Below are 72,089 nucleotides of genomic sequence, written 5' to 3' on the forward strand. Positions count from 1 at the left end.
ACTTTTTCAAAATAAACATCTTCGAAACTTATACAAAGTTACATTCTTCTAATATTTGCATATACACGAACCAATTTATCATTTGTGTCATTAAAATAAGCATCTTGAATTCGTCTGCAAAGATCTGCTGCGTCTACAGGAGACGTATTATAAACAGAAATAAAAGTCAACAGGAATCAAGACATGTGGTATAGGAGGAAATTCTCAGTCTCCGCATCCAACCATCATCTTACAGTTGACGTATCATAAAAAAGAGCATGTATTTACTATTACATCTAAGAAATATTGTCAAAGGCCAAAGAGCTCAAACATAATGACTTCAAAACTAACTGAATATATCGGTCACCATTCAGCATATTGTTGCACAAAATAGGTCCAATCAAAGAGTTTCTAAAATTGCCATATGATCCATTTGTAGAAAGCAATTATTAATGTCGAGCCTTTTGCAAGCAGAATGGATTATTTCATTTGAAAAGTGATGCTTCCATCTCAATTAAAGCAACGTCCGTCTGTACAAATTACATTTCTGAAGAAAAAAAGATTTGAATCCATCTTTAGTGGGATCCACTTGTAAAATTTTAAACGATGACCATGATCTGATTGTAGCTGTTCATGCGGTTCACGGATCTATATGGGTACCAGTAATTACGTTAAAGTATTCTCTGTAAAATCGCTTTTAAAATCAAGAGTTCTCAACTAAATGTGCCGCACTGACTTGAAAAATAAATGAACGAAAATGTCAATTTCTGAATCACTTATATAAAGTCTCGTTCTCCCACAGGAAGTGAGAATCTTAAAACATACAATCTCTAAATCGTTCTGTAAATACCTTTTCTAGAAGGATGCTGGAAACTCAAAAAAAGACGTTAGTATTCTTCTGAAATTAATTTAGCATTACCATTATATACAATATAAATCATCAACATTTCAAAAATGTGTCTCGTTACTAAAATATGTAATTCTATTGAAAAGTTTAATAGCATGCACAAAATCGCAAGCAAAAAATGTTCTTCTCTTTTTCAGTGTTCCACTACACCATTGAGGTATCTTAAATGTACGATTTCTCAAATTCTGAATAAGGAATATTTATATCGAAATTTGTATGTAATAAATGCTTCCATCTAAATTTGCGATAACACCCTCTAAATTCTAAAATAAGCATATAGAAGCAAATTTTGTAGATAGAAACGTAACACGTAGCGTATGCACAGATGAATATAAGAGAAACATTTTACTAATTGACAATACACTATGGTGGTTATATAGAAATTCACTTTTTTCAACATTTTAATTTCAACCTACACAGAAGCCAAAGTGATTTCATACAATTACCTTATTTACATAATGAAACTTATTCTTAACTGCATTGCTTTCCTTATATAACGTAATCGAAGTATATCGCTAGGTGAAATATTCAGGAAAATAAACCCTTGTTCCACTTTTTTGAGACAGCTTGTATATTTCTATTTCATTTCTCTCTAAAGTAAGATGTTAAGAATAATTATAGAAATTAAACACTTTAAAACTGTTTCACTTACTTTTAATATTTTTTGTCCAAGGACTGTGTTAGAAACTTTAATCAATGATATATCCATTTTTAGCCATGCTTATCAAGGATGAAGTATTAAACCCTTTCCCCACAGAATAAAGTACCAAAATAAAGATCTATCTTGGTTACTAAAACATATCTGACAGATTAGAAGTATATTTAAAACCATTGAGTAATTTGAATATTACTTTTTTAATCAATCAACTAGTAATTATGAAATTTGGCATAACAAATTATGTCATATAAATCCTTTCATGCTTAAAATGGAAGAATATATTGATATTGGTGATACAAATAATTCTAAATGTGAAATCTGTGGTATAAATAAAATAACCAGAAAAACTAATTCTAATGTTGACGTTAGTCTAAATTCAAAAAATTTGAGCTAATTCATGCTAATGTGTGTGGTCCTATATTCAACCTGATTCATTCGGAAGTGCCAAAATAGTTTGTGGTAATGGTGAATGATTTTTCTGGCATGTATTTTACTTATTTCTTTAAAAATAAAAGTGATATATTTTATATATCTTCTCAGTTTGAAGTTAAATATGAAAATCTAACTGATAAACAGAATTTAAAAGCTAAGAACTGATAATGGCTGACAATTTGTAAATTGCTAATCCAAGTATATTTCATGAGCGAAAGAAAACCGACAAAACACCACATAAAGAGAAAAAAAAAATCCCCTTTGAAATTTGGACAGGTAAAAAACCGAAATTAGATTATCTTTAAAAAATTTGGCTGTGTGGTTTATTTTCATGTTTCAAAAATAATGAGAAATAAATTTGAAGTTCCAAGAAGATGTGGTATAATGTTAAAATACGCTAGACAAGGAGGAGTTGCCGAATTTATATTAAAAACCTAAAAATAATTGAGAAAAAAATCAGTTGAATTCAATGAATCTTTAGAAGATAGTAAATATTTAGAAGAAATGCAAGTGGACACTTAGGATATTGGTTCATTACTAGCAACGTCTTCAGAAAGAAGCGAGATCAATAAAAAAAATTAAGTATCTCACTTGGAAATTCTTCACGAGCTTGCAGCGAATAAAAGTAATATCTCAATTTCATACAGACCCATCAGCCAAAAAACTTACTGCCCATCAGCCAAAAAACGGTATGGGGGATAAAAACCAAATCCCACTTGGGCGTTCGGCAAAGCTCAAATCTAAACAAATGTTAGCTAATATAACACGTAACCTTCTGAATACTAATACAGAAACATTAGTGGTCAATGGAAGAAGTCGGAAATGGCGATGAAAAATGAAATGGATACCCAAGTGTGCACGAAGTTTGGAAAATAATAGACAAGCCTGCAAAAACAAAATAAAAAGCAAATAAGTATATTCTTTAAAGCAAGATAACTTCGGTGAACCAAAATATAAAGCGAGGCTTGTTGCAGATGGTTTTAACCAGACAAAATATAAGGATAATACAATCATTCTTCTGTCGTAAATATAGAATCTTTCCGATTGTTAATTGCATTTGCTTCAAAATTAAATTTGTTAAGTTCTTCTATGTAAAAACTGCATATATTTACAGAAACAAAGTTTAAACAATGAAATTGTTTATATGTTACCTTCACCTGGCTATGAAAAATGAACTGGAGAGGAAAAGGTTTGTAAATTGAAAAAGAGTATTTATGTCTTTCTACAATCAGGTATAAATTGGTATATGACAATAAGAGATGAATTAGAAAAGTGTGGATTGGTGCAACTGGCTTCTGACAAATGTGTTTTCATTAAGAATGATGGCAAAAATTATTTTATGTATGCAGATGATTTAACTATTTTTCTGTAATAATGATGAAATATGTCAGAATTTTAACCGATTAAAAATGTATCTGAAATTTATGCGAATAAAACTGGTAAGTTTTTAGGTATGAAAATTGTAAAACATTATTAGTTTGTTGCAATTTGAATATACCGATATATAATTGGTTAAAATAACCCAGAAAAATTTAAGTGTCAAAATTCTTATTGCAAGAAAGGGTAAGTTTTTCTTCTACAGATGAACACATTGATATTACTATGTATCGTGAATTAATTGGTAAATCTTATATTTAAAAAATAGAAAGTGCCCTGATGCATCATTTGTAACAACTTGTTTAGTTTAACCATAAATCAGAAAACACGCATTATAATTTAACTAAAAGAGTATTAAAATATTGTTGGGTACAAAAGATAATTAGTAACAAATTTGGTTTTCTGAATGCTAGTTTGGGAAATGCGGAAAATGGGATTGGCAATTTATTAATTTCCTGGAAATGTCGTAAACGGCGTCATCTGACAAAATGTGAAGCACTTATAGACTATCTCCGAAATTCATAAATACGTTTGGATTGTAAAATTATTGTTCGAGCTGAAATGTAAACAATATATAAATGATGCTTTAAAGTTTAAATTTAAATATTCAAGCAGCAATTCAGTAGATTAAAATCCCTACGTCTTCGAATAAATCAAACCATATGAAATTATGATTTCATTTTGTGAAAATTTTGTAGGAAGACAATGTAATTTAATTATAACGTTCAAACTGAAATATTAATTGTAGATTTTCTTACAAATGCTATTAACAATTAAAAGTTAAAATATTTCACCAATTTCATAATTTGTGAATATTTAAGTGCGTTTACGTTTTGCGAGTTAAATAATAGAATTCTTTGAAAAATCATTCTTTTCGCAGGTGAATGTGTTGGCATAAAGGGTTTTTTTTTTTTTTTTTTTTTTTTTTTTTTACATTTTTGTGTGGATGAATGTCCGATTATGTTTCTCTCTTCCTCCATTTCAACTATTCGCACTCTTTCTCGTTACGAGCCCTTGAAGATGTAGATGTATGCTTATTATGACTGAAAATGATGCAAGATCTTTGATTCGTCTTTCATACTAAGTATATGTGCGTTTGTGCATGTGTAATAAATGAGCCATTTAAAAGAACCATGGTTAAGACCTTAATGAAATATCACTATCCAAAATTAGAAGATGCCAAAATATTAAAGATCAGACAAAAGCTTGACACATTTCAAAAAATATTATATACAAAAAGCATTTAAGATACGTTATGAAAATAAACTTTTAAGTAATGAAAATGCATAAAAAGAGCGCCAATATTTCTCAATCGATAGAAAAGCGATTACATTTCTCTATATCATGTAATCAAACTGAACTTGATTGGATTTTTTTCTTTTTGCAAAACCAGTACCTTTATCAAAACGACATTCAATTCACATGCAGTTGAATTTTATATTCGCAGTCAAATATTTCAATACTATTCTTTATTATTATTTTTTTAAATGGGCTTTACAAATAACTCAAGATTCCTAATAAATTTCAGTCAATTAAATTAAAATATACTTAAAATCAAAATTAGAAATTTTAAAATGCAATTGCTCAGAACAGCAACTGCAAAATAACATTGTAATTTGAGTTTTATAGATCTTATAAATTACTCCTCTCTAAATTAAAATAAGCCTAATAATCTGAAAATTGCACCGATTTAATTTGTATTCACAGAAATGTTTTCATTTCATGCCCTTGCAACTGCCTAAAAAGTTATAATGGGGCATTTGAATAATACGAAAGGCTTTCTTCATTATAAAATTAAAATTCATCTAAGACGTATATTATACGTAATTTTTAGAATATTACTCAAACAGAACATATTCACTATAGAGAACAGTGATATCTGTGATTAAATTATAAACTAACATTTTAACTAATACTTTCAAATTAATGTTTACACAATGAAGAGAATCACTGAATGTCAATGTTGTCGTCATGATAACTTCCTGGATTTCCCTCTATCGAGGAGGGGGTTGGAAGGAATTTCAAAATATCTCATGAAATTTAATAGATTAAAGAACTACAAAAACAAGTTATCAATGCTTGATATTTTTTATTCTACATATAATCATAGATTTCAACACACTGGATCAAAGTTGTAAAAATTAACATGAAATTGCACAATTATGACAAAAGAATAATTCAAGTATTTAAACCTAACAATTTGCTATATAGAAACAATCAGAAAATTAATTTTAATTACAAATATAAGTGCGGATTCCATAGCATAACATTTTTTTTTACAAGAACAGTGGCAAAATATACTCTCATTATTTACTTGCACAAAGCAATGCTTGATTCCAAATGTTTCAACAAATGCCGAGCGAGAGTTTCAATATAGGTTCAAAAAACAAAACGGATACAGCAGATATTTGACATTCTGACAAAGATTAAGCTTCATATACATCATAAAGATACAAATATACCGATAACAAGAACAAAACTACCAATAAAATTTTATTTACATACAGGCACATATGCTGACGAATTCTGCTAAAACAGTTATCATTCAATTCGTATCAAACGTATTTAAAAACTTACATGCTCCATAGAAAAATCAAAGCACACAGATAAAAACAAAAAGGCAGAAAGTTAAGGGGTAGCATACCTTAAAAAATATTGTACAAAACCCAATTCTAAAAAGATGAATGTAAAAACTAGAAACGTGTCATGGAATTACCTTAAAATAATTTCACATAGCTGCCTCTACACTCCTGCACAAGTTCCAGAACATTTATTATAAACAATGCATAACAGTATATTCACAGTGTCATGGGAAGATAACCACTGTAATAAATCAAATAAACCCTAATTATACGATTGTATAAACTTTAGAACTCTTTAATTTTTAAAAAACTCTTGTGAATCTTTCTTTACATAAACATCACTTTTTCATAGAGCAAAATTCGTTAATAGATCCCACATTTAAGTTCACAGCAGCATAATGGAAGAAGTAAGGCTGAAGTGACTTCAGTTCCTCAATTATGAACAACCTACCAAGTCTACAGCATCTTAAGAGCACATATGTTGTAAACGTGATGCAGGCAATTCAAAATGAAATAACAGTCACATCCAGCACCAAGCCAAAATGTAAATAATTGTTGGCAGTTACAAGTAATACCTGAAAAAAAATTATCAGTAAATATATATATCATTAGTATTTAAAAAGACATTTTTATAGGAAAAGAACTTTAAAATTAAGTGTTAAAAATGACAAAAATTAAACTTAATGAAACTAAAATAAGACCAAGTAAATTTTAATAACAAAATGAAATGATTATGTAAAGAACCTTTTCTTGAAAAACATTTTATACAAACTATGACAAAACAAAAATTAAACATTAAATTACAAGCATTTTATCAAGCTTCAAAAAGGACAAAAATGAATGCAACTTGTCTGCATACATTTACAAAATTTCGCTAACAGAATGGTGAATAAATATTTTTATGTATCCTCTCAATTTTGTAAATTGTATAATAAAATGTTTTCATTAGTATCTTTGGGTTGCAACATCAAGAACGTCCATCAGATAACTGGATAAAGCCATATAAAAACTAGTGACTGCTCAAAACAATTTTCTACATAATGAAATTTAGTATGAATATGCCATCTTTACAGAATGCAAACAGTTGTGACATTTAAAGCTGGCTTCCAATCTATTTATATTTTCGACCATAACAATACCACCCGATTCCTAAGCTTAGCATTAGATTCGTAGATTAACTTATTTTAAAGTCTTACAATGGTTATTTTACAAGATTTCATATAACACATATCACATAACAAAGAAACTTGAGCCAACATCCTGCTTGCAGAACTCCTATGCCATATCAACAAAATGCTACTGCCCAATGATACATAGTAAGTGGCAGGATCATTTACAGGGTTGCCACTAAAATCTGGAAAAACATTCCCCATTTACTCTGTATGTATATTCAAGTTACAAGGAATTGCGCGGATAGCATTCATTTGCTAGTTATAATGCAATATGGTTTTAAGGAGTAGAAAAGGCAAGGAAAGGAAGCAACAATATAACATTATTCGAAATAGCATAGTAAAAAGGTTTATATTTACATACAAAAAAATTCTCTATTATCTAAAATTTAGCTAGACAAAATTTATAAATTGGAGGGGGTTGGTGGGTATATTGCCTCTCATACCCTTTAACAATGTTGCACAAAATTAAGAGCTTGGGTGAAATAAAACCAAACATTTTTGTTATCATGGCATAAATCATTTAATAATTACCTAACCAAAAACATTACAAGGCAAGATTTTATTTTTATTTATTCATTTTTGTTAATTCAAGTATTTGCGCATCATATTTTTCAGCCCTCAGTTCCATGGAGCTAACGAACCGAATCTCTAACAAGTAAAGTACAGCATTTCTGTATGGCCTAACGTACATTTTTTAGCTATTTCACTTTCAATGAACATATGTGGAAATATTTTTGACATATCATTGAATGAATTAAAGAACGAATGTGACGCAACATGCTTCGATGTCTATAAAAATTCAGCTTTAAATTATTGCTCTTGAACTAAAAAGTTCGAAATCGGTTATTTTCGGATATTAAATCTGACGTTTTGGGATTTACTATTCTTTTGAACTGGCACACTTACTTAGGCCTTATCTTTACTTAGGCTTATTACCTTCTTACAAAGCGAGCAGTACGCAATAAACGGATTTTGTAGAACTTCTCGAACTCATTAAGCAAAATCAGAAATGATCTTTTCATTCGTCCAATTTATGTTAAATACGGATTTTGAGCAGCTCATTGTTTTAAAAAAATTCTCTAATCTACATTTAATAAACTCAGAGTATACCAAATAACAAATCATTCAATACATTCAAATATGGCTATGAATGACTACTTACACATCTTGATAACAAATCTTGCATTATGATGCTACTTTTTCCTTATCTTCCTTTTCTTTCTTGTGCTTCTTTTTCTTTAAAAATGACGGTGTACGAAGACCCTTCTTTTTCTTCTTGTCCTTTTTAGGAGACTCGTCCCCAACTTCTTTTACTGGAGAACTCTAAGATTAAAATGTACTATTAATACATAAAACATTTAAAGTATAAAATTAGAATTTCATTTTTTAAATAAAAAATCCTGATTGAATAAAAACTCAAAACCAAATTCGTATTCTATTTGCCACAATAAAATTCATCAAAAATCCATATCAAATCTGTTATTCAATAATTCTTTGAAATTCACATAGAAGCAAGTATTAAATTACTTTATGAAATATTTACGTTATCGTTACGTTATAGTTACGTTACGTTAAGACAAAAAAAAAAGCAATTAGCTTATGTCTTTGTTACCGCAAAAACTAATTTGTTTTACTCCATCAACTATGCAAAACAGCTTGGCAATATGACAAATCGCTATTCCAACAAAATAATGATATAGACTGAGAAAAAGGTTTTAAACGTCCAAGGATAAAAATACAGCTCAAACAGCTGATCTTTCTCACCTCCAACAAAAAATATCAATCACATAAGTCATGAACAAAATTAAAACAAAACTAGTTAACTTCAATACAACACAGAAGAATATGTAATAATTTAATCAACATAACATACCTCTTTGCTGCTTCGAGAAGCTGCAGACACCTCGCCACTTTCAGCAGATCTTAATTTTTCTTCACCATTAAGAGTAACATCAGCAGCTAAAGAAATAATGTCATTAGTTCATTTTACCTTTATCATTAAAACTTTTCTATCACAGATATAGAATTGCCGCTTTTAGGCAAATGATCATATTAATTACCAAAGCTTCAATTCAAAAATAACGAAAAGGTATCTTTGAGGAGGAAAAGCAAATGAATTTTAAAAAAGAGAGTTCAGTAGTAAGGAAATAGCAAAGCCATGAAATGTTAGAAATTGAAAGTTACACTTAAAGATTTAGTTAGCAATAGTAAGAAGCAACTTTGCTTTTGTGACTTAATGAAGAGAGATAAGTATCACCACAGAATTTATAGTTCAAAAGTAAATTTCACTTTTTCTTATCAGAGCCACATTTAACGATAAGCCTGCACACCATACTTGTAAATCGCCTTAAATTACAGTAAATTTTCCTAAAACTTCGCCACATTAATATGTATGTGAAATGACTTCAAAAAATGGTATTTTACATGGATGACATTTTCAATAGCTCTGCCTACATATTAAAATATTTCACAAATATCAAACAAAATAGAAAGTTCAGTACCAATAAAAACGGTTAACATTGCCTCAACAATTTTCGAAAGTTACAAATGTCCCTCACAGTTTCACTTAAAAATTATCTTAATACAGATGAGACATGATTAAAACAGGGAATCGTTTTGATCATCTCAAAGCATTTTTACATTTTTTTTAACAGAACAAGAAGCAACAAACGCACCTCAACTTGCTCCATATGCGAAAGTAAAAAATTGGTTGTTAAAAAAATTTTTCAAACAAAAAAACAGCTTGGCTAATAATAATATTTGGACATTGTAATTAACTTCTAACAAGATAACCATGCATTGAAACTGGATGTATTGGAACTATATATTGAAACTAGATGCATTGAAAGTAACCATTTTCATAAAATACTACAGAAGAAAAAATGAATTTTGTATTGCTCTGAAATTAATTATTGCATCATAAGTACTCTGCTAAGCAGTCAGTACATAGTGAATATTCATATAGTTGCATAGTGCCCTCTTGGAAACAATTTCATAAAGTAAATCATAAATCCACAAAACAATTAGTAGATGCTATCTAATTATATAGCTGCAGCCAGCTGTAATGTTTAAAAAGGTCTAGTTTCAAATGCTGACAGGCAACAATTTTCCCTCAATTCCTTTTATCCATTATTTCATATTTATTTGAAATGTCTTCAGAAATTGTAGCAAAATACAAAAATGTTTCTTTCATACTCTTATACATAGGCACCTGTATAACAGGGTAAAAGCAAACAGATAAATAATTTAAAGAAATTATGCATGTATTCATTAGAATATGTCCCATTGTGTTAACTTTGATAATTATCAACACTCCAAATAAATATATTCGTAATGTCAAGATATATACACTGGGCAACAAAATTTTTAAAGCAATTTTTCATCTAATTTACATACTTTTAAGCAGGCACTCGAAAATTTGAAAGTGTATACATACAAACATAAGTCAAGCATAAATTATCTGATATAAAAGCAACAATTTTTTAACTTAAAATTCGCATAATACAGATGCATTAGCTAAACATAGTTAATACAAAAAGCAAGAAAAATATTGCATAATAAAGGTGTATTAAAGCTCTCACAAACAGGCATCATTTGACATTGCATTATGTACAAAACAATTACATTTACTAAGGATGCACTTAATCCTAAACTTACTGATCTTAGATTTGGGTTTTCGTTCAGATAATGTACGCCGTTGGAAACTCTTTTCACGTATATCTTCAGCAGCTACAATACCATGCAAATACATGCATCAAATATAAACATGCAAAATAAAACAAGCATAGAAAGCAGAAAAATAAGAGCAAAAAAAAGATATCTACATGCATTTCATGCATTACAAGCAATACCGATTCACACAGTGAACAAGCATTACTCATACAATTTTCAGGCTAATAGCTATTTTATTTGAGTCAGCCACTTAAATAACTTGTAGTACATGAAATTGTGCATTAATTCATGTAGTAATATATATATATATATATATATATATATATATATATATATATATATATATATATATATATATGTATGTATATCCTACATAATTTAGAACATTGTGAAATGTTTCTTTAAAAAAAAAGGGGGGGGGTATTTTAATTGAAGAATACATCACATTTTACAACTTGTTTTAAATAATTGAAAAGATTTTTGATTTAAATAACGATATTTCTCGAAAATTATAATAAAACCGATCAAAATAAACTATAGATGTAACTTAGCAACAGCACAAATTATAAAATAAAAATTAACATAGGTAAAATTCACTCCATGCCATTTTTTTTAAATCTTTATCCTAAAGTTGATTTGAAGATGAAGTATAAAAATCAACAAAAGTAGTTAATTATATCTCAATACATTTTTAAGTTAATTTTTTTATAACAGCTTTTTTCCTCCAAAGATTTATGACTATAAAAACAAGTACAAAAGATTCATTTTGTCTCTTTAATTTTAAACAGCAAGATTTTTCAATTTGGGAGAAAGGAATAATGGGCTGTGTTAATCCTTTTTAATAAATTTTATTTACTTTAATGAAATTTCTTAACACACAGATTGTCAAACCTCTTTAGAAGAAATCTAATGAAGTGATTACAAAAATGGCAGTCAATGTGTTAAGTGCTGCTCCAGTTTCAAAATATTATATTCTCACGACTTTTAATGAATGTCACAGCAGAAGTGAAACAAAAAATGAGAAATATGAAAACTTAACCTTACAAATAAAAATTAAATTTTGATACCGAATTACAATTAATGCTCATTTTAAAGACATCTTACGACTTTGCATTCCATCATATGAATACATTTTCAAAACTTCGATGATTATGAAACATCCGTTCAATTTAAGTTTTAAAACATCAATTATTTATTAAGAATGGTAGCCATTTGTTGAAAAATAATGGGGGGGGACGTAAATATAAGAGGGAAGGGAATAATTTCCCTTAACTAAATATCTTTCGAATGTTTTAAATTTTAAAAACATTAAATTACATTTTCGCATTCATATTTCAAAGCTTCCTTTAATTTTCCAACAGGACTGATTGAGGTTGATAGTTCTATTTTAGTTTTTAAACAAAAATAGTTTACTTCACAAGAAATATTGTACAAATGAAAGAGTCTGAAAACTTGTATTGCATGCATACCTTCTACGCTGAGCCTGGCTGACATGGATCTTTGAACAGAGCCACCCGACTTGCTGACTAAATATAAATAAGGGGAAAACATGCAATAAACAATAAGCATGCAATAAAAACACATGCAGTAAAAAGTATTTTTACTGTCTCTACAAAAAACTTGCAAATAATTTATTAAGTTAAGCTGAACATACCTTCTTCATCAGAACATGGAGAAACGGGAGACTGGGGTGGAGTATTTAACTCTTGGACAGAGCTAACTGGTTGACCATCAGCTACTAATACAGGTTCCAATAGTAAAGGTTTTATATGCTCGGGAATATCATCTTCAACTAGAAAATATTAAGTTTATAGAAATATAAAATTTATTAACTAAAAATTCAAAATCACATCCCCATATGAACGTCAGTCGCAATTCAAAAAATGCATTTTATAAATTCAAAAATTCTGGAACAATAAATATTAATATAAAGAACGGCACTAGCACTAAGGCAGTCGGTAATACATAAATATTTATGGTATTGTTAACTTAAATAGACAGCATTTTAGACGTACAATAGGTTTCTAACCAATTTTCCTCCCGCCACTGAGATGCAAGTGTTCGTTCAGAGGTGCAATACACTTTTTCCTCTTAATATACATATAAATATTACACACGCACACATTAAAATATCATATTATATAACTCTTAATTTAAACCAAATTAATTTCCAAAGCTTTATTTTAATTTAGACCATAGTAATTTCATTCTCTTATTTCCTGATCCAATTCCACTTTTTGTTTAATTAATTCAACTGAAGCTTTGTAAAAATGATGCGCCATCAGTTCCACGTGACTAGTAAAAATGATCCCTCGCCCTTCTCAAAGGTCAACACGTGTATTTAATCGACACGAGGCGGAAATCTCATGTTACGGAGGACCAGGTATAAAATGTTCAGCTGTCCTTCATTCTCTCTTTTCTCTCTGTGTTGTGTATGTGTTCTTCGCTCCTGCTTGTAAATAATGCATGTTTCTTCTGGATAAAATAAAAGGATGTCAAAAAATCAATCTCTTCAATGTCTTCGAACCTGCCTTCTGCTTTAAGAATTATATGCTTACATATATATATGAACGTTATCTGAGACATGCATCTTGCAATTACTTCCAAAATTTGATACTTAACAATAAATTATTCCCCGTAATACACATTAAGTGCTGGGGGGGGGGATAATCTCAAAATGAACACTTAAGCCCATTCTGGGTGTTGCTGTACATTTTATCATTGAACTTTTTACCCAAAACGCTAATTTTGGCCAGAAACGTGCTTATAAATTACATACATAATTATTATTCCAAATTATTATTACTATTATGAATATCATGAATGCTATGTTGTGCTAATCAATTTTAAGCAAGAAACAAACCAGATGGTCCTTCACAGCACTCTAGTAAAAAATAATGGTTATAAGAAAAACTGGCATATTTCAAAATATGGGGGATAGCTATTAAAAATTACCATTTTTCTTATCTTATTTTAAATCTATTTGCATCATTAATGGAATCAATATTCAGGTATTTAAGACAATTCTTCAAATTGCAAATAGTAAACAAGTGCAGCAAATACTAAATCAAAATTAATCTTTGTTACAATTAAATTATGCTTAAATTAGGGGGCCGGCATTTCAAAATGCCTACCATCAAAATTCAGCATTTCATGAATAATGATATATATTGGCTGGTTTGAATTAAAAGTAACAAAATTTAAGACAATTAAGCATAACTAGTTTTCGCAGAACAAAGGAATGAACCAAAAGTGCACACATGCTGCATTTCATACAAAGAAGGAAAAGATAAAGAGAATTTTAAAAAAAATTTCATCAATAATAGATATAGTTATTAAAATATTAGAAGGTTAAAAAATGTGAGGGACATATCAAAAAATGTCATAACACTGGAAAAGTTAATTCGGTATTTTAATGAATTTCTTAAAAATGAAATACAAATGTTAAAATTTAGTTAAAGACTGATGATACGAGACTTTCTCCTATGGAAATGATACAATATAAAATTTCTATTCTAGTAAGTCTTTTGGTATATTCATCCAATATATTATTAAACAGAAAAAATATTGCTAATTAGCCAAGAAGATGAAATAAAACATCTAATATATGTATTCACAGTTTTACTACTCTCATTGTATCATTCTATTTAATTTTCAAAGAATAAGCATCACAAGCATTTTGTTTTAAAAGTAAAACTACTTTAATCAATATAATTCATGCTTTATCTTTCTAACATATTATTTTTATTCTAATATATTATTTTCTTGGAAAACAGATTGAGAATACAAGATAAACTTCCATATTTAATAAATAAAATGTTTTTACTATCAATTATATCTTAAATCTTAATATGCTCTTATCAATATTTTTAAAATATAAATTAGCACAATTTACCTGGCTCTCCACGCTGTTTTTTCTCCACTATTTTCCTATACTCCTCTAAGTCTTGATCTGATATGTTATCAAATGGATTCTTTGCATAAGCAGTTTTATAAACCATCGCATTGTGCTGAAATTCCCGTTGGATAATACCTTTTGATGCAGCACCAACTAATACTACTTGATCACCAGATGCATTTTGTGCATCCTAAATAAAGAAATGCAGCTATAAGCATACAAATTTAATATTTAAAATTCTGCATTTGTTGATACAAGAAATTGCATAACTTTGATTTTACCTGCATCTTTTTAATTTCTTCCCAAGTTACTCCTTCCAAAATCGAAGACTGTGGTCCAGCAGTAATTTTGGAATGCATTCGGTTTTGTTTCATCTAAAATACATTAATTCATTCAAAGATATTGATCAGTAACCAAAATAAATTTTTAAAATCAAAATATAGAAGTATTCAACAGAACTAAAGCTATGACCATGATATATCATAATCATAGCTTTATTTGTCTGTTTTTTAGATTTTTCAAAACTTTTCTGGTTGATCTATACCTAAAGTTTATGCCATAAGTAAAAATGGCAATAATTCATACGAAATATTATTTGAAAGAAATTAAAAATGTTACCTCTTTTTGTTTCTTTTTGAATTCATTTGGATCCCCACTTTTGGGAATAAATTGATGTGGACTCTCAATTTTCACTAAAGTACTATGAGAAGGAGAGCCTTCTTGAACCCACTGGAAAGTAGAAATATATATAATGAAAAAACAAAATTAATCTTCAAAATGTGACATGCGGTTAGTAGTCTGAAGCAACACCCACAGCACCATCCCTATTAGAGATAAGCAAAGCGTAAGGGCATGCAAATTGTTAGAATAGTAGCTGTTAAGTAACAAAATTTGCAAATGCCGACTCCTTATCAATACTCATCTATTATTTATTCCAGATAAAACTATGAAAAATGTTATCAAAACTTAATACAAAGCAAAAACAGCAATTAATTCTCACAGAAAACAACGAATAACTCACCAAAAAAATTTGTGTAGCATTATAAGATTGGAAAGCACATTTATATGCAAAATATTAGATTCGGATGTCAAATAAAAATCTGAAATAATTCAAGGTCGCAATGTATCCAACATCACAAAATTACTATAACCAAAACATATCGCAAAACATTCCACATCTAAAAAAAAAGGGTCCAAGAACTATTCAATAAATTTTTAATAAGCATTTAACTTTTTGAGTAAAAAACTTTTCAACCTTTGATGAATATCAAAATTAAGTTAATGTGTTAAGGACATAAAAAAGCAATCATGAAATTGTCCTTCAGTTATATTTATGAAGCAGATTGCAAAAGTATCTTACGAGCAACCATACTGCAAAATTACTTTGATAGGCAGGCATTACATTCATCTCTTTACATATTAAAAATATGCTACTATAATATTTTAAGTAGTTTACACAATATTTTTAAAATTTAATTTCTATATAGCTGCATGCCATGTATGTAGAAAGATTTTAAAAAACAAAGCCCCGCTCCATTTAATCAATTTCTTTCAAATTATAAGAATTAGTAAAACATTCAAAGCAGCAATGTGAATTGCACAGCAGCACTTTGTTATGGTTGATTGGATAAAAATCTTACAGAATCATTCTCGCCGCTATCTGGTTTTTCGACCCACTGTAGAGAAAGAATAATATTTTAGAAACCCAAAAATAAACTAAATAATATATAAGAACAAGCACACAACTATTGAGATTTTAACACAAATTTTCTATATATAGATTCTATATATACAACACAATTCTTTATTTTTAAAGTCCCTCGAAATAAATTAACATCTATAAATAGATTAACTATCCCCACACATAATTACTAACATTAAGTAGATCTTTGTCAACTCGCAACAGAACCGAACATCTTTACACATCATCCTGGAGCTCACAAAAACGTTTTCCTTTTAGATATTTTTGAAAATAATTTTGAAAATTTTCAAATTTTAAATCAGAGTTCAATTATAAATTTTAATGAAGCATTGCTTTGTTATGAATCTCATCCAAAAAAAAAAAAAAAAATAGAGTGACTACTATTTAAAATGAATAAAAAATTTAAACCAATAACTTATATTCTACTGTTATTTGGAGTTTTTTAATATTATAAATTCGTTTTTGTAAAAAAATAAATAAGATTTGAGTTATTAAGAGAAAAAATGAATAACTCAAAAAGTTTAAATACTGAAGATTTTAATGAATCATAACCATTAGCTAGACTTCTCGTTAACAAGATATTATTATTTCATAATCAACGAAATTTTTTCAAAATAACCGCCACAGGCTGCTTACATACAACAATTAAAGTCTACCTATATGCTTTTACACATTACTTGCCGTTAATCACACATCACCCAAGCAGAATTGCTACACTAAAATAACCAATGCATAATAATTATTTCTTATGCTGCCATAAAGGCCGAACTTCGGAAGAGACCATTTTAAAAATTAATATTAATCAAAACGTTTTCCAAAAATCTAAAGATATATTCTGTACATAAGTTTGTTATAAGAAAAATATATTTGGGTGAAAAAGCAACAACTGTCATTATAAAAACTATTTTCATCAAGGATCAATGTATACACAAAATGTCTTGATATAGAATGGTAAGTTACATTTAACTAATAGAGAAAAAGCATATATATGAAATAAATGGCTGTATAGTAATATATTTAAAGATACACAATCGAGTCAAAGCAGGCATACCTTCGTAATCTTTTTTGGATCACTTGTACCAGTTTCCAGGACTTCCACTTTTTGATACACATTAGGTGAATTGACCCATCGCAATTTATCTTGAGATTTCTTTCCATCCATAAGCTTTTTGAGAGGTCTATTGAAAAAATAAATTAACTAGTCTCGATATTTTAAAATTCAGAAATATATGAATCACTATAAATTAAATAATATACTTAAATAAGTAATTTTTATCAAGAGCGTTTCATTATAATAAAATTATACGATTTTACAATTTACTTTCATAATGAAAATAATTAATATTAAAAACAGTGTGGGTACTTATAAAATTACCAGACTTAAAAAAGAATTCACATAATCTCATCTAAAAATAATGAATTTAACGTATTTATTCCCAACAACTGTTCAATGAAATTCTAGCTATAAATGTGTGTGCATGCATAAAAAAACAAATTAAAAGGATATCATTATAATGCATATATTTGGAATACCTCAGCCATTTGTCCTCTTCCAAATATTGAGCGAAGGATGTAGCAGCTGGTGGAACCTCAACATCATTCTTTTGCCGTGGTGTTTCAACTCTTATTAATGGATATCTGTACAAGTAACCAGTACGAAATCCCTAGAAATGAATGCATTAGTTTAAATTCAAATTTAGCATAAAAGGGGGAATGTAACATCACATTCATCTGAAATAAAGAATTTTAAATAAGATACACAGATATCTAGTTCTTCTCCAAGGTTGTGGCTTTTAATATCAACTCTCAATATAAAAAGTTTATATTTATGAAATCTATATAATTATAAGCATGAAAGAAAGTTTTAAACATTTGTTATTTAATATTATACATTACTGCAAAATAAATAAAAGAAAATAAAAGTTAAAGAATGCATTTTGGGAAGAACACCACTGCACTATAATATCTAGAGAAGATGAAGTAAATTTTTTTACGAACAAGACTTACTGCATTATCAAGCATTCGCATTTGAGCTTCAAACTCTAGATCCCAAACTTTAAACTTTTTAACTCTCTGTTCTTTTTCATCCTCACCACCATCAGGCCTTCCTGTTACACTACCATGATTCTCAGTAATTATGCTTCTGACCTTCTGTCTTGCTTCAGGTGACATGATTTGAATGTTATCTAGACCAATAGGCATCAATCTCACCTAAAAAGTAGAAGAAAAAAATGGTAAAACAAGTTGCAAAAATTAACAAATTTATTAATGAAATTAACATTTAGATTCAATTCAAAACAAGAGAAAAATTTTGTTCTAAAAATATTTTAACATTAGACAATCACACAGGCGAAAAAAAATACCTGAGCTTCACAAGCCAACACAAGATTTTGAAGATAAAAGAGTGCTTCTTCTATAGTTTCTCCACATACGATCACACCATGATTTCTTAAGATCAACACCTGAAATGAATGAAAGTTAGCATCAAGACTCTTCAAGACATTTTCAATGATGCAAAGGAAAAATAAAACACCTACCTTGTTAACAGGTCCTAAATCTCGAGCAATTTGTTCTCGCTCCTTTGTATCAACTACAATACCTTGATAATCATGGTAGCTAACATCACCAATTAAAGCAGCCTCTTGTGAAACATGCAACAGACCAGTTTTCATAGCAGAAACCTAAATTAACCCAATTAAATATCAAATATTTATCCATTTTAAAAAATGTTAGCAAAAGTTCACAATTCTCGACTATAGCAACAAAACTCAGAAATATATTCAGCAGTCTGCCTTCACTATTATTTCAATCAAAAAAATAAAGCATTTCTAACTGCTACAAAAATGACTGACTGGGCATATAAGAGTTAAATACAAAAATTCAGCAAAATGAATTTAAAAATGAAATATAAAAGACAGCAAATATTAAAATTATTAAAACAAGAATTTTATATTTCATACATACACATTTGTAGGTGCAAACAATTTATTGGTTAAATATCTGCAAACTGGAAGTACTTCATTGTTTAATTGAACTTCACCACATTTTTATAAGGTTAGAAATTATTTTTTAAAAATGACACAAAATAGAATTGATAAGTTATATGACATCTCATCCAAATTACATGCAAAATAATAAATGAAAAACATTTTAACTTCCTTTCCTCTTCTCATGTACAGCTTAACCATCTGCCATTCAATTATGCTTATTTTCTAAACTGTATAAATAAAATTTCTCATTTTTATAATTATATATAGCATACTAATGATAAGATGTAATTGTTGCAATTTCACTATTTAATTGCACATTATTTAACGGAAGAAAGGAGGAGAAAGAAGCAAAAACTGCTCCGGACCCAGTTAAACACCAATAATGATGGTAATTAGTTGGTAGTGAAGAATTAAATTTTTTAAATATGTCATTTCCAAGAATTTAATTAAACAAACGAATACTCACAGCAACAACTGGTGGATAATGAATATGAATGCAGCATCTGATGTCTGGTCGACATGCATGGATTGCAGAGTGCAAAACAAAACCAGCTCGATTGAAAGTAAACGACGTAGAACCAGGATCGATTACATTACCTTGCATGTCAACTTTAAGTAAAGATGAAGCTGTGACTTCCGGATATTGCAAGCCAAAAGGATTAAGAAGAAAATGTTCCTGATCCTGACTTACTCTCACCTAGAAAACAACGACAAATTTTGAATTAAAGAATGAAGGCGTTTAAAATAACTAAACAAAAAATAACTAAACAAGTGAAACTTAACTTACAGTTACATGATTGTAGATGTTTTCAGACCAACCATATAAATCAATTAATCTATACACTGCTGCAAGCTTACAACGAAGAAGCTTTTCAAGTTTAGTATAACGAATGCCATCTACACCTCGAATGTCATTAATAGGAATAACACAATGCCCTGAGCGAATATTAGATGAATGTCGATTCGGCAGCAATAATTCTGTAACTTGTTGCAATGCAGACAAATTTGCAGGAAAGCAACCTTCATTTATTTGAGACTCTATAATTCGTTCCAATTCTTCTCGAAAAACTTGGCTGAAATGAAAACATGCATTGTAAAACATATATCTTTATGATAATTATAATAACAATCTCGAACTAAAATAAAATTAGTTGCCTAAAGTAAAGGTATCGAGCAGCATATTAATAGCATTAATTTAACATTAACAGGATTTATTTAATCATATGTTGAGATAACATACAGTTCATCAAAGTAATATTTAAAATTAAATCTGCACAAATATAAAACAGTCTAAACAGTTTGCAAATAAGCAAAAATTATATCAACCCAATTACTGAGGTTGTGAGTTCTTTCAAAGTTTCAGTTATATTGCTCAAAAATAGAGGGTAGTAGAGGTCAGGTAACCTTTGGTGGCATATCCAATAGTCATGAGGTCACATATTTACAGAAAAACTGACGAAATCAGGGGCCAAAGGACTGGTTATTTAGATTTGACTATTTAATATTATAATTTGTGTATAATACATATATATGTGCCCTTTTTCTCCTGTCTATAATGCAGACAAAAAAGTTTTAATCAAAAATGTGAAGAATTTGTATGCTTCAGTTTGAATCGTGAAAACCAAAGTATCATAACGTTTTCTGAAATAGAAAAAGTATTGTATTAACACTAAGTAGTACCAGATAAATTAATTTTAAATATCAGTGTAGTCAAACTTGTTCAAGTGGAAAGTTTAGCTTCACTGGCATACAATGAGAATACTTCCAAGAGTGAAAAAATACATTAAAAAACTGAGTAAAAAATTGTTTCAAAAGGGATAAGAAGATTTTCACCAAGAAAAAATTATGAGATTTTTAGTAGAATAAAACATCAAGTGAAAACTAAAATACTGAAGGCTAACACTTATTTCAAGCTCAAAATGCCCAATAGCAACACATCATGCAGTAACTCAGTTTTACATATGAATTCTACAAAGTATCTACACAGATAGCTCAAGTAAAGATGGCTAACAATGAAAGGAAAACAGAATTTACTATATAAAAAGATTCTCAAGTTATTTTCTTCACAATTATTAAATTACTTTTATTTTTAATTCAATGGTGCAAGAAAACAATCCATATCCTTGAGAAAGATGGAATTGACAGCAGGCCAATTATTTTTATATTCAAAAATTTAATACATTCTAATATATTCATGCAGACATAAAACAAGAGTTATGACTACCCATTGTTACAAGCCAATACTTACAAGATTATATTAAATTTTATTCAATGTACTTAAAGTTACATAAAAAGCATTTATACTTTAAAAAGTATCCATTAAGAACTTGCAGGAAGAATGCAAAAGGTATGGTGTATCTCGCATAAATCTAACAGTTATTGAAATATGGAAATACCTTACATAAACCAATTTCAAGTACCAGCAGAATTAGACCCTTAATTGAGGGAAAGTAAGATTTCCCTACTTATCATTACTTCGAAAATAAAATCCTGTTTTTTTAATCCCCATATGTAGAAATTAGATAAGACATGTCAATTCATGTATCAAAACTTTTAACTATGCTACTTTAAAAAAGATGCTCCATTGATTTTTATCAAGAGCTGAAGAGAAAGCTTAAATACAACATGAATATTATAATAACATGCATAAATTCAAAATTCCTCAGGTTGGAAACTAAATAAACTAAAATTTAAAAAATAATACCTATTCATAATCATATCCACTCTTTTCCTTCGTTCCATTTCCTTCATATCCTGGTCAATATCAGGAGGTCTCCACATTTGTTTCTGATCCTCAGGATCATCAGGGTTATACTTTGCAACAGGTCCATTTGCTTCTAAAGTGCCATTCGTTTTACTTTCAGGATTTTCAACATTCGCCATGGTTGTTGCTAACCTGAAAAGGCCAAATTAATTTTAAAATTCTTAATCAAGGAGGAAAAAAAAATATTTTTTAGAAAAATTGCCACAAAATTATTGCAATCCGGAAAACTACAGTAAATGCAATAATCAAACAATACTGAATTTTTTTTAAAACAATTTTTTATCACAAAGACAAACCTATTTATAATGACTACTCATCACAACCAAATATCCATTTTAAAAATGTCAAAAAATGAGTAATTCACAAGTCAATAAGAAGAATGTAAAGAATAATTTGCAAATTACCTGAAGGTATTAATACATTTCCGAAATTTCAAAAACCTTATTCAAAATCAAACTTATGTGCAATAGCATTACACAGGAAAATGTATATACAATGAAATGTAATTTCATGGAAGAAAATGCATATACAATGCAAGTTGTTAGCATAGCTAGATACTAGTAGGAAAACAGGCATATTGCTATGAACATTTAGAGCGAACACAATTCTCTCAATGTAGTAGCAAAGAAATCAGCAGTACTGCACAAGATATTACACAAAAATTGAAATACATGCATGCATCCAAATGAAAAATGTGTTAATTTTTTAATAATTTATATATGTTATTCTTTATTCACTAACAATCATATACTCAGATTATATGGAATAAGTAATTGTGTTACACTCAAATTGAAGTTACAGAATTTCTTGAATTGCTTGATCAACACTTGCATCAGGTCATTGTTAGTATAGAAAAGTTAAAAGTATTATGGAGAGAAAACAATATTTTGAAATGACTTATTACAGTTGATGCAGTTTTGTAGCTCCTGTAGACGAGCCAACAATATTCTTTCATACATAAAAAGTTAGAATGAAGCAGGAAGCAAAAAACACAATTTAATCATACCATCATACACTTTGTCACTAAAGACAAAATTCATTCTTATTCCACTTTATCTATTTAAAAGCAGGTGGCATATTTTTAACATTTGAATGAACAAAATTTTAAACCATAATCCTTGTTAAAAATTATACATTTAACAAAATTCATTTCAATACTTTAAACTGAAGTAAATTTTATCACTAGAAATACATTTGAACTCTTTCTGGAAATTAAATTATAGAGCATGCATAATGATTTAAGCCTTAAGCAAAACATTGTATATTTGCTTTATTATTAATGAGTGTCCACCAATAAATACCTAAAATGGAAATGTAGAAAAAAAACCCAACAAATCATTTGAAACAAATCCCAACAAGGTACCATGAAAGATAAATTGACAATTTTGAAAAAGGCTAAGTTCCCCTGATGTTACTGTGGTCATAGTAACTTATGTAATTTCTATGAAATTTTAGCACAAAAAGGGGCAATTTATTAGTTGGAATACTGCCTTTTAAAAGCTATCCTGTTCAAGAATAATTAGCTGAAATGTTATATCAAAGACTGTTATAGTGCACAAGGTTTTTTAAGTTACAACTAAATATAATATTTAAAAGGTGGTATTGAGGATTTTAAAAAAAAATCCCAGTAAAGAAAAACTAAATTACAGAGTGGATTTACTATAGACAACAGAAGTGTATTTATAATAAAACTTGAAAGCAGTGCAATAACATACAAGAAACATTTTAATTCCTTTTAAATAAGCCATTTTACCTTTAAAAAAAATGGAAAACATAAAACAATCTATGCAGTTTCTCAAGACGTCAATCAATAATGAATTTCCGATGAGGTGGATTTCCTGGTCAGTTTCCAATTCATTTGTGTTTCATTATGTTCATTCAGTTTTTATAATATTTATAAACATACAGCATTTCTTAATTAAGAATGCGTACAAACATTACATGAGTTATAAATATGAATTTTCATTAAGTTATTGAAAGAAATACCCTAAAATAAAAGATTAACAGAATGCTAAGTTAAAAGTGTATTAAAATGCGAGACTAAATTAATCAATTTAAAAGAGTGGCCTCATGATGCCAAAGGCAGCAGAATGCCTAAACCAAGCATTGATATCTGTACACGTGTATTGGCTATCTAATATGAAAATCCCCAGCATATAAAATATTTTTCCAAAATTTTTACATCCTTGCAATTAAAAAAGTACTAACATTCATTGCAAAAAATTTGTTGCAAATAAAACCAAGCAATAAATATACATATGTTTTCAAACTTGACAGAAAAATTAGGCAACTTTAAATCAGGAAACCAAAGGCTCTACATTAAAATAATTAAGAGCAATTTTGATTTTGCAAATTCCATTCAGATGATAATGTTTACATTTTTCACACAAGTAAAATAAGTCAAAGATAAAAAATAGGCTAAAATTATAAACTGATATAAGCCAGCTATAGGACAAAATAGCATGATCAAATCAAAAAATATTCGAACCAGAAAAAAAAATGTTTCGCCACCCTAAGCATTCTAAGTAATAAAGAAAGGGAACTAGGAGAAAAGAACAGAGTAAAATGTTAACTGATTATGTGGCATTGCTCATGACTTCAAATTATCTTTTATTACAATTAGGAAAAATTCGAAGAAGCCTAATGCGGTATCACATAAAGCAATAATGGATATTTTAAACAGATAATGAAAGGAAGAACGTTGAGCTTAAATATCAAATCATATGGACTTTTAAGCTTTTACAGGGTTGCCACTTAACTCTGGGGTAAAAAAAATACCCGTTTTTTTTCTGTGTGTATGTATAGTAAGGATACGAGAAAACGGGCAAATAACACTCATGTGCTAGTTATAATGGAATAAGTTTTAAGCAGTGGAAAAGGCAATGAAAGGAAGCAACAATTTAATATTATTCTAAATAATAGCAAGAAGAAGGTTTAAGGTTTTTTCTAAAAGGAGGTTTATATTTACATTCTGAAAAAAAAAATCTTTATGTAGAATTATCTAGAATTTAGCTCCACAAAATTTATATATTGGAAGGAGGAGATATATAACCCCTCATACCCTTTAACAGTAAGTCACACAAAATTAAGAGCTTGGGTATACAGAAAAAAAGGGGAGGGGGGGATGGCGAGTTCCGTATTACACAATCGTGAATGGTATCGTTTCGTTTTTGAAAGGTTTGACAACGATTTTTTATTCTTGCAATCTTTAGACATCAGCATTTTTTGGATGAGAAAAAAATAACTAAAAAACTTAAAAATTCCCTGTTTTTATGAAGATTTTCAAACTTCCGAGCATTTTCAGTTTTTTAGACAATATTTAAATTTCTTGTTCTCCCAGTGGCGCGGAACCCTGCTTTAATCTGCAAAATTTAAAGGCTAATCAGTAGTTCGAAAAGAGCCAAGAAAAATAAAGTTGCAAATAAGGGGAAACAAATATAAAATATATTATATATATAATACTTTTTTCAAAATACGCGCTTTTTGATGAATTGCTAGGGTTCCAATTACATATCCATTCAAATCAAACTCTTACATTAATATTTCAGTGTCTCATTTTAGAGAATAAGTTAAAAAACTTTCCAAAAGATTTTGTAACTTAAGGCAAGGAGGCCCGAGATTTACAATTATAGGGTGTTTTTATTTTATCCATCCAATGGTCATTATAGGCAATGACTTTTAATGACATAAGTGTATTTTAATCCTAGTTTCATTAAAATATATTACTGCCACAAGGGTAACAGTTTAATATTTGTGACTTAAATAACCAGAAAACCTTGTAAATGAAATTTTTAATGCAAGAAAGATCCATACGCTTAATCAGCTACAACAGATTATCTCTATGGTTAAATAAAATTAATACTCATAAAATTACAGTGTTTTTTAAAGAGGTAAATTCTTTCCCACTGTTTTCTGTATAATTTAAAAGAGACATTTTATTAGATCTTAACTGCAAATTTAACCAAAATGATTTACATTTCAATCTGAAAACTGGTTGAAATTCATTATGAAAATATTGTATTTAAAGGAAGTATCAGCGTTGTGACGTTGTTTAAACATTTCATTAATAAAAAAATCGCAGAAAATATCTGGATAGCATTCATTATTTATGCTTATTTAAGGGAATTAAATACTTGAAAGTTAAGTTTGTGACTAACAAACATACATGGTTCATTCAGCTAGCAGGATTAAGACTAATGCTTTTTTAACAATTCAAGAACAAAGTATTTACAGTTAAAAAGGTATATATATTCACTACCCCCCCCCCCAATATGCAATACCACAGTTAAATTCTCATACAATTTCAATCAAAGCTAATAAAATTTTCATTTTCAATGCCTACAGTCAATTAAAACTGCCTCATTCGATGGATCTCCAATTTTTGCCAACTGGAAACAAATGCCTCCAGATCCAACCAGTTTTTTTTCTAAATGACAACAAAGAACGGTGGAAAAACCCTATCATCGTTTGGTTAAAAGTACACGTTTATATCGCAGTGTGTGTGTGTGTGTGTGTGTGTGTGTGTGTGTGTGTGTGTGTGTGTGTGTGTGTGTGTGTGTGTGTGTGTATCAGTCATTCCATTCAAACTGCTTTCATTATTCTTAAAACTCGTGTATGTATTAAAAAACGTGTATGAAATTTTATACCTAAACAAAAATAACTGCAGAAATTTTAAAGTTTAACATCAAAGCAGTGCTCATTAAATGTGCCTTGATATGCATGTACGTTTAAATCTTAAACAGTGAATGTCTTGCTCCTAACTTGATGAACAAGGAATCAGGATAAAATGAATCTGACGTTGCATGCGAATTGACCGATAAATATTAATTATTGCGTTTTAGCACGAAAAGCGGTATCATAAAGTCAGTATTTATTTCATTACACTAGTAAGTAAATCACGCAATATAAAGAAACTGAAAGGAACAAAATACTAAAGGAAGATCGAAACTTCCACAGCACAATGCAGTAATAATTCCTGAATAATTTAACTCACATCCGGTAGGCTCTTAGATGCGGATTTATGGTATTGTTCTTGTCTCCTGCAGAAAAACCCAACTGTCATGAATGCGAGAAGAGCGACAACCACAATCGTTAATTCGGCTGCGTAGAGCCAATGTTTTATTCAATGTCACTTCAAAAGCAACGTCCCATCCCTTTACAGGAAATATCTAGTTCAACAACCGTGCTTTTGTTAAAAACATTACACTAGCCAATATTTTTCGGAGGAGGGATCTGTTGTAAACGAAAACGTTTGTTGTAGTTTTTTTTTTTTTTTTTTTTGTCCCAACAAATTGGTTTTTCAAATTTTTTTGAGGAAGAAAAAAAAAACGATAAATAAAATGTCATTTTAGTGAGAAAATTTCACAATAAAATAAAATAGAACGCAGAATACTTTTGCATCATTTGGATTAAATCAGCCAATATAGTTTAATGGGTAAAAAAAATCATTCCCATATTTAATTCCCAAGCTATAAGGATGACAAAAGCAAACCATATATAATGGAGTAATCTGTATTTTAACGCCTCATATACGGTGGTTTATAGAACAGATTCTCAGGAAAGCAGAGTCACAGTAACACCTGCTAGACCAAACTTCCTGCATCCTAAGAAATCTCAAACATCTGCTGCATTTCATTGACCTGAGGCATTTCTAGGACTGAAAGTGAATGATAATAGACTACTGGAAAAGAAAGTTGGATAAGTGAGGGTATAACTACACTAACTTATAAACATGCAAAAAAGTACAGGTAGCAAAACAATGGATATAAATTTCAAATACTAAAAATTCTGTCAAAAAACTATGGGAAAAAAAATAAGAAATATTAATTAAAATATATCGTTCCCCTCCCCGAAATCTACCATTTTATACGGGGGGGTAGGTTCTTCCCTTTTAGTATTATAAGCTTTTAATGACACAAAGCAGTCAATTTTTTTAATTAAAAAAACCAAAAAAGTAAATATATGGTCATTGATGATTATCAAGAAATTGGGGGAAAGGCATAATTTCCAGCAATTAAGATCACTGCAATTTGTCATTTAATTATATTGATTAAACAGAAAATAAATCCGAAAGTTTTCCATTTTTCCAAAATTCTGGGAAGTGAGATAGATTCGATCAATAAATCAATTAGATTTCATTAATGAAAACGTAGTCAATTCTAAAAATTTTATGTAAATAATTCAATGCATATAATTATTTGCTTCTAATATGTTCTTATAATTTTAACCTAGTTATTAAATTTCGAGCACACGTTAGTGCCGTAACCAGACAATTGAAACAAAGGTTAGAGAACAAAACGCACAAATATATAAAAGTCAAAGATTTTTTTTTTTTTTAATTTATTGTGGTTCACCAGCAAGCCCAGTTGCAACATTTTCACTATACAACCAAACTCGGTCAAACTTTTATTTAAAAAAAACAATGATTTTCTATACCAGTATGAGATTTTACGAATGTAAATACGGAAATGAAATCCTGCAGCGCTCAAAATAGTAGTAGAGCGGAACCAAACTAGCGAACCTGAGAACTCGTACAAGTCTGATTCAACCCATTAACACCTTCGGTAATGAAAATATCCGCACGACTAACCATATAATCAGATAAATTTTAAACGCATCATTGGAAATTGCAAATAAATTCAACTCATTAAAATTAAATATTCCAAAAAAATTAACATATTCGCTTTTAAACACGAGATTTCTCATTTCCTGATAAACACTAAGAAATTATCATCGAAATACCCAGTTTGGAAGCTTTGCAAAACTTTGATGCGAATGCGTTAATAAATGAATACCCCGCGAGTCAGCAATATGAATGATTTATTTGATGACGCTCATAAGTATCCTTTCTGGATAACTTACAGAATTTTAACACGGTTTTTAAACCATATAAAACATACATGATATTCAAAATTTAACACCCAAGTAATTTTTAAAAGGATGAATATAGACGTGTACTGATTTTTTGGCAACAACCCCTATAAGACAGAAAAGTCGAAATATGTTTAAAGCATCAACGTCTACCAGCTTCGATCGGGTTTTCAATGCGATCAAAAAATAAAAAAAAAAAATGTTCAACAGCTGAGGAAACAAAGCATGCAGCAACAAAAACAAAAGGACACTGACCCTGGAGAGGCAGAGAGCTTTTCAAATTAATCCGATTAAAGGTATGGCAGCGAAGAAGCAACCTGGTTGGTCAGTACATAATTCCCAGAATAGAATAGCCCTCTTTTGGAAAGACATTTGCAGTAGGGTTCTCAGGTGAAAAGTTTGAGGAGGGAACCAAGGTAACGCCAAATGATTTATAGTATTTGAAAAATAACGAAATACTGTTAGATGAAAAGAATTCCAATAGCTTTTCCCTCAACCACTAAGCAAGAATATTTATATTCTTGCTATGAATAAAGGATTTTAAGAAAAAACGTTCCACTTGTATAACAGAAATATGCACGACACGGCATTTTGTATCAGAAGTTTTTTTCTTGATTAAAATTTTTAATATTAAAGTTCATCCATTTAAACTCTCCAATCTCGCAGAATAATATGAAGATCCAACAGGACAGCAACAAGATTTTTTTCTTTGCCATTTTTTTCTGTAAAATTAATGCTTCTAATTTCTGAGAATGAAAATTACTACAATTCCGCAAACCAAAAATGGGAATTTTTAGCATAACTTATTTCAAATAACAGCAATGTATTTAATATAACATTCCGTTATTTATTGCAAAACATGTAAAAAACAAAGGAATATAAATTTTAATTCTCAATTACTGACTCAATGAATTAAATTCATTTAACATTTTTACTACAGAATTTCAAAGCATACGCATCTGATTAAAACTGTACTTAATATTTCCTCAAGTCAATCTAAAATATTTAAAATGAATACGCAATATGAAGTTTTTGGTGCAGTTAAATCAGAAAGGTTGCAATGAACCAATAATCTATAGGTCAATAAACAAGAGGCAAAATCGAACATTTTCGTAAAAATGATACGTCTAAAAAAATTTGTATACATTCATCTGAATCTTATGCCCCAAAAATTCATTTTCTAATAATGATTCAATCGTAAAATTCAAGAATTGTTGGGTTTTTTTATTATTATTATTTTCATGATGATTATATTAATTATCATTATTATAAATAACCGTACTGTCCAACAAGGTCACAGAGGAAGAGTTTAAATCCAGAGGCACTTCAGAAGAGATAAAAGACTTGTCAAATAAACGGAAGACTTTGAAATTTACCAAGAGCAATCTTATCGAAAATAAGAATTCACAATCAGCAGAGATAAAGCAGCTGAAAAGTAAAGTCTACAACTAAGTTTCGAGGATGAGTCTGAATTTAACTTATCAGTTATAAATGTGTGGGTGTAATAAAAATAAAATGAGTTTTAAATTTCCGCAATACCGGACCTTCTTTCAATTTAATATTATAAATACAATACAAATAAGAACAGTTATGTTGGAATTCTGAAGCATTAATATTGGTGGAACGATGCACGCTAAGTAAATGACTAAATAGTAGTTCACGCTATTGTGTATTCAGGTTACGAAAATTTTCCCCAACTTTTCGCATTAGCATTTGAGAAAGGTTTGAAGTTACGAAACCAGACGATAGGTAAGAAATAAACAAGGCAGTGAGGTAACTACATAAAAAATAAACAAACTGCAAACGAAATAGTTTCTCTGTAATCGTGGTTTAAATTTCAATAACTAAATTACTTTAAATTCAACCACAAATAAGACAGATAAAATTGCTACAATAAATAAAATATCGCCAGAATGGATGTCACGCCAAATGTGGAGAGAAACTGACACGACCTTGGCCCGTGTCAGTAATATCCAGTCGGCCGACTCGCTTCGTCACTACTTGTACCACCGAACTTGTCTGGCATGGCGTACGAAAGTGCAAGCGTACTGGCGGCCTCGCATGCAATTTTCTACACAATACAAGATACAAAGGCGCCGACAAGGGGGGGGGGGAGTCGTAAATTCTTAAGCTTTCTCACCGCTTTGTTTTCGGAAAGGGAATGAGCGATCCAAATTTTTATTCTTACAAGTCATTTTAATAAATTAAAGGATATTTATTAACTTAGTATTTTCATAACGTACAATATATAAAACTAATTTAAAAATCTGATATTTTAGTGAATGTTAACTAAACAAGACCTTAATGAAATAAAGGTCAAGTTAAAACACAAATGTTTAAATTTAATATTAGGGAAATTTTGATGATTATTAACTTTAGCGATAGCAATCCGGGAAATACAGTGCTCTTATCAGGACACTGAACCGATGAATACCAAATCCTATCGGTATTTGAAAACTAACCAGTTTCCTAAAACTTAAAGAAAACTAGACGAAAACATTAAAATGATTAACATCTGAATTTCAGCAAGATACTTATTTTTCCGTTGTCTCAAATCGTGATATTGGATTTTAAAATAATGTTTGGAATGTAAATACTGTATAGAAAGTATCCAATATCAACTCTTAAGTTTATAACAGTTTTGATTTCTACAACACCGATACACATTTAAGATAATGGATAATTTCGGGCAGCAATATAAAACTTATTATCGTTGGGAAAATTGGAAAAGAACAAATTATATTTCGTAACAAACTATATTCCAATTTTGACACTCGTATATTGTCACACAGCACTTGGTTATAAACAAAATTCTGTATATAGTGAGTAAAACAAGGTCTCGCACGATGTAAACATGACGCAATACTGTCGCTATTATATAAAAATACCGTTAATTAAAATTGTAAAACATAACATTTTAATGCAACAGCCAGAATATTTCGGACATATGGCCTCTTGTGAAAACATACAACAGTAGCATATTTATAAATATTTGAAAATAGATACTGCTAAATTATATAAGCGTTTTCCATCAATAAAATGTTTTGGCAAAATTGACGAATGACATTCTGCTGCTACAACCCTGAAGAAATTGATAAATCAGGAGGGGAACAAATTAACTGACAAAATAAGATTCCGTATAATTAAAATATAGAATGTTAAATCAATGGCTCTTGTTAACATTTTCAATTTTAAAGCAAATTGGTACTTTTTGTAATTCTGCAATTTCTCCTAAGAACTGCAACCAAGCCAGAACACCAACTTTTGGTTTAAAAGATTTAAAATATCTTGTACGACGTTTTTCAAAAACTAAACTCTTTCTGCTGTAGTCCAAATTGACAACGGATTTCGCGAATTAAATTGTACCAAGAACTTTGCTTATCACGAATATCATGAAAATCTGAAATGTTTAAAGTCAATTCTATGGCGAAAAAAACCAAACCTAGGGAAGAAATTCTATCATGAGACGAGCATCAGACTTTTGAATGTCCATAATTACTTGAATGAATCTCAATTTTCTAATTCAAGAAATTATGTCTATATTATACATTTGTCATTGACGTTTACATCATCTAATTTTCATAAGCCGATTCCATGTTTTTTGTACAGTTATAATCTTATTTCATTAAAATAATGGATGCTCAGGTATGAGAATTTCTTCCCCCAGGAAAGATTAATTTGAAGAGTTCCTTCCGACACATCCTTTATATTCAGCTCCTTCAATTCCATTTTAGTTTGATCAGATGTTATTCTATTCTAATTTTTTAGTCAAAAGTTAAAACAATTTTTCGATTTTATAGTACAGCTCTCAATATTTTCACTTTAATGGTAATTCAGCGCCTCAAAGCTTACATCGTTTCGCACAGAATGTCCTCAAGTCAGTGAAATAATTAGAAGACTGGAACGCCTATTAATTCGAAAACAGAAATACAATTTTTGTATCAAAAAACTTAATTTATCGTGAGTAAAAAATACCAGATGCTTAAACCAAGAATTAATAGAGCTATAAAGATTCTAATTAAACTGACTATAAGTAAATTCAAGAGCAGGCTAGAGTCTTAAGAAACCATAAAAAGATACATTTAATATACAGGTAATTAAAAGTCTTACTCCATACTTGGAATTTATAATGTGATATGGGGATAATACTATTTTTCTTATAAATATGCTTTAAATATTTACGTATATGGAGCTAAATAATTTTTTAAACACGAAACTGTGATGACTTAATTTGAAGTTTATTGAATGATGGAACTTGGCAACTGCTTTGAAATCAAACAACTCATTACATCCAAACAGCAATTTTATACATACGCTTTTTATACAGTTCTGCGATTTAAAATCGTCTTGTAGCGCTTTTTAATTTTTCATAACCTAATATACAATAATTACAAAATCAATCGAAAACGTTAAATACTTCACACAACTTGATCTGAAGTCATAAGCAAATTATAATCAAACATACTGAAGTTTCGTTTCATGCAATTCGAGGGATATTTTAAAAAAATTATGTGCATATATAATTTCTCATTTTTAACAACAAAAAAAACCTAACAATCATTTGCACTTAACAAGACGAGAGCCAGAGTATCGTGCCACGCCCTTCCCACTTCTGTATTAATATTCGTTCAGAATGTGGATATTCTTAAAATCAATTTTTAAAATGAAATCAATCATTGCAATGCGAATCCAAAGTTCAGGAATTAAATAATCAAACAACAATTCACTGTACATGACAATATGCATAAAGGTGGATGAAAATTGGGCGGAAAGTTCGAAATAGGGCAGATGAGTTTAATATTCTCTCCGGTTTTCTAACTCGAATGCCCACAGAAATAAAGATAAAATAAAAGGCTGCATGCGCACGGAATAGAACGGGTTTGTCAGCATCTCAGGTCGAATAACGCAATCGCTATTTTTATGAGAGGTTAGAGAGCAATGGAAGTTTATCCGGAAAACGTCGGCTGTTAAGTGATGATAAAAATCCTTAATATCGTTCGAGCCAACATAACATTCCGTTATCTCACAGAAATAGAATTATAGCTCACAGGAACATTTCAAATATAGACAGAGCTCCTATCATATGCCCTAGAACAAAATTAATTTGCTTTACAACCGCTAGTGACCCACAAGTCTAATTACTCCCTGTGTTTAGTAGAAACTACATAAGATTCCTAAACTTTCTATTACTTTTCTACTGATATATATTACTTACATTTGTCCAATTTCAACATAAATCATATCGGTGCACAAAATTACAGCTCAAAAATGAATTACAAAAAGAATTACAATTTATTTTAATTATTTTTTGAATACTTATGCTAAAACTAATTCTACTTTTAAATACCTATTCCAGAAAAAGACTAGCAAGATTCGCTTTCCAATAATCTTTCCTTCAAATAAAAGGAAATTTCTGATAATAGTTGCAAAAAATTAAGTTTTAATGCTTTATAATTTGCAAAAACATTCAGAAGGGGAGAAAACATGAATGCTTTATTTCTAATGAATTCAGATATTCCGGGGAGAGAGCGAATCAACACATAATAGGCATACATATGGTAAGTATCTATGTAGAAACAATATTTTGTTTCACGGTTCTCTTTAAAAAAAAAAATGCTGCTTGCATATAAATCCATATATTATAAAATTTGCACTTTTCAATTACAGAAAAAAAATTGTCTCATCAGCAATTCAGTCCCGCTTTTTGATTTTTTAATTTGGAAGAAAAACATCCCACATTTGATGCGATTTCGAACAAACTATCCCGATTATAAGAATAATAGTCAGTTTTAAAAAAACCTTAAAAAATTTACTAAATATTTTTAAAATTAGCTCCTAGTTTTTGCAATATTTAAGAATGTGGGCATTCTAATATATCCATTGCAAATATGTTATAAAGAAAAGTTTAAAAATTATATGCGAGTTTTATTTGCTATGTCAAGCAGTTTTTGTTTAAGAATTGTTAAATTTCCGATTGTCGTTTACTTTGAGATAAATATCCCTATCTAAAATTTTGTCCAACCACAATCGCTCCAATAAATATTTAGTATCCCAAGATCAAGTTTAGGCCATCAAATCACTTCAAGTTTTCATAGGAAATGAACGGAATGGCGAAACATTATAATAATCATTCACACACAAAAAGAAAAAACGTTCATTTTATACATATTTTAATCACAATCTTTTAATACATTCATAAAATAGCAGGTAGCTGAAATTTCTCTTTTTCTCATACACCCAAACTACATAACATTTTTGTGATAACACATGTCTGCCGAAAATAAAATAGTAGAACTAAGCAAAAGATTATATATATATTCAAAAATATGTGAACACCTTTTAGAAACGAAAATTACAAACTAAAGAAAGAATTTCAACTTTTTGCTGTTAATTTTTTAAGTAATTCATTAAATTGACGTAATTTTTTAATTTTCTAACAAAAATTCAAATGCCTGTTACACCCGAGGTAAGATTTTAAGAAAACATTGGTACCAAGATAATTCGCACGGAAAAAATACTTTTGATATATTTCCTATCTTTTAAAATGTTCGATAAAAAAAAACTTATACAGAAATCTCACCAAAGTTGCAAAATAATTTCATTTATCATTAGACAAGTGAAATTATCTTACAGATAAGAAAAGCGATGGAATGAATCATAAAATGAATAAGTTGCACTCACTCGTTATCTTCCGTGAATTTCATAACAGCAGTAGTTCGAAAAAGCACCGACAACTCCTTACGGCTCGGCGAAAGCTCTTAAAATGCACAACATAGCTTTTAAATATGAAAGCGTGCAGGTGACAGAAGGCAATCGACGAATCGCGTTGAAGTTAGCCTTCAGACGAAAGGATTACGTAGTATATCAACAAGGACAAGATCTCATTCGCTAATAATGTTCGTAGACAGCAACTCGCGCGCAATTTAGATGCGTAAAGAAACTGGAAATCATTCTTGCGGAACAAAAACAAAGATTATATTCTATAAGCGTCACTTAAAAACAAAGAAATATTAGCAAAAATTTTGAATTTATTGCCAAGCTCATGTTTCGCGGATTATTAATTCACAGTTCAGGATAAGTCTGATGTTAAACATTATACCATCTAGTGAAATAAAGTACCAATGCCGAAATTCAAAATGTTAAACTTGAGTGGTTTCGCGCTGCTTCACTAAAAGAAAATTCATAAAATTAGTCTGATGATAACTCAAACAATTTATATGACTACATATCTAATAGAAATAAAGATAATATATTTTGTGGAAACCTATCTGACAAAATCATTAAAAACTTTTCCAACATTGTTTCAGAAAACTCGTGTTCGATTTCATGTTCTGAGGTACCAACATCTTCATAACTCCATTAATGAAAAAAGGAAAAGAGAAAGTAGTGAAAGCTTAAGCTAACTACTTTTGACTACTTCCTATGCATACATTATATAAACTGTTAAACAAGCAACAATAAAAATATGTAAAGATTTCAAAAATCTACGAAACTATGTGGCAATATGTGTATTAGACAAGAAAATAATGGGCAATAAAACTTTTTAATGCATTTTAAAATGTCCTAAAACACTGTAAATAAAACATTTACAATGATGACGCATTTACGATGTAGTTCCATTTATTAAGGCATAATCTAAATACAAAAATCTACACTATCTTACACTACTAAAAGAACATTTTATACTTTGAGAATTTTCAGAAAATCGAAACAATACATAATTAGATCCCATAAAGAACTTTCATACAGAAAAAAACAACACCGTTTATTTACAAAGAATAAGAGATTAATATGAACTATTGCAAAGTAGCGATCAAAGCAAATGGGTGCATTCTTTCCCTGATAAAAATTTTAAACTTTCAACAGGTATTAAAACAAGTGGTTATCGAAAGGTAGAACTAAAAATGCTTCCTACGCGAAAAACACCCACGCAAGCGGCACCCACATATATTTGAAAAGCAATGAACGATCACACGAATAAAAGAAAAACTTGGGACTAATTTTAAAAAACAAAAAGCAAGATACGTTTCTCATTCATTAAGAACTGAAATGCAACATGACAATTTTAATGCAAGTTCGAATTACAGTGCCTCGGTACGTCACAATCATTAATGATGCTGCCAATGTAATGATTGTAACTCAAATGTCGTAACTTTTCAATATGCTTTTACACTATGCTTACACAAAAAAAAAATTACAGACCAAATTTCACAACTAGTTAATTCTAAAAAGTTGCCTTAAACATTTCACTTAAAAGTCTCTTCAACAGAACTTATTCTACCACTAATTTCCGTAAATTATTTTCATGGAAAATTTACAAGGTCTTTCGGTGTCCCCGAAAACAATAATTATTTGTTCGTACAATAACCAAGGACTGTCACTGAGCAATTATTTTAGAGTGCACGCTGTAATAAGTTTTGAAATTCATTGAGAACAAAATAGGCTTAATTTCAATCAAACATTATAAACAATCTATCTGTATACGGATTTAACTATACGCAGGAACAGTTTCCTTTCAAACATTTTTAAACTGCTTATCGAATTTTTAAATTCGAAACAATTCCACATGAGTAAGATTGGCAATTATGCTATTTAAAAAGTGGTGGCTTATAAAATACTAAAATGACGTAGTTTACAAATTATTCAACACAAAATATACGTGGAAAGGATTTTAAAATAGTTGCATGTTGATAAGAATAAGATATTCCTTTAAAGATGCAGTAAGAACCCAATTTTTAAAAATTATGTAACTAGAAAAATTTAAGGAATTTCTTTTCTTCATTATTTATTAAAAATGAAATTATATCGGAAGTATATAAATCTTTAAAAATGAAAATCGGAGCAACCTCCTTCAAACTGCAACGAAAATTTTTAAATGATTAGATTTACAAATGCGTTAAAAACTGCCATTATAGCTTAAATTTTTGAAATGCATATTCATAGATGATTGAGATGTCACTTTTCTTAATAAAATTTTAAAAAACCGGCTTTGTCAAATAAAATACACACCAAACTTAACCCATTTCTTTTCTCATCGATTTAAAACATAGAAATGTAAAATACTTAATGTTTCACTCCTCCTTAAAATTTCCAATAAATAAAATTCTCACACAGCTTTAAACATTGAGGACCGAAAAACTAAATTTTTCTCCTTAAGATCGATTAAATAAAAGATGGCTTGCATTATATTCAAATCAATTATTACGGAAAAGAAATTTTCAGCTTTTCAATAGGATGACGTAAATGTTTCATGACTCGGTAAAATAATTTAAGTCACTTATCACCGATGCATTATATTCAAATCACTCTCTCGAATGACATTTTAAAATTTTTGGCATCTCAGTTTTATTATACTCGCAACTGTACAAATATAATTAGCAGTTTGTTAATTCATTTCTTCTCTAGAAATGCTTCTTGAATTCATTTCAGATACTGCCCCAATTAAGATTAACTTTTCCTTCACGTCAAAGTTGTTTCATTAAATAAAAAATTTCATCTTCGACAAAGAAATAATCAATTACTAAGAAATGATTTTATAGTGAAATAAAATATTCCCATAGTCTATGCATTCATTCATATTCAAACAAAAATGAATATTAACCAATTTTTAATTAGAGCTCATTCAAATAAGAAAAAATTCATGCGCATATTGTATACTTTAATTCCTAACACTGCAGTCGTAAAAATACCAATATTTATGCATAAAAAAAACAATCTTGAATTAGCAATAATATTCCACGTTTCATGGCCATATCTCATCAGTATCGAAATTTCAGAAATTCTTTGGCACATGAGAAGGTAGATCAGTTGTTAAAAGGGCATGTAGGCGAAATGACATGGTGAAAAAAATACTAACATCTGGAGGAAATATTCTGGCATTAAAATATATATCGAAAATAACAAATAAACTTTAAAGTGAATATTATTCTCGAAGCTTGAAAATTCTGAATAAGTTTTATATATCTAACAACTCAACCTGTTGCACATTCTCTTGCCTGATCCAACATCAATGATAGCTAGAAAATTTATATAATTTCATATTAATGATAGAAACTTGGAATGCGTTTAATAATATATTTTGAGACAACTGTCTAAGGGAATGATGTCATAGCAGAGTCTGTGGAAAGACTTGCAAATTTCAATTTCAAATTGCAAACAGGGTTTTAAAAGAAAGCAACAAATTAACTTTATTGACAGATAACGAATGCATCAATACAGGAAGTTTAATTTCATTCGCTTTCAAAATGAATGTTTCAAATAAATAACGCTGCGCTAATTTAACAAGCATCCACAAAAGACAATACATAATATAGTTAACCTCGCCTTTCTTTTTTTCTCCTGCCCAAGACAGACAATTACGTTCTAAGCCATTTAAAAATTTAAATAAAATAAAGGAAGCAACCCACCCTCAAGAACAAAATGAATTTTTCTAAATACACACATAATGCCCAACGCTCAAGAACCACCCCTCTTCTCTTAGCCAACCAGACATGATTATTAGAAGCAATTAAATAATTCATTCCCCTCGTAACTTTACAGCTGCTTCCGTGACCAATTACGATGAAAACGAATAAGAAGCGGAACACCTACACTATAACATAGCCAAGTTCAAGAACTACTCTAAGAGGGGGGGGGGGTATTTTGAAAGCGTTTTCAGATTAAAGAATGATAATTTCAGTCAATTACCGAGAACATTTCTTGAAACGGATACTACAGGTGAAAGCACAGCACACAATAGAACAGTAAAGAATATTATCGCTAACATAGTAAAAATGTTTTGAAAAGGACAGTGAAGATTTAAAAAAAAGCTAGAGAAAAAAAAAAAAAGATTAAGTAAGAAATGCTCGTTTTATTACTTTAACACCAAAATTTAGGCTTACATTCGACTAAAATAGAATTATAAAATGTACTGTTTGATAAAAAGGTATATTTGAAGGGTTTAGAGGAATAAATATTTTTAAAGGCATTAGCGATGTTCTAATTCGATTTAAATATATTTCAAATGTTCCAGATATCTAAATTTTTGAAGAAATTACATAAAACTGATCTAGAAGATATCGGTTAAACAAAAGAAAACCGATTGCATTTTATGTTTGGAGTTCTTTTATATAGTTAAAGATCAATTTTATATAGTTAAAAATCAATTTCAGTTTAGCAAACAAAACAATTCTTATGAAAATGCAATGCAAAAGAAAAATTAAATCGACTAAAATAATTTAAATTTAAAAAATCACATTTTTTTTAAATTTGATTTAAGAGTGTTTTAAAGATATTTGATTTATCTATATTTTAATACATATGCATAAAAAATTTCAGTGCTCAACATAAATAATTCGCAAAAATGCCTCATAGATGCCACTGTCTTTTTAAAAGTTCGGATAATATGCACAACAATATACTAAAGGAAATTCAATTAAAATTTCACCTCCAAGAACATAAACAATCAAAAACAAATGCAAGGATAAATTGCAAAAACTATAAAAATTCAGCTATAATGAATTTTAATTTCATTTCAAAATAAAAATGATTTTTCATCATTTACCCTGCATTCCAAGTTTTTGTCTAAAACTCTTCAGAGTAACATCTTGCCGTTTGCAAGCAATATTATAAATCATAATTTTCCAAATTTTACAACAGGGAAAAAAAACCTGAATTTTTTGCAGCCAATAAAGAATAAATTACTTTCACATCTAGTATAAACACGAGGCCACATGTTCAGATGCAAAAAAAAAAAAAAAAAAAAAAAAATACTCATTATTCAGGTGGCAATTTCCCTCACTAACGACTATTAATTATATACGTGCCCTGGCTTTCTCCCTACTCAGAATCACTGTATTTGAACAATTTACATTAAAAAAAATACTTTTATAAGTTATTTAACGAAAAAAGAATAGAATTATGAAATTTTTTAATGGAATGAACATCCTAAAAACTTAAAATAATATATTATATTTTTTATACATAAAAAAACTGCAAATTCTAGCAAAATACTTTGTTTCTAAAACTGCATAAGAATTCTAAGAAATATTAAAACTACTTTTCACAATGCAAGTTATGTTAATAGTAAAGGTAATTGCGAGTTTTAATCAAAACTTAAAAACAATTCAATAACTAATGAGAACTCTTTGCTTAAGTACCAGAATAACATAACTTGCAGCATAAGTATAAAAAAATAATTATTTTTACATAATATATATTTTAAATATTTAAACAAGAGAAATTGTCAAAATATTACTTTAAATCTTTTTTAACAAATGAACTAATTGCTCTAATCAAAACTTATGCTTTTATAAATGAATAAATAAATAACATCTATTATTAGAAATAATGCTACATTTAAAATACTGATTTACAGATAAGTCCAGTGACAATTGCTTGCCAATTACACTTAAATGCAAAAAATTACAAATAATTAATTTCGAAATTGAAACATCAATTATAAAAATACTAAAAAACTCTTGTTTAAAACAATCAGTACTGCTTTAAATGAAATTAAATAATTTCAAAAACGTTTTTTGCAAAACTTTGAGGCCAGCAATTTCCTCCTGGACCTCTAAGATTTCTTCGATTTTTCCCCCCTTTTCTTTTAATTCTTTATATTTATACTCAGTTTCCCTTTTTCTTTTCAAATTATTACTTAATTCCTTTCTTTCCTTCTCTTTGTATTTTTCATATTTAGCTAGCAAATTCCTCACTTAAAATCATTTTGACACTTCAAAACTACTCATTCCACCCTTGTTTGAATGCTGTCATAAACAATTCTTACAACAAGTGTCTGTCCGTGGGAAAATATGAAAGAACAATCTTATTGATCGAAAATGCTCCTTCAATATTATTGTTGCCAAATGAAAGTATCATTTTTTAGCAATAATATTACATTGAAAGATTGCAAAAGTAGGTCGAAAAAAATTATCAAGCCTCTTTTCTTTAGAAAGTGAAACCGATCTTTCCGAAAGTTTCATTAAGGTCGTTATTAGCTATATGCATCAGTTTATCTCTCTTCTTTTCATAATGAAATTTTAAAAAGTCGCCATACTCTTGAATAAAAGCTATCCCGATTTGCTGTTGCTATGATCGTTTTGATGACATTAGGCTTGGAATGCAGAGAAATTATTACCGATCGTGCGCATGCTGGCGTGAAATGCTCTCATCGGCAATTTTCTCCGATTTTTAAAAGTTTTCCTCACTTTTTCCTGATATCCCCAATTTCCCGGTTCTGTCGCCCTCATGTTATTGGTTACGAAAAATAGCCACCCCACCCCACCCCTACCCATCTTCTACATAGGGAATCAAAAATAAAAATAAAACTACTTGTTAAGCGAAGATCTATTTAGTTAACAGAACTAAGTGTTTCTTTAAAAAAAATCAAGTAGCTTTTTTTTTTTTTTTTTTTTTTTTGCTTCTTCTCATATGCACACAAATTTATACTGGAACCAAACTATATTTAAGGAAATAAGCAGAAGCGCTCATTAATAATTTTAAACATTCAATGATGGGAATTGCCATAAAAAAAAAGGGGGCTGAATTTATTTTTCAACCCTTGTCGATGACTGGAAATGTTCAATAATATAAATGATATAAATGTGAATGCACATCAGCAGGAAACACAAAAGAAAGTTTACAGAACAAATAACGTTCAGATTCTCGATCTCAAACCCAGCTTATTACAATGAAGTTGTGTATAAAAAAGATTGTTTAAATATCTTTCAAAAAACAAACATGGCAAAAGCACAGTTTTCTTTTAAGTTTGGAATACTAACAGAAGAATATAAAATTCGATTTCTTTGAATTCGTGCTTCCAGTAACAGTTTTATATTTTTCACAATCAAACTAACGATTTCGAAAATGATGCGAAACAAATTAAAATAGACAAAATATTTCAATAAATTATTATAAACATTCAATGGAGGGTAAGGGGTAGTCAAAAGCAGGAAGAGAGGAAATGTTACACAAGCGAAATGCACTATTTAAACATACTTACCATAGTTAACATGAACACTTATCATTCAATACTCACGTAGACACTAACTCCTAAAACAAACATGTATTGTTCCCATTCGTTGCACCCGTTAGCATAAATTTCCAAGAATACAATAGACTCCGGTTACACATGAGTTAGAAAGGATATCAAGGTAAAAAGCATTTGAAATTCCAAAGAAAACTGCCAATCGCAATGTACGTAATGCCGGCTTATTCAAATGTTAATCAACCGCAAAACATTTTAATAACAAAAAAACTTAAAAAGGGAATATAAAAATTTGTGACGATTCCTACTTCTAGTAATAGCAAACCAACTTCACTGCAAATTATATATTTTCAAACAAAATATTTCAAATAAATGACCCATTTATTGTCGAAAAATATTGCGACTATTAAACTGCGATTTTATTACGAGTCGTTTCTGATCATATAATTTAAATAGGATATGGAAAATAGACGAATTAATATTTCTAAAGTGTCGGGTACTTTCTGAATTTACAAATCAATATAAAATTTACTCTGAAAAACAGAAATACGAGAACACTGAAGAACAGTTTTTTAAAACATTATTATTTCATTTCTAATTTGAGAAGAAAATGTTATAAAAGATGAACAAAAGAATAAAGAAAGCATATTTTCTCCTAGTTTGAAATGTAACTTTTCTCAAACATATGCAAGAGTTATTGTATGATTTGAAAGAATACAAATTTGCTTGGTTATTGATTCGCTTAATAAACAACAAATACTGAGATGAGTCAGTCTCTTATCATATTTTCCATCCATTATGCAAATTCTTTATACCAAAATCAACTTCAATACATACAGGTTTTTATCGTTTAAAAATGGCCACTTCCTAGTAGATTGTTCGTATACTGTTACAAAAAAAAAAAAAAAAAAAAAAGCCGTGAAGAAAAATGTTAGCTTCAAAGCCGTTTTAAGGTGCGGTCAAGAAGACAATATATTCGACACAGTTAAAAGCAGGTTCCTTTGCTCGGATGAGATAACACTAAAAATAAATACAGGAGTCGCTGGGAAAAGCGGTCGTGCTGCGATACGATTATCAAAAAGGCTCTCCATTAATATGCTTGGAAGACAACAGAAGAAAATTAAAACGACGAGGAAATGAAGTCGTAATAAAAACGCAGTTGCGAACTTTCTACCGCTTTCATCATGGTATTTCTAAATTGTTTCAAAAACGGAAAAAATGGTTGTTTATATGAAATTAATTACGTGTTAGTAAACATCTGAAGCTTTTCAGAAGACTAGATTAAAAGGAGAAAAAAATGCACAGAAAATATCAATTTTAAAATGTCAGTTATTTAGTAAAAATAAAATTTATATGCGATTCCATTCAACGCATTTGTTATTAACACAAACAAATTAATCGGAAAGATTTAACAAATATTCAAGTTAGCAATTTTATCTGAACGTGTAAAACATCTATCTTGGTAATATTTCAATGCATTAACTTTTCCTACAACTGCAAATGTAAATTTATATACATATTCCTCAGTCAACTTTGAATTCTGATGTTGTTTGCTGATAATTTCCGTTAATTATGTTAAAGAAAGTCAAAAACTTGTCACAAAACATTTAATTTTTCAAACTGCCCACTATACATCTTTACAATTCACGAGTTTGAGTTTGTTAGTGTTTTATGGCACAAAAGCCATTTTTGGCTAAGCTGCGCCACATTCATTACATTTCATAAAGTACCAACCTACAATAAAATATTAATAAAATTGCTTTTCAATAAATCAAAGAAAATCGCATCCTTTTCGTTTTTAAAATAACGTTTTAAATATCACAAAAATTTCACAGCGCGCATATCCAAAAACATTAGATGAATTCCTCTGAAATAATGAATGGAAAAGATTTTTATAGAAGATACTTAAGGAAAATTAAAAACCCATTTGACTGCTATACTTATTTCAAATGGAAAACTTCCGACATGGGAACATCTGACATTTTTGCAAAAATAAAATTGGAATTGTGCCAAATATAGACCATGTTTAAAAGAAAGATAGGTTTCGGAACAGAAAACATTAACTATCACACGAACTTAACAAGTCAATATCACACATTATTCTAACTACTGTTTCGTTCAAGGACATCACGAATAAGAAGTTAACGCATTGAAATTCAGTCGAGAACATGAGCTTTCTCTGAACGAAAACTCAGCATCACTCTTTACTGTGCAGCTTAACATGCATTTGTGTTAAATAAAAACGTGTGACAAACTTTAATACAGGAACAAACAACCAGATTCCAAACTTCGAAAGTAGACATAAACTTAAATAAATAATTATGTCTTTAATAAGATGAGGAAAGCTTCCAATTCTAATTCGAAATACGTTTCAATTAAATCACTAATTATTTTTTTTTCAACATTTATGGAAACTTTATTTGCAAGTTGAGAATACTACCATCGCAATTAACAAATACTAAAAAATTTAGTTTATCACTCATTTCTTCTAGCAATCTATTAACACCTCAATAGCTGTCTCTGTTTATGGGTGTATACGAAATACAAGTCATCGTTTGAAGGAAGCAGGTGGTTTCCTTAATGCACCGAGTTTTTTGTACTTGGAGGAGGAGGAGAAAGACTTTCAAGTCACTTTCCGTGTTTTCGGTTTATCAGTCACTCGAATCGAAAATGATACTTCCTAAAATCACAAATACATTGTTAAGTGCAAATGAAGTTCTAGGGGAAAAAATGGTTAAAGGTCACAGTAATCTGGCACAACAGTAAATAACAAATCAACCAACCTGCACAGCGAGTTTCGTAATTACAATTTTTATCCGAGTATCAGCCAAACTTGCACAAAACACACACACTGTCGGTGATAAATAACACCATTTCCAGGATAAAAGCAAATGAATATTTTGTTTTCAAATTTTGTTTAGTAGACGATAAGGCTCTATCAGTTTCGATTTCTATTCCAGTTCTTTTGTTTAGCAGATAAATTAGATTTCATGATGTACGAGCCATAAATTTTGAATCGAAATTGCTTATTGTCATTCTGGGGAAATTTTAATAATTTATTCACATTTATAGCATTCATTTACACAGCTGGTCCAGAATGTATATTAATTCCATCCATTATACAACCAACATTGACATGGAAAGTAATAAATATTAAGTTTTCTGCTTAAGTTTAATGCTGATTCGAAATTTAAAAACATTTTTTTGTTAAAAAGCAAAATTGGTTTTCTTTTTTAAAAAAATGGACACAATTTTTTTTTCCACACTTAAAATTACAGAATATTTTATTTCATGTGTAATATGCCTATAATTTTTATCCCTGGTGTCTTATACACAAAAGCTTGATTGCAAAAAGAGGAACTTGATTTATAAAACTACTAGCCGCCTTTGGCGACCAGCCGGTTCGCCAATCTTAATGTTCGTTAAAATTTTAATAATTAAATATTTTATGCAATTCCAACTTTAATAGATTCTTCAGCAAAATATTTTAAAACTTCAAATTTTGATAGTCATATAATTCACTCATAATATTATAAAGGCCTTCAGTCATAACGTGATATGTATCTCTCTAATTTTCTGTTACCCCTCGTAGAATTTATGTTTTAAATTAAAGTGTAAATGATTCATCTGCAATTAATATAATAATATTTTTTACTGAAACAAAGCATTTTTTTTAATAATATGATTACTGATAATAGAGTCACTGAGCGTTTAAACTTTATGGGCACTAAAGAATATCTTTCTTAATTTATGTAATATCTCAAGAATTTGTCAACAAAATTTTAGATTCATCATGAACAGATCGATTAATGAACAATGTTTCATTTTAAATGCATTAAACACTAAGAAAATAAAATGAATCGTTTAAAATAATCGGTCTAAAACAGGTTTAAAAAAACTACTTAAAAAATGATGTACTTAAAACTATAAGCATATACAAAAAAATATATAACTAACATAAATACAATTTAATTACAAAAGCATGCAACTAACCTAAAAATAATTTAAATCATCTGTTGAAAGTGGTTGTCATGACAACAATCAGAAATATGCGCATGCGTGAATTTTCTTCGGAAACTTCTTTTCCCTTTCCAGCTGTGTTGCCATAGAAACCGGCGCACAGCTGTTTACACGTTTATGTTTATCTATTCAGATTTTATAACATCTAATCAGAGTAACGGTGAATATCAGTGTGTTCGTGTTCGTCAGTAAATGTTAATTTTTTTTAATAACATGATTAACAAAAACGGAGTCACTGAGGATTTAAACCTTATGGGAACTAAAAAATATCTTTCTTAATTTATGTAATATCTCAAGAATTTGTCGACCAACCGGTTCGCCAATCTTAATGTTCGTTAAAATTTTAATAATTAAATATTTTATGCAATTCCTACTTTAATAGCTTCTTCTTCAAAATATATTAAAACTTCAAATTTTGATAGTCATATAATTTACTCATAATATTATAAAGGCCTTCAGTCATAACGTAATATGTATCTCTCTAATTTTCTGTTAGCACCCGTAGAATTTATGTTTTAAATTAAAGTGGAAAGAATTAATCTGCAATTAATATAATAATATTTTTTACTGAAACAAAGAATTTTTTTATAATCTGATTAATGAAAATAGAGTCACTCAGCGTTTAAACTTTATGGGCACTAAAGAATATCTTTTTCAATTTACGTATTATCTCAAGAATTTGTCAACAAAATTTTCTTAGATTCATCATGAGCAGATCGATTAATTAACAATGTTTACTTTTAAATGCATCAAACACTAAGAAAATGAAACGAATCGTTTAAAATAGACGGTTTAAAACAGGTTTTAAAAAAACTACTTAAAAAACGATGCACTTAAAACTATAAGCATATACAAAAAATATATAACTAACATAAATACATTTTAATTACAAAAACATGCAACGAACCTAAAAAAAATTTAAATCCAGTCCGCATCCGTTGATAGTAATTCGTCAACACAATGCGGAATTCAGAACACAAAGCGCATGCGTGAATTTTCAACGCCAGTTACGTAACGCAAATACGTGATTTTTTTTCTACGCCAGTTGGGGTAACGCTATGCGGATTAGAAATTTTTAATTTCCTTTATTCTGTTTTATTTTCATTCAAAAGTACTTCAGAATGAATCCGAACGATCGATTCATTAACAATGTTTAATTTTAAATGCATCAAACATTAAGAAAATAAACAGAATCGTTTGAAATAATCCGCTGGAAAATACTAACCCTAGCCTCATTACTGTTGGGAGAAAAAAAACCCGGAAGCCTTACTCATTTGGCGGTGGCGAAAATGGAAGATTTTTTTGGCGGAAAAGTTGGCGGTGGGGAAAATGGAAGATTTTTTTGGCGGGAAAGTTAGTTTTTAATTAATAATTAAAATTCTAATTAAAATTTCAAAAAAAAGGACCCCAGGTGCACATTCTCAACCTCTAAGGTATACATGTACCAAATTTGATAGCTGTATGTCAAATGACCTGGCCTGTAGAGCGCCAACACACACACACATTGAGCTTTATTATAAGTATAGATATAGATTAATTTCCAACAAATTTACAAAAATATTTCAATTATATTTATTGATGGAATATTTTAATTAAAATAAAAGGAGCTCTTAATGCAGACGAAAAGATTTTGATGAAAGCTTTTATATATAAAGTTGAAGCGGGGTCCCCCCGCCCTCTTTCTTTTAAGGGTATTTAACTTGCTTCACTAAACGCAATCAAGAAGTTAGTTTGCAATGCCAAGATACTTAGCCGAATTACACAGACGAATCGGAAGTTGATCCCTCTTCCAAGTTCCGATCTAGTCAGAAATTCTGCATTCTAAACTTTGGTTCCGATTTCCTTTACGTGATTCAAGTTAAATTAAAATTATATATATTAAAATCGTAAGTCACCGATCGTTATAAAAACTGTAATTAGAAAATTGGCGACATATAAGGACGCAAGAAAGTTTTATACTTGAAACAATACTAATATTTTCTTTCAACAATGGAAATATTTTGCTTTCAAAACATTTTCGAGAGGAAATATTACATTGTCTCAAATTCTAATCGAATTGTGTTCATGTAAGTTCATAATTAAAAGTAAGGGGAGGAAAAAACAAAAGAGGGATTGTGCAACAGAAAAATGTTGAAGTAGTAAGAACCAAACCTAAAACTAGAATCATAGGGAAAAAAGGGGCATGAACTTTCATATCATGGATGAAGTACATAACTAGTTTCTGGAAAATCTTATCTTACCCAAAAGAGCCTCAGCTTCAAGCAGCAATTTTGACCTACTTTCGGAAAGTTAACGGAGACCGATGCTAACGACGGACTAGTTTATAAAAAACAAATCTTGTATTCGGGAAAATGAGAAAAAAAAAATGCGGAACAAACGATTACTTTTGCCGTTACTGACAATTGTTATTTCATTTTCAATTTTATTGACATCAGAAATAAGCAATATTAAAGCAAAAAATTTCCACTCGGCATCTCAAAGTTTTAAAAAACCGAAATGCTTAAAAATTAAGATTATACATTTGTTCTGGTCCATTCTATTGGATGGATGAGTAATAAGTGCATGTCTTCAATTAAAATAAATTTAGACTATAATGGAGAAGCAATTGCTGCAGTACTCGTAATCCATCGCTGAATTGATGAAATGGTTGAACAAGAAAGCGATAAGCTTTCTAAGATTAATTGCGATTTGGCTTAAAATACTGAAAAATAATGCCTAGATATATCTTTGCCTTCCTTCATAAAAGTAATTAAATGCTTTAAAAAAATTACTATGCAACAAAGAAGAATTTTTGATCTGAAAGAACATCTTAATAAGGAAGTAAAGTTTAAAAACATTTCAAAACATCTAACTTTTGTTAGACATTTTAAATTGAGGTACATTTTAAAATAAATTTGAAGCCCACAAGACAGAACATTACTGAATCTTTGAAAACTTAAAATGAAAAAGTTCTTTAAAATGCTAAAAGGATTCTGACAAAGAGCCAATCATATTTATTCTCCAACAAATGGAGAATTTTCCCCCTCAAGCGCTAAACCGTTAAAATAAGAAATTACATCTGCAGTATAAAATCCTATTAAAATTGTAAAAACTTCATACATTACGATTCTATCTACCTGTTATTACAGTCATTATATTAAGCAGCATTGCAGGTAGCTATAACATTGAGTCATAGGATTTCATAACAAGATGAACTTCACCTTTCTCGAAATTGAACTTTTTCCCAAAAACGACCTCTTCTTCAAAACTAAATATTTGAACTTGCTGTAAATCTTTTTTTTTTTTTTTCCCTTGTTTTTGAACTTCTGAATTAACTTTACGTATTCAAGTTGTATGTTTTTTTTTCCCTAACTCATATCTTTTGTTACCAAAGTTTTGTACTTTTATTACTGTACTGTAGTTTTGTACTTTTATTTTGTTTGTACATTTGTGCATTTAAAGGTTTCCATGTTTTTTTTGTTTTTTTTATGCTTCTTTTAAAACCATTTTTGTCATTCTCGTAAAATTTTCTAATACACTACTGAGAATTCCCCCCCCCCCCTCTCTCTCACTTCATAATGAATTAATATCTAAATAGGAAAGCTGAATCCTGTTTAAATCGGAAGTTTACTAAGATAGTTTAGGGAAAATTAAACACTCGGAAAATGATTTTTTTTGTAAATACTTTGTTTTCTTCAGAACCCCTTCTCCTACCTACCTTTCATATTTCGTTTTGCAAATAGCATTTATTCTCATCTTTCAGTTTGTCCATTGACTGTTTTTATTAACCGATTGCTTATGAAATGTGCATTTGTGTAATTTTGTGTCTTCAGTGTCCTTGTTTAAACACATTTCTGACATATTTTGTAACACAGAAGAGCAGTCCAACCTCAAGTACCCGATCCTGATTAATATTTCTTAAATTTTTATTTAAAAAATTAAATTTTGATACTGGAAGGCTAGAGAGAGCCAAGAAAAATACTTAGCTACAGGGTTTGTGATTTGTCTTTCACTTCATGTTAACAACACTGTTAAATAACCTTGAGGTTACAGCTGCTGGGGACATGGAGTAGTGTTATCTCATGTAGCATTGAATCAATACCTAACTTTAAACTGGCTCATAATACTTAAGTTCTACAAGAATTACAAACTATCTTCAAATAGTTTTGTTTCAGTAAATATAAGCATACATAAATTTCCAGAAAGACCTACCACATGAAATCAGCATTGCATTCCTTCTTTCCAAACTAATAATCCAGAGTCAGTTTATTAATAAGGTTTAAATTCAAGATTAAATTTACTCGGATACAAGTTGGAAATAACTTATTTAACATATATGCAATGCTTGCTAAAGAATGCCTAATGATCAGAGATGTGCACTGATGCTACATAATACAGAAGCAACAATAATCCTCATTTACAGCAAATACATGCAACAAAGAATGTAGTTAAAGTTTAACAGACTTGTAAAAGTCTCAGGCCAGTAATCTTGAATTTTAACATAATTTAGATTAAAATTTCAATACAATGCTTTGAACTCATGGCAATTTATTTCACCCATAACTTTTTGTTAAAAAAAATCATGAAGATTTTTAATAGGAAAATTTATGGAAAGGGAGGTGGGGAATCACTAATTTTTTTCATAGCTCTCAATCATAAAATAAAAACAAAATTCAAAAATTTCCAAAAAGGACAGAAAAATTCAGATTTTATTTGCATTCTGATTTGAATTGAATTTGAGTCAGCATTTTTAAAGAAATTACAATCTCATTTTGAATCTACAGCTCATTGGAAATGGAACTTAAAAATAACATTTGAGCAAACACCTCGTTAAACTTCAGCACCACACTTCTGTGAAAGCACAGATCTACAAAAGATGAGCTATGTACATAGATGGGAAATATTTTACAAAATATGAACTTACAACGACCCTCTGGACCCTGAAGACATTGTCACCATACCAGATCATCCTTACTTTTAAAGGAAGAGATTAAGTTAACTGTTTATTACATTACAGGTTTTAATCTAAATACCATGAGCTTCTCCCCTCTCCCTCAAGAAAATTATTATATTATATATTAGCATAATATAAATTGGTTAGATGTGCACAGATCATTCCAAGGAGTTGCAGCCTTTTATATACAGTGATATGAAATCCTCACATTCATATTATTGAAGAACTTTTTAAATCTTCCAAAGGCATTTTATGCAAGTCTAAGCCATAGTAATTGTTAAAATCTTGCACGTAAAACAGCACAGATCTGAGAGATGCATTTGAAGGAAAAACAGGTAAAACACATAGCTACTTTATTTTCAACAGCAGAACATATTTTCGCTAATTCTAAATTTTAAGGGTTCTCAATATTAACTAGTACTGAATTTGTATACCGGGCAAAGAAAGCTACAATAATTAGTTGAAAGGCAAGGAATGGCCCGTAATTCTTAAAGAAATATTTAAATTCTTAAAATAAAGAATAATTATAACTTTTACAACCTAAATCATAATCGAGATTGTTGTACAAACAACAAGGAAAATAGATATCCTTTACTGTTTTAAATGAAATTCATTTTTATTTGTCATTAATTTGTTGTAGCACTTTATTTTTCAAATTTTCTTGTTGCAATAATATTTTCAATAAAATAATTGTTACTTTTTTTTGTACAAAAAAGATATCAAGTGGAAAAGATTTAAGCAGCTCTGCAATACAGACATATATACTTTTAAAACACAACATTGCCATCGGCACACACCAAATTTTCAATAAAACAAAAATACTTCTAAGATATAATTTCAGAAATATAACTGAAATTTTGAAAACTATAGAATTTAAAAGTAGTTTAATGAGCACATGAAGAATAAGTAACAAAAAAAAATGATATATGCATTTTTAAATTCATTAATTTTTCCCATCACAATTTCATTATTTTTAAAAATCTATACAGCAATACAATGTAAATTATTAATTTTAAGGTATTATCTAAAGCAAAAGATGGATTCTATGTAAAACACACACACACAGGAATAAATGAAATCACTCTACTATTCCTAAATAATAAAAAAAAGTTTTTTTTTTCAAAACAAGAAAACTTTTACTTAAAACTCAGGAGCAGCTATTAGATCAAACACATAGAAAATTTTGTCATATTACAGGATATTATGTCATCTTCAGAATTTAAACAAAAAAAATAATACGTAAATTATTTCAAAAACTGAATAAAAATAGAAATTTATACAGACTTATTATCAATAAAAAATTAATAAAAATGAGATTTTATGATTTTTTTTTTTTTTTTTTTTTTTTACCTAATGTTATATACAGGATATCAACTTCAATTAATGGCTCGATATCTACAGTCTAAACTGTAAAAGATGCATATACTTCTAATTGGGAAATTATAAATTATGCAAAGAATTCTAATTTATATTGTCTGGGTCAATATATTTACTGCTAAAGAAAAAAAAAAGGGGGGGGTCAAATTTTTATGTAATATCTCCAGTCCTTTAATTCATATTTATTAAAATAAAAACAACACTATTGACTGAACTATGAAACTAGGAATTTCATTATTTTTAACTAAAGAGCACAAACTTTTTTTTACTTAAGATGTTATATATAGAATATTTGATTAAATATGCCTAATAGAAACAGGAAAAACCATATAAAAATTTAAACAGCTTAATTTTTTAGCAGCACATTTGTTGTCTCTAATAACATTAAAAAGAATGTTGTACATCATTTAAAAAAAAAAAGATTTGAAATGGAAGTATTTGGTTATCTCTAATAATTTAAAAATTATCAATTACCCTTGACTGTAGAGGTCATCCTATATACAAGAGAAAATTTTAAATGCAACTTTAGTCCTAAAGTATGAGCAATTAATAATAAAATCTCTATTAGATCAGGAATCTACAAAATATTGATTAATTCAGAAAAGTCTAACATTAATGCATTTTTACTTTTATTCTTAAATGACTAATAGAAATTATATATATTGATATGAAAACGCATTTTTGAAATCAAGTTAAAAATGTGAACTACGCAAATTAAAACATTCAAACTTTGGAATATGTGTAAACATTTTGGGAATTTACAACTTTTCTCATACATATAATGAAATACAAAATTTTTAAACAATATTCATTTCTTTTAACCCATGGATAAAAATAAAAAGTTGCTTATCTTCTGAACTTATTTACCTTAAGTTTTACTTTAAAAAGTAAAAGAAAAACTAAGAGGCCTTTTACTACAAGGATTTTGACAAAGAAACAGACCTTTTCTTTTCAAATAAATATAAAATTCCATTAGAGGTTTCCCTTAACTCATGGAATTATTATTTTTCCCTTCATTGGCGATCAAATAACAATTATAAATGAGATGATTGAATAAGACAGATAAATGAAATGATTAATAAAGAGGAATTACTTAAATCCGCTCAGATCCAGAGACAGATTTCTTTCTTCATTTTTTCACAAATCATACACAAGTAATTTTTCACATCAACATGGTAACAGTAATTTTTCACATCACTGCAAAATTAAGATTTCAACAGAAACTGAGATTTAATATTTATATTTTAAATGTAGAGAACACTTAATCGTAACTTTACTAATTTTATACTCAAAAACTAGAACTAAAAAAATCAATAATATCTATGATACATGAAAATTAAAATATAACTGCAAACCAATTATGTAATCATATTTCATGTGCATCATAAAGATTTCTTAAGCACGGGATAAAGAAATTCAGAAAGTGTTTCAAATTAATGCTCAAATTTAAACCAAATTAAACTAAACTTCATTAGATCTACCTATCCATAGGAAAAATATATCATGGAATCCAATTAGCCATTTAAAAAAAAAGATAATTTTATTCATAAAAGATTTGGTATTCAAATTTGATAATGATACTATCTTGTATTATAAATAAAACACGAACTGCAAGTTAAAACTTTCAATAAAGAAAAAAATTAGCAAATTATTTAACAAGAAAATAAATGTAGAAAAAATATTCTAATCGTCTAATTTATTAATAGAATATAAATTTGAAAATAAGAAAAATAAGTTTTAGAATAAATGCATACAAAAAGAGCTGGATTTTCTTTTTTTAAGCAACTATACAAATACAAATTTCATTGTATATTTTCCTTTTCATTGAATATGAAATTTTAGCCTAACTTTTAACTCTAAATATTCTCTACTAGGTTGATTTTAAGACAGAAAAGGACAAATTATCTGAAACTATTTGAAGAACCAACATATGTAAAAAAAATAATAATCACTTGCACAAAGAAAGAAAAAAAAATTAATCTAAAATAATAATGAGTACCAAAAACATTCACACATCTAACGATGTAATAATTAGGCAACTGCTGAAAGAACATATCAAACTGGTTACTTGCAAGCTGATAACAGAAGAATAAAAAAAACCTTTTCATAAAACTAGCCCACGAAATGCAATAACAGTAATCATACAGCAAGGGGAAATTTAACAACAGATAAAAGGAATTAAAATACTTAAATAACTTCAAAATGTGGAATTAATAGTTTGTTTCCCTTTTATATTAAAAGAGCAAGTTAACAAAAAGCATTTCATGTGAATATTTTACAAAAGATAAGATTCTTTAATCTTTTAAGAATATCAAATTAAAAATAACCAATTCAGCCATTTAATATTCTTTTTAATAATGGAATAACTACTTGTAAAAAAAAAAAAATCCTTTAGTAACTTCAAATTATTCAATATATTCTATACCATTTTGCAAGTAACTTTCAGGACCATTGTAAATAAATTTTTTCTGAACAAAATGCTGTGAAAAAAAAAAAACTTAGCAAGACTGTATCAATATTTATTTGTTTTGTATTATACATTGGATTTTATTCAATAAAACTGACTTAAAATAGTCATTTCTTTTGATTAATTCATTTATATTTAGAAAAGTTTTGGATATCGCATTTCTATAATAAATGAAGAAACATTTTTCACTAGCATTTCTTCAGAAAGAGAAAATATCAAAATCTGTGTGAATTCTTCATCTTTTCTTTTTTCCCAACCCTCTAGCAGGCACAACTTGTAATCTCTTTAGGTCAAAGCAAAAGTGATCATTGCATCTGAATGATCAGTACATCCAAAATACTTTGACAATAATGCAATTTCATAAAGACAGAAGAAAAAAAAAAAAGACCATACAACATCATTTGTATTATACGTCTGTTTTCATTAGTAATAGAAAAATTGATACAATGTACAACATTGAAAAAAAAATATATATATATATAACCATTTTCTTTTTAATTTCTTAAAAAAATTAGAGACTACCGAGTAATTAAGCATTCATTTAATAAGCTTTTCAAATAAATAATGTTCAGTAAAACATTGAACACAGTATTGAACTGATTTTCCAAAACTCTTTAGGCCCTAATGAGCAAATATGTCCCGGAGATCAAACTTATTCCCTATTGAGTAAATAAATTCTTTTCCCACTAGTTATAGAAAGAACCATTTTTACAAGGGACTTAAAATTTGAAATGTGCACAAATTGGGTTGAAAGGTTTTAGGAGTGAATGGTTCACATAGTTTCATGCACTGATGGCAATTTTTCTTCTTGCTTCTCTTGCTTGTCCTATGCCATCATCTCTTTGTTTCATCTATACATGATAAATTGTTCCGTCTATATTTTCTAATTGTAATTATTTTTGTCATCCAATTTTAAACAATGCTGAACCAAGCCTCAGAATCTTCTTTAGAAAGGTCTGTCAACTTTTCAATGAATCACAGTCGTCTTATAGATTGAACATCATCAAATCTCTTTGCAGAAATACCTGGCCATTGAAATTGATCACAAATATATTGTTGATTGTTAGAACCAGCAAATTTTCTATGCATTTAGATATGGGAGACTTGTTCCGAGCTATTTTAATCAGCAAAACCGATTGATCACTACATCCTACAAGCAGTGACTATTATAATAAATTCCAGGACGGGGGAAGGGGATGGTAGCAAGCTTCCTAGATCATAAACTTTTGAGTTTAACAATAAAAATTTATTGTTTCAATAATTTTACCTAAAACCAATATTTTTGAATGTTCTAATATTACAATTTATGAAGGAAATCGAAACATATAACATAGCAAACCAAAAATTTACCATATGCATATATTAAATATATCGTACAGATAGTAAATTATTTTGCAGATGATATGTATATATACATATCAATTTTTAAAAAAAAGTTATATAGCACTTTCCACATCTTATTCATAACGATAAATAATGCCTTTAATCTCTTTTTTACAATATTTGCAAAAATAAATAAGACATAGAAATTAATGCACAATATATACTATCAAATCATGCAATAGCTTACTTTAATATTAAATTCCATTTTTATACATAAATTTCAATAACCAGTCTTATAACCTTTAGGAATTCATCTTAAAACTTTAATAGAAATAAATTCTGAGCTCATTAATAGTTAATAAACATAGTAAAATGAAAAGCACATAACAGCAGTTAAGCAACTAAAATAAACATATAAACACAAATTTGAAAACTAAAACAGAAGCAATGTTAAATTATAAAAATTTCTTGCAAAATCTCCAGCCAAAGACTCATAATTAAATATTCCAAATGATTACATTTTATATCTATAATCTACATAAAACAGTATAAATACATGAAACCCAAGAATAATCGGTACTGATGCAATTCTTTCCTTGCAAATGTTAATATCTGTCCAATTTGGGTAAAGTTTGATGAATTTGGATAAAAATAACAAATTAAAGAAATCGGGTAAAAATGCGGTTTCAAAAATTAAACATTGCCAAAAAAATAGCAATTTTTGCAATACAAAAAGAGTAGGCTGAATGTAGAATTCCTGAAAACAATCGTGATTGCTTAACTTTTTTAAAAAGCAGAAATGAAACTTAATTAAAAAGTCTATTTAGCAAAAACCAACAACAAAATTTATAAATTTTTAGAAACTGCATTCGCGAATGTTAAAACGATTCTATCTTTGGTTACATAAAAGAAATGTTCCAGTTCCACAAACCAGAACAGAAAGTTTTCACTTAGTTTCTTCTATTGGCAAAATATTCCTATTTATGTCCCCTTGCCATTTATGAAAGTGGCATTAATGGTTCACTGCAGAATTATATGACAAACAAATATCCATAAATCATATACAGTTGACGGATAAACTTTTATGCAAAATACATAAAACTAATTTTCTATCAAACAAAAGATAACTGCATTATTCATATCCAAAAGAAATAGAATTATTACCATACATAATCGAAACGAGGAAAAAAAAAATCTTGAAATTATGTAAAAGGAAACGGTTACTTAGACTCTACTAAAACATCAACATTATAACAATTTCCTGAAATTTTTTTCTTAAATTTATGCAATTATTCACAAAAAATAATGAATTTGCGTACAATAAAAGATATATATGTGTATAAAATAAACAGCAAAGAATAAACATTAAAGGGAAAAAACCGAAACTTGCCTAGTTCTCTAATCAAAGAACATTTTTAAAGCTCAAAAAACCGTCGAAACGGAACTAAACTTACAAGAGCATTGTTAGCTCTTCATTAAGACTTACCAATTTTCTTGAAACCTTCAAAAGATCAAAATAAGATACAAAGGAAATTCTTAAATAACACCTCAAACTTCCACTCGATAAAAAAACATCAATTTTTAGTATTCGAAACTGACACCTTCTGGCACACTCTTTATAATTTCGCAAGGGCGCGGCAAGAACCCAGAAATATAGCTGAGGTACCACTAACCGCCCATGCTTACATTATGATTGGCCATTTAGTTTTGTGACTCGCATTGCCACTTTCGAAAGTTAATATAAAAGAGTAAAACATGAGTTCAAAATTATTACTGCACGAATCCGATGAATGTATAAATCATAAAATTAGAATTTTTATCCATTTAATTATCCTGGAAATAAAATAATCAGTTTTAGTGCCCCTTCCTCCAGCTATGAAACACATTTGATATATATTTTATTTCCTGCCGAAGAAAATGTTCTTTATAGCTTGAGAGATCAAGTCACGTGATGAAAGGTTACCAGAACAGCTTATCCGAGTTTTTTTTTCAGATGTTTTTAGTAAATACAACCATTATGTCGTGTACAATTTTGGATGCGTCATTACATTTGAATTTGAGACTCAATAGATTTAACGAAATCCGAGCAGACTGGAGCTGTCAATGAATGCAAAGCCGTGTGAGGCATGACACCACCGAATCAAAAAGGAATGGGTTTTATACTTTTAAAAAACATCAATCTGAAAAAATATATATTTAATTCAAAAAGAAATGCATAGTTATAACTATGAAAAAAAAAAGATCTATCTAGCTACCGGTCTGAACAAGAAAGTTCTTATCTTGTTCGTATATTTCTAAAATCGTGTCAACGTATATGTGAAGCTAAACGCCTTAGATGTGTTTAAGATTTTGTCTGCCAAATTTCTTATTTCATATTTTGTATCTTTCTTGATTGTTGAGATTGTAATTATTTATTCAATATTTGTCTTTTTGTCATTCTTTTTGATGATTGATTGTTTGTTGTTACTATTGTTATTTTAGATTTTTTAAAAAAGAGGAAGTGCCATTTACATATTATGCAGAATCAAAAAGGTTGGAACCTTGAGCTCAGAAAAGTTAGAAATTATTTTGATACAGAAATTATCTTCAATTTAAATCGAGCCGGTTGGAACATCTGGTGAAATTGCGGTAAAATCTACTATTACAGAGATATGTGCTTATTTTCTAGTCTTTGATGATGCCACTTTATGGCAAAGTCCATTATTGCTAACCAAAGTGCAGGCCTTAATAGGAAATTGTCCTGGATATGATCAAAACCAGGTTTCAAATTTCAATTATCAGAAAGACAAAAACTGGTGTAAATTTTCTAAAATAAATTTTTATCGGATCCTGCTAAACAATGAAAAAAAAAAGATTGGTTACTACATTCTATTCAAAAATACTGTGTTTATTGTTTTTGTTTAAACGCCAAATTGAGTTCTTTTGGATTGAATGCTTTGAACTACTTAAATGAGCGCTTAAATTTTCACGAGAAAAGTGAAATTCATTTCCAGAATCTACATGTTTGATTTGACTTCTTAGAACGATTGCGAAAAGATAAAACTATTCACACGAAATTTCAACATTTATTAAAAATAGAAACTAAGCATTAGCGCGATATTATTTAAATAATTATTTATACCATTCAGTATTTAGCTGAACAACTGTCGTAATTCCGGTGACAAATTATGCGAAAGAATAATGGTAATTTTTTTAACTTGTATAAAAATGATAGCAAGATTTAACTATCTTATCTCTGTACATATTAATAGAACTCAAATTCAAAAATGTATGCCTCATTATTTTGAAGATAAAATTCAAAACATACCAATTAAATAATCAGGGATAACAAAAAAGAAATTATTTTAAATAAGATAAAACAGCCAAAGTATTTTGGCTATTTTACTTGGTTGTGTCCCTGATGCCAACCATCAAGAGCAGACATCAGTTTTGTATGCGATATCTTAGTTTAAAAAATACAGAAAAGAATATTGATGAAAGGTTTTCAGTATTTTGCCTCACAACAGATGCGACCTGGGAAAGATTAAAGACATTCTTATTAAAGATTTTGAAGGAAAACAGTATAGGCGTTAGTAATATACGTGTCAAAAGATACGACAATTGTTGAAACATGAAAGTTAAACACAGCGCTGCGCAAAATAATAATAATAATAATAATAAATAAATAAAAATATATAATAAATCGCTATTAACCCTAGGACCAATAGGCAACCCTTTTGTGATCTGTAAATTTGAGCTTTTTTGTATGTGATGCTGCGAACAATAATTTATTCGACTTTTCATTTCTTCCCGTTCTAATTAATCCCTGGTCTATTTTAAAAAGGTATGTTTCAAATTTAACATTGAAACCTTTATCAGAAACGAGGTGACCCAGGAAAGATGGAGGCAATAACCCCCTTAAAATTTCAATTATAATCGATTTTTGGTGCCTTATATGAAATAACCGGAAGAAAATTTAATAATACCACAAAAATTCATTTCACATTTTTAAGGAAAAAATATATGAAATTTAATTTTATTTCTATCATGTTTTTGCGGTACAAAATATTAAACAAAGTTAATGTTGGTAGTAATATTCTTAGAGCAAACGAATTACCTGACTCTCCCGAGATCGCCCCATTCAACAGGGACCTAACTCAGGCGCATAGAGGCGGTTAGGTGAATTTAAGGGGGTTAAAGGTATTTCGCTACGAGTTAACCATATGTTCGCTATGGTGGATCCTTTAACCTTGACAGTGATTGATGAGCGCCTTTTCAAGTCATGTTATGCCTGCGATAGATAGTAACTATAAGGGATGAAACATTATTTATCAGTTAAGAATATCTAAATTCATTGTTTGGGTTTTTTTTAAACATTTTATTGCCAGTGCCATGAGTTTTTCAGTTTCTTTTTATACATAAGATATCAAGATTTTTAATAAGTTAATCAATTAAAAAATCTATTTCCTTCCTCTTTATTTATTTTTATTGACACTGATTATTTAAATATTTTTTCGAAATCTGTTTTCTCATGTTTTCTTTTCTGATACCTTATTGAAAAAACTCTTATAAATGCAAAGATCAGTAGAATGAAGTCGTGAATTTTAAAAGTAAGCTTATTTTTTAGGGGAAAGGGATATTAGATGTTGGGATACCGTCTTTAAATGAAAGGCTTGATCCCCTATCTTTTCATTCAGAATTTTTAAATTTTTATGGAATATTTCTGGTTTCAAAACATACTCTGAAAAAGATAAGTTCAACTTATTTCAAAAACTGAGGGCAGTGTTAACAGATAAAAATAAAAGCGACATGAATAGTATAGGACTTATACACGAATTACAGTTTTTGAAAAACTTTACAGAAAGTGTAGCATCGCCAGTTGAAACTGTAAGCCATAACGTTGTTAACAATTTAATTCACTCTTTTCTTAACAATTATAAAATTTTATGCCTGTTATTAACAATGTCAGTCTCAGTAACTACAGCAGAGAGATTATTTTCAAAACAGAAAATAATTAAAAGATATCTGAGATTAATTATATATGGGTAAAGAGACATTGGCAAATCATGCAATTATTTCTATTGAGAATTATATTTTACAAATATTAGATATAGATTTACTTTTAAATCAGTTGCTAAAAACAAAGCTAGAAAAGCTTAATATCTATAATTTAATTACTACCAAATTAGTTGGCTTAAAATTGTTTCGGTTTATTTGTTTATTATAATATACTTTGTTAACGTTATCGAAGACAGTTTGTATGAAATATCTTATGCAACTGAGAAACAGAAGTTATGAAAAGGAAATTATAGGCATTTATACCCTGGTTCTCCTCACCAATATTCCATCGATTAACAAAAACTCTTATTGTATTCTTTGAAATGTAAGCATTGATTTGAATGACAGTGGTAAATCTATTTTCCATTTGCCTCAAATTCTATTGCCAGAATTTTTAGGCGTAAAAGTAGAATTTGCAAATTTTGAAAATCGATTTATTAATTTAATAAACACTAGTGATCTACTAAATGATTCGCAAACGCTATACTGTCTTCGAGCATCTTTAAAAGGAAAAGCAAAGCTGTTAGAGTCACTTAGTGATAGCTTTGATTTTTCCTTTAAATCATTAAAAGATCGTTATGAAAACAAACATCTATTAATTTTCATATCCTTGAAATAATTAATTATGACAAGATTCAAAGCGAATCAGCAAAAGAAATTTAATGGGCTGCATTAATGAAAACACTTAGAGCATTAAAAGTTCTGAAATATGAATAGAGTGATTTATCAGGCATGATTTTAATAAATATTATTCTTCAAAAAATTGATAAAGAATCAAGAAAACTGTTCGACCTTTTGTTGAAAACAGCTGAAATTCTGACATTTGAGTCTGTTGTGATTTTTTTAAAAGAGAAGTGTTGTATTGAAAATTATTATGCATATTCCTGATACTAAAACAATGTATAAAAAATACATACAAAAATCTAAAGCAATAACATTCGCAGTAACAGTAATAAAAGAAATGTTAATTCTTATATTCGGTGTTGAAGTTTTCAATTCCTTTATAAATGTATTGCATTTCAAAATATGTCGGTAGAATGCAGAAAGAATTTTGCAATCAATACCAAACTTTGTAAAAATTGCCTCAGACTCCGTTCTGGTGCCTGCATTTCTAAATATACACATACAGTTTTCGGCTGCAAGAGGTTACATAATTATCTGCTTCACAAGCCAAATGAAGTTCGCAGTGTAACTAAAGATCTGAGTGTGGAGGAACGTGAAGGGGAGAACGAAACCAATGCCGGTGTCCTGGCATAGGGGTAGCGCGTCTTCCCCTGGGTTTCCATTCGTCTTCCATCTGGGCGCCCTGGGTTCTACGGTTTTTACAGATTGGAGTAAGTCGTTGCCACCGGAAGTATACCCCTGATTCTACCGGATGTGAACCAAAGTTCATCGGATATGACGTAACACTTTGTTGACGTCATACTGGTCATTTAGCGCGGTCTTTATCTAGCAATTTTTAATGACTAATCCTTTTTCTTTTTGCTCTGCTGTACGTGAGACGTGTGTATTGAATCTCTTACACCTTTTGTTTGCTTGTGGAGATAAGAATTCTTTTTGTTCTTTTATATATTATTAATCTATATTGTTTATTTATCTTTCATTATTTATTCATATTATTTAGAGTTTTTTTTTTTACTTTACTTACCTTAATTAGAATTAGAATTAGTATCACTGAACATACTAATTAGGGTTAGCTAGGAAACAAAAAAGTTTCTTTGTGCTTGTATTTTATATTATATACTTTTATATTTAATTTTACTATTTGTTTTTCCTTAGATTAATTAATCTTATTATTATCTATAATCTGAAAGATTTTAATTTCCAGATTAGTGCTAACTTGGGAAACTGTTTGATTGTTTTTTACGTTTAATTTGTGTATTATTTCAATTTTTTAATTATTCAGTGGTGTATTGAACTTGATAGTTTCAAATTTATTTGTGGTATCTAATAAAAATCTTGGAACATCTTCTGTATATTGAATCTTATAATTGTTTTCTGTTTTGCTCTGTGCTTTTTTGGCAGTTTGTACAGAATTTTGTTACTATTACTAGCTTTTGAAAGAATTCAATTTTTCCATTTTATCTCACTGTTTTACAATGAGGGCTCTCTTTATTGGCGATTCCATGATCAAATACTTGCATAAGTATGTATCTATTGAATCACTTGACTTTCATTTGGACATTGTTTCCTATCCTGGTGCAACTATTGAAAGATTAGCTAGCAATATTTCTGTACACAAAAATTATGACTGGGTCTTAGTGCATGTTGGCACAAATAATGCATCTTTGGATACTATTGAAGTAATACTTAGAAAATATAGAGCTTTGGCCTCTGAGGTATTACTTCATAACCCAGGTGCAAGAATAATTTTCTCGAGTATTGTTCCAAGAGATTTTGATTTCCACAGAAAGGAGTATAAGGAATCGGAGTATTATTTACAGACACTAAACTATAAGATTCGAGCTATAAACTCTGCACTAAAAGAACTATGTTATTTTCAAATGTATTTCTTTTGCAGTTCTTACCAGCCATCTTGGAAAAACTATCTTGCAAGAGATGGCTTGCATTTAAACGGATGGGGTAATAAGCTGCTTGCAGGTTGTTTTCTTGAATCCTTAATAGGATGCATTTCAGCAGATACAGCATCTAAAAAGGTATGTATGAATACATTGTTTTTTTTTTCACAATGAGTTTAAAAATTTATGCAAGCCTGAAGTCGATAATTTATAATTGGTTTTTGTTTTATTTTCGCAGATTGTAAAGACTCAGTCTTCCAACTCTGGTTTTTCATTTGATGATTCAGAGTTTCCTCTATTGTCATCTTTTCCCGCAGCATTTGTTTCTCCTGCTTGGCCAAAGCAAGAGTCTGCCACGCCAGTTTCTAGGCCCGTTCAACCTGCTAGGCCAAAGCAAGAGTCTGCCAAGCCAGTTTCTAGGCCTGTGCAACCTGCTAGGCCAAAGCAAGAGTCTGCCAAGCCAGTTTCTAGGCCCGTGCAACCTGCTAGGCCAAAGCAAGAGTCTGCCAAGCCAGTTTCTAGGCCCGTGCAACCTGCTAGGCCAAAGCAAGAGTCTGCCAGGCCAGTACCTAGGCCCGTGCAACCTGCTAGGCCAAAGCAAGAGTCTGCCAAGCCAGTTTCTAGGCCCGTGCAACCTGCTAGGCCAAAGCAAGAGTCTGCCAGGCCAGTACCTAGGCCCGTGCAACCTGCTAGGCCAAAGCAAGAGTCTGCCAGGCCAGTTCCTAGGCCCGTGCAACCTGCTAGGCCAAAGCAAGAGTCTGCCAGGCCAGTTCCTAGGCCCGTGCAACCTGCTAGGCCAAAGCAAGAGTCTGCCAGGCCAGTTCCTAGGCCCGTGCAACCTGCTAGGCCAAAGCAAGAGTCTGCCAAGCCAGTTCCTAGGCCCGTGCAACAGTCAGCTGCTCTGCTGACGAAAGATATTTCTTCCCTGCCATCTTCTAAAGGTAATACTCAATTTGTACTGCCTGTGATCCCATGCATTCCATTCAATCAGTTCAGTGAAAATGTTTTTAGTAGTATTCCCACATCAAATAAATTTTCAGTTTTGGCAACGAATTGTAAAATATTGCATGGTGGAGGCCCTCAAAATTGTTCCTATTCTAAAAACTGTGTTTATTGTGGGAAAACATATTCTACGCGGTCCTCGTTTTCAAATCACCTGAAGAAATTTAAATGCCCTCAACCTGTCAAAGACTGTTATCCTAAACTATGTGAAAAATGTTTGAAGTCCTATTCCTCTGAATCTTCTTTTTCAAACCATTTAAATCAATGCAACAAATCAAAAACTCGTGTTTTCTTATCCCCATCTGGAAAAAATTACAGTAGGGTTTTGGAAACAAATGCATGTCTAACAGAATCGGCGGCAGGACCTGCAAAGGATCTACAAGCAAGTAGAGATATTAAATTAACATCTTCAGTTTCAGATATTTGTCAAAAATTTAAAAGTCCTTCGAAAGTTAAAAATACATATCCTAGAATTTGTAAATTATGTTTAAAGTCTTATTCTTCTAAATCCTCTTTTAGCTATCATTTTAAGCATCGCTGTAAATCTGCGGTTCAAACTGTATCATGTTTGCCAGTTAAAAGTGACTGTATTGTATTGGATAATAACTCTCACAAGGAATCAATAATAAACCCCATTGCAGATGTGGGAATAAATCAAAATGTACATAATTCTCAATTTATCAGTAATAATTATGAAAAATCCCCAAAAAGTTTAAAATGTGGTAGCATTATTCCTGTAAAACCTTTTAAAGGTCATCAAGAAACCTGCAATTTTACCAAGAAAAATGAACTGTTTTTTTGTGTACAATCTGAGTGCAATCAAGTCTTTTCTAATCTATGGCATTTAAATAAACATCATAGTGCTGTGCATCAAATTCAGAATGTCAAAACATTTTCTTTTGATTCTTTTAAAAATTTTAAGATTTGGTTAGAAGCTGAAAGTTCTTCTACTTATACTTTTTTCCGGAAATCAACAGGCAAAAAAGTTTTGGGTGATAAAACATTTCATTATTATGTTTGCCAATTTTTTTATCCTTCATATCTGTCAAGGATTCAATCAAGATTAGAACGACATGCTAATCGTAAAAATAGAAAAGGAGTAATACCTTTCCATTTGAATTGCCCGGTTAGAATTTGTGTGTGCGAACATAAAAATTTAGTGACAGTAACATATTATCCAGTTCACAATCATCATACTGGGTATGAAAATACAAGATACCACCCACTTAAAGAAAATACACGTAATTTAATTAAATCTTATTTATTGCTATCATTTCCTGTTTCAAAAATAGTAAGCTTAATTCGTGGTGATGCAGGCTGTCGGGATAAAAGAAATTTCTGCCCAACAAAAGAAGTTTTTATTTCTCGGAAGACTATACAGTCTTATTCAAGGCATCTACATAATACAATAAAGCCGATTAATGATGCCATGTCTGTTTTCTGTACTGTGGAGAAATTAAAAAATGAAAAATATAATCCCATTTTAATTTTCAAATTACAAAAGTCGGATACTATCTTTGGACCTTCTTATTTGGATAGCTTACCAAATTGTGAAAATTCTTTTGCATTAGGTTTTCAAACTGAAGCTCAAAAAGACATGCTTATGAAACATTCCCATAAAATCCTTTGTATTGATGCTACCCATGGCACAAACCATTATGATTTTTTTCTTCTTTCATTGCATGTGCAAGATGAATATGGTCAGGGATATCCTGTTGCGCATTTTATTACAAATGATTTAGATTTTCGTACATTAGTGGCTTTATTTTCTAGTTTACATTGTCGCATTCCTAATTTGAAAGTTAATACAGTCATGACTGATGATGATGGTTTTACTTTTAATGCTTTTAATTCTGTATTTGGTCCCGATATCAAGCATCTATTGTGTCAATGGCATGTATACCGTGCTTGGAAAAGGCAGTTGACTGTTAAAGTCCATGATAAATGTCTCCGTATGAGGATGTCGTATGAATTATTAAATATAATGAATGAAAAGTCTCTAGAGGATTTTGATAATAAAGTTTCAATTTTCATTAGTAAATATTTAAATGAATGCCAAAATTTTGTTGATTATTTTGTAAAAAATTATTCTGCTAGAAAAGCATTATGGGCTACCTGCTATGGACAGTTTCCACATGGTAATATCAATACAAATAATTACTGTGAATCATTTCGTAATCAGTTAAAAACTGTATATTTTGAGCGTAAATTTAATAGGCGCATAGATGAGCTAATTTTAACTCTTTTAAAGATGGAAACAGATAGGTTTTTAAAATATTCTTCTAATGTTGTAAATAATGTTCCATTAAATTCAAATTTCAATAAAACTATTAAAGAAAAGCATGAAATGGGTGTAAAAATTCCTATTAATGATATAGTTAAACATGATGATCAATGGTTAGTAAATTCACAGACGAAAAAGGGAATAGTATACTCAGTAAAAAAAATTACAGATGTTTGTCTTTTATTAGATCATTGCTGTTTTAAATGTACTGATATTAACTGTACTGTACTATGTAGTCATTTGTATGTGTGTTCTTGTGAAGACAATAGTAACCTTTGCAAACATATTCATAAAGTTCATTTATTGTATTCTAAAATAAAAACATGCATAACAGATGATTTTTATCCTGTTGAAAATGAAACAAATGCACAAGGAATTGACCCCCAAATCTTAAATTTGGAATTGAAAGGTAATGTTTCGTCTGAATGTTTTAACACAAAAGAAGCTGAATGCAAAAAACTATGCTCCGAGATTTTGGAATTAATTAAAATTCCTCGTATTCAAGAAACTATGCTAACTAATGTAGTAAATTGTTTAAATACTTTAGTATCTGGTATGCGTGGAGTTGTCTGTCACAAAGATGATCCTGCTCCTGTCGCGCCTCGGTTATATGTTGCTCCCAATCAAAAAATTCCCCCACAGATTAAATTTTATAAAACTTCTCAAAGACATAAGAGGAGAAAATCATTTCAGGAAAAAAATGGGAAACGGCAAAGATTAAATGAAAAAAATATTGATGAACCTGACAGTATTATAGATGAGATTGCACCTTTACAATCGTATCCTGTGGGAGAAATTTCTAAATGCTTTAGTCGTGATGAAAAAAGTAATGATGATCCTGATGGTCATAAAAAGGAAATTATTCCTTTAAAAGCTTATTCTGCTAGAGAAAATTCTGTATGTACTAGCCTTAATATATTCAATAAATTTAGTAAGATGAATGCGGATAATCCTACTGCAACAGTAGTAACTATTAATAATATCAATCTTTCTTTTTATATATTAAAATGTTTAGATCCTTTTGTTACTCGGAAAGAAGAGAATTATCTAAAGTCTGTGTCACCGAGCTTTAAGAAGGGTTGGCTTTATGATTCTGTTATTGATGCTTTTCTTTTCCTGTTAACCGAGAAATTCAAAAATTGTAAAGCAATAGAATCCTTGCAATCAGTTTTAATTTTTAATCAGAAGGATATTCTTAAATTTTCTTGGATTCAAGAGTTGCCAAATCTAGATTTATTAATTATCCCTGTCAATTTAAATTGTCATTGGACTTTGATTATTGTTAATATAAAACTTAAAACATTTGAATATTTTGATCCACTTGGTGGCAGACCAGATAATAATACTGCAATTTTGATTAGGAAGTGGTCTAAGATTTTAAATAAATTACTTAATTCAGAAAGCCACTGGCAGATACTTTTTCCACCTCATATAAAACAAACTGATGATTTTAATTGTGGAGTTTATATAAGTTTTTATGCACATCAAAAATTGAATAAATTTTCTTTAACTCAGGACTTCAACATACTTTCATTTAGAGCCCTAATGTTTGAACAGATTACTAAAAACTTAAATTTTTAAATCTTTTATTGTGAAAATTTTAATTTTGATATTAATTTAAAAATAATAAATTTGATTAATTGTTAACCTTGCTTAATGGGAATTATCCCTTCTAAATTTAAACACCATAAACAAATAATTCCCAATGGTTAATTTTAAGTGATTGTCTAAAGTTTTTTAGCTTTCTCTTAAGCTTAACTTTTAGGAAGTTCTTTTATTATTAGTTTCACAGAAGATTTAATGCAAGTTATGATTGCTAATCTCAGTGAGAATAGATAATTTTGGAAATGGAGTGCCTTGATGGTGTCAAGAAAAGGTAAGTGACTAAATTCAAAAATTTAAGTTAATCACATATTCAAAACAGGAAGAAACAAGCTCATAATGGAAGCAATATACTAAAAACGACTTAATATAAGTATATGATTGTGTTACTTTAAATTGTTCTTGTCTCATTTTAATGGGTTTATTAAATGTTGTTTGTTATTTAGTGAATGTAATTTGAATCAGTATATCAATAAAAGCTCACTGTGACCAAAATAGTACATATATTTTTATAAGAAAAATAAATAAATTTTTTATACTGCAGTTTATATTGTATATATTTCAGTTTATTTATTTTCTCCTGTCTTAAAATAAAGGAACAAATTCCCAATGGTTTAGCTGAAAAGATTGTCCAGAAATTTCTGGCTTTCTTTTTAAGCTTTTAACTTTTAGGAAGTTCCTTTATGAAAAAAAAAAATTTAGTATCAGGATAAATCCATACCAGAAATTGTGGTGAAGCTTATAAGCCAGATAACAGCCTCTGGAAAGAGTGTACATTTTTGTCCAGGGGTCTTGTTACTCGGCTACAAACCCCAACGTCACGAGTTTGCTCCTCGTTCTCATCAATCTTCCTCATTGGTGACCCTGGCTCTGAACTAACAAATGTATCCAAACAAGAATTCACGAAATAAATCAGTAAGTGACAGCTAAGAAATGGAACATTTTCCATGCTATAGCTGTGTTGTATTTAAAATTAAAATAGATAATATGAAAAGAATTATATTTCATTTGTTAAGTGTACATTCTTATAAGAGGGTGGGCATAGAAATCTGTATAAAAATTATTTAGATGTAGATGGTTGAAATATATGTAGAAATTTATAATGTTATATTATCTATTCATTGTCTGCATATTTCATCACTTTGCCATGCTTGTTAAAAATCTGCAAGGATATTGCTGAGCTTGATTTTTCTTCTTTCAGCTCATATAAAGATGTATAGTTCTCACACTCTGAAGTGAAACAAAACAATAAGAATATATTACATTATTACTTTTCACAAATTACAGATTTTTAATGATTCTATGTTATTTTATTTTTCCACTTATACCTATTACTTAATGATTTCTTTTTACATAGTTAATAAATATAATTAATCTTTGGTTATCAATTAATTTTATAAATGTCTCCCAGATACAGTTTTCTTTTCTTCATTTTGCAAATGAAACAAATTTATAAGTGCTTGGAATAGTATATAAAATTAGTGAACTTAATAAAATTCATCTATTTCTTTGGCACATTGGAGTACTGAGAGAATATCATATATTTATAACTAGAAAGAATAAAATAAAAATGTCAAAATAGAAACAAATTTTATATTTAACAAAATTATTTATGAGTTTGAAGATTTGTATTTTAAAAAAATGAATTATACAGTGGCAATAAACTATCTAGCAAGGTAAAAAAAAAAGAAGAAAAAAAGTACTGTTTCCTGATTTTATGTTTTATATAATTTACTACACAGCACATTTTTGCAGTGTCTTGCTTGGAGTCAGTTGACTGAATATTTTTTGGAAAATGTGACTAGGTTATTGCCAATATCCAACGTAAAAGGCCATGTCTATGAAGTTAAGAATAAATATACAACATCTTTTTAGTCTTTTTTTTTTCATAAGGTAATGAAGATATTTGTTAAATATTGTAAAATTTTTAATTATGAGTTAAGATTTTTTATAAGCAAAATAGGTATGTGATAAATCCTAATTTTAAAATGTAGTGACAAATGAATCACTAAAAAATCAGCTCATTCAGTTATAAAACTTTTCCTACCAAATGCTGATATTGATTGTTTATGCTCATAGGGTGTGAGTGGGAAATTTCAATGGAAAAAAGAAAGGTAGAATGTGAATACTGGATTTTATGACTATACTTCCTGCTTTTAAACTTTCAGCTTGAGAAAATAAGTTCTTGTCTTTTTTTTTCTTTTTTTTTCTTTTTTTTTTTTTTTTTTTTTTTTTTTTTTTTTCTTCTTCTTCTTTTTCTTTTTAAGGGAAGAGCTGATTTTCCGTTTTTTCTGTGAAATTCAGAAAGAATGAGTACCAAATTTATAGAAAAAAAAATAATTAAACTGTGTTAAAATTCTGTAAAAAAAAAGAAGTCTCTCATAATATATGAACACTATATTTGGACTAGTTTTTCCTTACCAAATTTCATTTGAAGGCTATATTATTGCATGCAATTTTTTTGGGGTGAATTAAATATATTGGATCTAAAAAACTCTGTAAAATTAAGGTAATTTTCATTTTTTAAGAAATGAGGTTTCATTATAGTGTTGACAA

At 29.2% G+C, this 72,089-nt stretch overlaps 1 protein-coding gene across 5 annotated transcripts; it reads right to left on the reverse strand.

Moving 5' to 3' along the window:
- Positions 1 to 5,422: 5,422 nt before the first annotated feature.
- On the reverse strand, positions 5,423 to 58,786 carry LOC129960048 (protein hu-li tai shao-like). 5 transcript variants are annotated; one of them, XM_056073087.1, is made up of 19 exons: positions 58,576 to 58,786; positions 22,074 to 22,265; positions 20,157 to 20,442; positions 19,836 to 20,066; positions 18,917 to 19,060; positions 18,743 to 18,841; positions 18,387 to 18,590; positions 17,913 to 18,043; positions 17,431 to 17,557; positions 16,318 to 16,353; positions 15,296 to 15,406; positions 14,959 to 15,051; positions 14,675 to 14,867; positions 12,434 to 12,571; positions 12,249 to 12,305; positions 10,765 to 10,836; positions 8,981 to 9,066; positions 8,270 to 8,430; positions 5,423 to 6,510 (listed from the first exon to the last, which is right to left on the reverse strand). In XM_056073087.1, exons 2-18 carry the CDS (start codon positions 22,250 to 22,252, stop codon positions 8,293 to 8,295), a joined length of 2,325 nt encoding a protein of 774 aa, XP_055929062.1. In that variant the 5' UTR covers positions 22,253 to 22,265; positions 58,576 to 58,786; the 3' UTR covers positions 5,423 to 6,510; positions 8,270 to 8,292. The 5 variants fall into 5 exon arrangements, with proteins under 5 accessions (XP_055929062.1, XP_055929060.1, XP_055929061.1 ...); XM_056073085.1 differs by lacking the exon at positions 58,576 to 58,786 and adding an exon at positions 35,685 to 35,837; XM_056073086.1 differs by lacking the exons at positions 16,318 to 16,353; positions 58,576 to 58,786 and adding an exon at positions 35,685 to 35,837.
- Positions 58,787 to 72,089: the final 13,303 nt, after the last annotated feature.

This window comes from Argiope bruennichi, chromosome X2 (genome assembly GCF_947563725.1).
Source record: "Argiope bruennichi chromosome X2, qqArgBrue1.1, whole genome shotgun sequence".
NCBI classification, from domain to species: Eukaryota; Metazoa; Arthropoda; class Arachnida; order Araneae; family Araneidae; genus Argiope; species Argiope bruennichi.

Coding starts and splice junctions, on each gene's coding strand:
- LOC129960048 (XM_056073085.1), bottom strand. CDS start 35,707: ATGAAATTCACGGAAGATAACGA. Junction 18,044..18,386: donor TGCGAATGCTTGATAATGCA/GTAAGTCTTGTT, acceptor ATTCATTTCTAG/GGATTTCGTACTGGTTACTT. Junction 16,354..17,430: donor ATCCAAAAAAGATTACGAAG/GTATGCCTGCTT, acceptor CTTTCTCTACAG/TGGGTCGAAAAACCAGATAG.